A 72,089-nucleotide genomic window follows, 5' to 3' on the forward strand; every position below is an offset into this window, starting at 1 on the left:
TCATGTGTGCCGAATTTTTTACTATTATTTTTAAATGGATCCACGTATAGTTATCCTATTTCCAAAACTTTAACTTTGTCGGATTTTAAACGTATTTCGTTATTTCCGTGTTTCCTCATGAGACCACAATACACGAGCCTGACGTAACCATTATTCTACATCTCACTCCGGAGCTCACTTGTAACTTGGGGGGGCTACTACGAAAATCTTAGTCTATGAACTGTACGATATGTCGCACAGTCCCTCTCACTCTCGTATTAAATAATATAAGCGCCAGCGCGGCAAGATACGAAATTCGAATTTTGCACTTGAATGTCAATACGTTTCCAGATTGCAGCGCGAAGCGGAAGAGGAGGCGGAGCGGCAGCGCCTGGAGGAAGAGAGACAGCGGCGCGAGGAGGAAGAGGCGCGCGAACTGGCCCGCCTGCAAAGGGAGGAGCAGGAGGAAAAACTGCGCTTGGCCATTGAGGTGGGCTTTGGCGGTTTCTTTCGTCATTTTATTATACCTCATCCAAGTTACAGAGTTAATAATAGACAAAATTAAAACGCACGCTGTTGGTCAGAGATAACTGTGGCAACAATAGATAGGATGCAGTTACATGGCGGCTGAACAACATCTGTCTCTTGTGCGGTGCGGACGCGTTTTATTGCTCTTATTGTTTTGTTTCTTTCTAAGACTACCTGGCTTGTTTATTCGACTGTTTCCCGATTATTCTGTGATTTGGCTTGTTTCTTGGACTGATTTCTGTTAAAAACTGGTGACTCGGCTTGTGTTTTTGGACATCGCATTTACTTTGTGGTTGCTATAATGGAAAATACTCCGGAATATGTGAAGAAAAGGCTAAGGCGGCACTTCACGTTTACTGAAAAAAATATGATATGTAACATGTACAGTCAAGGGCAAAGATATCGACACGGCCAAAGTTACAAAAATATGTATACACGACTTTATGCACTTAACATTAAGGCCGTGTATACATATTTCTGCAACTTTGGCCGTGTCTATATCTTTGCCCTTGACTGTACCTACAACACTTTTCTTGAAGCTACCCCTGAAGCCTCATACAATGAAATTCTGAGGACAAGCGAAAAAAAAAATTAACAGTAAATAAATTGTTTTATTTATGGCTTAAAAAGTTAATCTAAAAACACACAAGCTTTTCATATTAAGTACTTTTAAAGTTAATTAAAAAATAAAATAAAGTAAGCAGGTACCTAAATACAATAATGATATTAATATATGTAAAATTTAAATGTTTAAATAATAAAAATCAGGAAGGACGCCATGTAAACGTGCCTTAAGATTTAGATGTACTTGTTCACGTCCAACGACCTTCGATGGCAGTCGTCCTCCCCTTTCATTTGCATAAAAAATTGTGACAGAGACAAACCCATCCATATTAGCTCTGTAACTTGGATAAGGTATAGGCTGCGTTTCCACCAGAGAGAAACGTGAACCAGTGGAAACAGCTGAGCGGAGCGAGGGTAGGTAAATTAAGCGTTTCTATTGGTTCATGCAAAACACATTCCTCGCAATACGTCCTCGCACATCTCAGGTGGAAACTCAGCCGGAGTCTGCTTGCCGGGAGTTGAAAAATATCGACGGGTCTCTAACTTAACCCCGTATATGAAATTTTACGAAATTCGAATGAATTCTTTTTTGTAATGGCCCAAAAAGGTAAAGGAGACTGACCTATGGCTATGCCTATTTGGGTAATTTTTTAATCGAAAATTGTGTCGGTTTCACTGTATTTTATTCTAAAACTCTTTATATATTGTACATAAAAACACATGAAAATAACAAAATACAGCATAATAAGATGTACAAAGGTGATTTTTTTTATGTATGACGACTAGGTCCCAAAGGAAGATCAGCGCCGTTCGTAAGACCGCCAAATTGGTGACTTATGTAATTATTTTATGTTCATTATGATTGTGACATGTGACAAGCGCATTTTTATGTTTTCTTTCTTTTAAATAATTGGAACTACGGCCCAAGCCCTCTCATTATGAGAGAAGGCCTGTGCCCAGCAGTGGGACATATATATAGGCTGGGATAATGATGAAATAATTAAAAGCATCAATAATTCCAGGCCCAACAGCGACTAGAGCGCGAGGAAGCCGAGCGCAAGGTCCGCGAAGAGGCGGAGCGGCAGGCGCGCCTCAAAGAGGATGTAGAGAAGCGCCGCGCCGCCGAGGAGGCCGAGCGGCTGCGCCGGGAGGAGCTCGCCAGGACTGAGAAGGAGAGGGTCGCGCGCCGGCAGAGGGTCGAGGCTATCATGGCTCGCACCAGGCTCAGGAAGGTATGGAAAGAGATTACCACGACCCTTTAGATCTTTGGTCTCGTTTTGAAACAACCAGAAATTTAATTTTGCAGTTGGGTCAATCAACTTTTTAGTGTAGGTAGCTTGTTGCCATGGCAACGTCTCCTGAGTTAGTTATTAAAAGTAGCATTTTATGGGGTACATTAATTTTTGTTTTGTCTTTCGGAAACCTTTGTCCTCCCTTTTTTCCGAACAAAATGGGACTACACAATATGGCATGCTTTATATCTTTATGGTACGGTTTTAAGGTATGAAAACGAAAATATGATTTAAATGTCTGGATCCTGTAACACAGGGACTCCTAGCTCAGGATCCAGAGCCGTAGACTCTTGTTTATAAGTTTTTATGCAATAAATTATTTTCATTTTCATTTTTCATGTAAATTTTGTTTTCACGCCCGTTAGTTAGTTTGTTATACTAACCACTATACTTCAGGCAGGACCTAATTTTGTCTTCAGTGGCGCCAACTGGTGAGCGCAAAAACGGTAGCCCTCATTTAATTTGTTTTATGGTATCATCTGCTCTAATTCCAACTTATATTTCGGACTTCGGTCCGCACGATCTTTTATTATGGCTTCTTCGAAACATCCCGTCTCATCGATACGTTTTGTTTTCAGGCGGAGGAAGACAAGAACCAGGAAGAAGAGAAAGAGAAGCAAGACGCGCCGCCCGCCAGCAAGGCCGACAACGGAAACGCGGACTTGCTCGGCCTCGCAGCACAGGTATCTTACTGATTGCAAATGGGATGCACCAAAAAAATAACCTATAGTTTTTATTGTTTTTGGAAAGAATAGGATATTTTAAGATACCATTTTCATCGATTTTGAATTTGGATGAGTATTTTTTTTTTTACGAAATACGCTGGATGACGTCACAGTGAAACAGCCACGTTCCGTTGCCTAGAAAAAATCAGGTCGTACGTAACATAATCTGTGGCATTACAATGTGACAATAATACAAGCACGGCTTAGGGTCCTAAATGAACCATGACAAGTTTTATTTATTTCTCTTCTTTTAGCTTCGATTATTCCTATGTTTGTTTAATGGTGTGATAGTAAATAAGTATTTTTTATTAAAATCTAATATTTAAATTCTTTTATATTTACTTGTAATGTAGTAATTTAGGTTATAATTTTATTTGTAAAAATACATTGGAAATACTCTTATACATTTCGGACTTTACGATAAATGACAACTGTTTAAAGCCGGGTGCGCATCATGTGATTAAAGTTCTTTCTTTGTCACTCTTTGCTATTATAAGCAAGACAGCAACAGTTCCAACTGTCAATTTGCTTTAGAGTGTAGACCTGCTTTATAACTGCCTTTGTGACTGGACACTGCAGGGCTCAAATGAAGTTCATTACTTAAATTTTGTTTATTTCATTCAGTTTGTCATATTTTTGGAATCTGATTTCTGAAAAATCTTCACAATGCCTATTGCTCCAAATGGTTTTCGATTTATTATACGCTGTCAAAAATTGGGACATCTCAAATGACACAGGAAAAGTCAGTTCTCAATCAGAGCATAAATTTGTATTAAGAACGCGCCGAGTTTTAGCGCATTTACTTTATAACCGGTAGATCGCTTTCGACGTCGATCGCGACTATTAGTGCAGTCGATCGTGGCAAGGCAAAAAATATAAATACTGAACTATGCTGTTTCATTTAAGATTTCAAGAAGTATGTAATTGGTAGATCGCACAGGGTTTCGTCAGTAAACAGTAGATCTTGGGTCTAATCAAGTTGGCCACCCCTGCTATAATCATAAACTGCAGAAACACGATTACCGACTTGCACTGTCGAGTGCAATAATACGGACTTATCTATTTCTTCACAAATATGTATCACAGAGTTTTATTCCAACGTAATAAGACCGCGGTAATATATTTTTGAGTGGTTCGAATATATGTATACATATTTTTGCATTTGACTAAGTTCGTCCGATATACTCGTACAAAAAATTCAAAGTTGTCTCTAAAAACAAAATAAACTCAGCGTAAATACGTATATCAAAATAAATATTGCGCGGTAGCTTATGGTTATGACTTTTTGAATAATAAGAAAATTAGATGTTGTACTATTGCGTATGCACGATACATTTTTAAATATGTATTTGTTTTAGTAATACGAAGAAAAATAACTTTCTTCGCTTCGCCCCTGTCGCCTTTGCCCAGCGGTGGAAGCCGACCAACGCTAAATAATAATAAAATGATATATTCCAGGCGGAGAAGTCTGCGTCCGCGGCGGCGGCCGCGCCCGCGCCCGCGCCGCCCGCGCCCGCCAATAACGGCAACGTCACTGCCGACCTGCTGGGCCTGTCCGACCAAAACGAAGTCAGTACAACAACTAGCCGTTTCCTACCCTAAACCATTAAGCTGCACCGAAATATTCACATTTCCAAAATTAACTTTGACGACCGTATGGCCAAGTGGTTAGAGAACCTGACTACGAAGCTTGAAGTCCCGGGGTCGATCCTTTAATATATATTTAAGTGTGTATCTATCTATATGAGTATGTTTATCCGTTGCCTAGTATCCATAGTACAAGCTTTGCTTAGTTTGGGACTAGGTCAATTGGTGTCAAGTGTCTCGTGCTCGTGATATTTATTTATATTTACTAAACAAACCATGTTTGACTGTTAAAATGGAAATCAGATGAGTGAAGGTCGTGGTTAAACAGGTCTTCTACTATAATTACTCATTCAACTCTCGCATTTCAGACCGAAGACAAACAAGAGCAGCCGACAGCCAAAAACCAAACCAACGACAACACGAACCCGCCTGAAACCAACAATGGCAACGCCAACGTTGGCCACACGCCGGCAAACGTTGGCCACATATCCGCCAGCTTCATACAAACTGAACGCAACACAGAGCTCAGTCAAAAAGCGGACGTTAAACTTTTAGACGATGACTTCACCACGCACAACGGCCATGGAGCCGCCCTTAATCACCCGCTTACCCTACAAAATGCTATTTAAGCGTGTAAAATGAGAGCTCAACGCGTATATATTGGCTGTTCTGACAGAACATCCAAACTGTAGCCCCAGTACGGTACATTCGTAGATATGGGACGATGACATTGGCCGTATTGTCTAAAGCCGAGTTTAGACTTGCAAGAAAAATCGTGCAAGTTGCATTACATTGCGGCGACACACTCGTTGGCTTTACGGCCTCTCAATGTAATGCAACTTGCACGATTTTCCTTGCAAGTCTAAACTCGGCCGCTCACTATCTCTTTCTATCGTCATCTTATACCATGAGATAGAAAGAAGTGCAAACGGCTGGGACGATAGGGTCTCGTGTTTCAGCTGGCTCTTGTTAAGCACAAATCGATTGTAAGTTGTATGAGGTACGCGGAGGTTTGTTTTGTTACGCGAGCAATTTATGAAGAAGTTTAGTTAGCACCAAGCTAGCCGTTCGTGAAAGTAATTATTTTATTTATTTAGCTAGTTTCCTTTGTTTCTGTCTTATATGCGGAAAAAACGTGCCTTCGATAGGTAGTTGTTTTTAATAAATTTTGTTATTCGGTGCTACAATAGATTCCTTTGAAACAATAAAATTTTGATAGACTTAGGAGTGTTGTGAAGAATATCAATGAAATGTGTCTGGTAGATTCGGTAAACTGTATGTTGTGGTGATGACTCGAGTTGAATGACATTAAAAGATTGTACAGCCAATATGTATGCCTTGGGAAACAGTCTGGGTATCTGCTTCTCTTATTGTATACATGTAATATTCAATAAAGTATGTAATAATACATCTACCTAGTGTAATACCTTCTCTTTCATTACTTTGTGTGCGAGCCAGATGCACTATGTATACCTACACCGCGTTTAACGTACGGTTTAAAATTTAAATATCCAATATTTAAATTTGAGAAGCAGACTGTTAGGAAGAAATATAATAATTATTAATGCATTTATATTGCAAATCCTTGATTCTACTACGAAATTTCCAAGCTTTTCGTTTTGCTATTATCTAAGCGAAAATAACATTATTAATCACTGCTTGAATATTATTACGGGAAATTTAATAATAAAAAAATATTTTCGTACATTTATCAACAATGATTTCATTTAGGATAGTCGGTGCAGTGAATAGGTGTCATTAGGATCAGGGACTAATGGAATTAATGTCATTATTTTCTATATTATCTATCATTAATTGTTCACGTTTGATAGTATCATTGATAGGTTGTGTATAACTGCTGTTCATGCAGTGCGTATTACATTTTGTGTAAATTATAATTAGTTTTTATTTATTGTGATGTTTTATTAATGACCCGGTTGTAGGATGTTATAATAAGGAAATCAAATCACGCTTCTTAGATCGAGAATCAAAGATGGCCGACAGGCTGATGCGGGGGCGAGATGGGTGTATCTATTCTATTCGTCCATATTTTCCAACATTGTAATTTTGGACAGAGGAACGTATGTGTCTGCCGATTCGGCATAAAGTTAGCATTTAGGTATCAAATGACCATCCCCGTGTAATTTCAATGCTAAATCACTATGATGAAACCCAAAAGCTAAAAAAAACGCGTATCCATTTGGGTTTAAAAAAATATTTCATACCAGTGTTATTTAACTTGTTTTTAACTATCGACTTTAAAATTAAACTTAAATCTATCACGTCCAGTTAAAAGGCAAATTAATGAATTTAACAAGTTTAATGCCTTTTTGTGTTAAAATATAGATATTTGATTATGTGTTATCTACAATTCTACATCTCACTACCAATGGAATGAGAGGATTTTGCTTCAAAAGAGTCTGAACCTTTTACTCTTTTACCGACTGATGTAAAATTTGTCTTTCTGTTCGGTATGGAAAAGACTATTGAAACAGAATCAAACTAATAACAATATCCAAAAGGGTTAAAAATAACTGTACCCATAATAAAAAAAAATAACCTTAATAATAGTTAAGTTATTTAACGATGCATAAACAACCTTTGTATAATAAGTAGTTAGCATTCAAATAATTATTTTCTTTGTCTTCTATGTATCTAAAAAAATTTTTTTTTTAATCACACGGTTTTGAATTTTATGTATAGCGTTTTTAATTTTCGCTGTTCTATGCTTACATACAATAAATATAGAGTAACTGTGTATTTATCATAATAATTATAATAGTAACAAATTATCTTATCAAGGACATTGTTCCGAAACTTGTATATTCCATTTATTTCCCATTGTGTCTCATGTTAGGTTAAATTATGCATTACTGCGAAACCATTATGTCAAAACTGGTAAGGCTAATTTACAAATTTTATGTAAATTATGCTTGTTCGTTTGTACGCTTGAACCGTAATTTGGTCACTTTGAATGAAGCTCGTATCTCAAATAATTGTGTAAACCAAACTGAACCTTAAAGCATATCTCATAAAGCGAACTTAGCAAAAATATCAATTTTGAAGTATGAGCTTCTTTAAAAGTGTCGATTCTCGTCTTAACGTTTGTGTTGGGTAAAAAATATTTTTCTATCTGTCACTTTGGCTTTGGCATTTATTTGCCTTTGTCACAAACAAACGTTAGATAATTATGACAGGCTTGACAGATCAATAGCTTTTTGTTAACAAGACCGTCTCTAACGCAGTGCAAACTCCCAATGGTTAAAAGGTTAAAATGAAACAATTTCATGAAGGTGTAAGTAATGTTTTATGTCAATCACATGACCATTATATAGCCTTTATTACCCGTTCAATTGTGCCTATAATCAAATGTATTTTTTGTACCTTTTTTGCTGAGATAAAGTAACAATCATGAGTTTTTTTTTATATACGATCTTATTTTCATTTATTTTTTTTACTCCGGGATAGTAGTCGAGACAAAATTTGTTTCGAAAATTCGACAAATGTTACGATTAAACGATAATTTCGTTTGATTGATGCTACTTTTCTGTAAGTACGCTTTTTTATTTTACGTTGCAAAAACCATTGTGATAGGCAGGTCCTAGGTGATGAAAATAAGAAAATATGTAAATTAATGTGACTCGGGAAGTTTAATCAAGTAATCTCGATCATTTAAAGGCTGTCTGATAAAAGGTATGCATATACCGATAACAACTACTGATAGCGTTTTATACTTAAAGGTGCGTGAACCTAAATGTATAAACCGCCCTTAAGGTTAAACAAAGATGGCGGTCTAATAAGTCGTTTCGGTCCATTTGGTAGGTTGTCACCCATTGTAATGTATTTATGTATCACTTGAGACATGGCTTCTATGTACGTTCTATTCTATATTATGTTAGCAATCGATGGATTTATAAGGAGAAAGTTTTAATAAAAAATATTATGAAATTTACTGGGGTGTTTTATTTATAGCTTTCAGCAAACCTTTTATTGAACTATTTAACGCATTCACTGCCACCTGACTACCACAGGTGCCACCGACGCACATGTGCGTTCAAATTGTATTAATAATTATGACAATAGCACTGGGCGAATTCCCGAAAATGCGTTTAAGCGTCGGTGGTAAAGAACGCGTTAAATCATTCAGTGCCGAAATACAAATATTCCGGGTGTGGCATGTAACAGGAGCAACCTTCCATTATAGAACTCAAAATTATCTACAAAAATAATCCTTATACTTTTTTTCTAAGAATTAACATTCCTGAGATACTTATCGCGATTCTAAAAGTTGGAGTCACCTAGGTACAACGTGATAGCACGTTATTTTATGCCACGTATCAGGGTTACTGGTAATTCGACCTATTCCTTGAAAAGGGTTATTTTAGAGCTTATTTACAATGTTTTTGGCTCAGTAAACCAGGGACCGAAATTCAGTACTTTTCGAGTTATTCGAGTTTTAAAGTTTTTCCGAAATACCACCATCTCAGGAATGATGATTCTTAGAAAAAAATATATACGAAATATTTTTGTAGATAATTTTAACCTCCTGGGTCCCCCGGTCCTCACAGGACATAAAAAAATTTGAACTTTGATCAATTCATTAATTGATGTTTGCTTCAAATTGCGAAAACATTAATTTTACGTCGGGTTTTAGGAGGTTAAGATGATCTATAACTTTTGCCTAGGCTACTTTTTGATAAAAAATTACCATTTTCAAAAAAAAAACTTGTAACCCGAATAACCTTTAGCACACATGGGATCATTGGGGACTTTTGACACTTTATTTCTAATCGTGTACCCAAGATCACCACCAAAATTCAGCTTTGTCGGATTTTTTTGTAATTGGACCTACTTTTATGACTAAATTGTCGGGATTATCATCTGATCGCGTCGCTGCATATCGATAGAGTACGTATTGTCTTATTGGTTTTGCTACCGTATAAAAGTTAGTTTGTTCTCGCGCTCGAATACAAACGTCCTTATGGGACCAGAACACCTAAGTTTGTGTTCCAATCTAAGTTACGCTTCCTTCACTCAATAGAATCATAAGGAATTCATTTTGCGTTCGGAATTGCACTACTCCTTGGAGGCTTAGGTACCATTTGTGTCCGAAGTTTAAATTTAGGGATAATACACTTCTCAGGTTCACTTGTATAGGTCGACTCACAAGAGCAGGAGCTACTACCAGTTAGCTAGGTAACTAGGGACCCTGGTAAATAAAAAGTCCGGCCCACTGCTATCAAAACTGGTAAGATTTTTGAAGTAAAATCATAATATATACAAATACCTACTTTAAAAATGCTAAGCAAATCAGATAAAGCAGAATTTCGAGGGCCCCTGAGCTTGAGCCCCGGGGCACTGCCCCGCCTAGCCCCTTGGTAGCTACGCCACTGGCTACTACGAAATTAGAAGTTATCGTGCCCTCCCTCACACTCTCGTATTAAAAAATTATCAGCGTTAGCGGGACGGTAAGATACGAAGTTCGTGTAAGGTGTATGTATACCTACCTAAGTATACCTATAAGGTGCTGTAACAAATTAGATACCGATATTTTTACAGCTGATACTTAGTACTCGTCTCTAGGAGTAGGTATAAAATAATTAAAAGTTTATGCTACTTTTTGGAGATAATTAGAGAATCAACTTTGTTGCAAAAACCCTGTTAATAAGATAATTAATAGTGTTTAAAACTTCTTTGATTGTCTTGACCGTCACAAGTAACTGGCACCTAAAGTTTGAAATTGAAATAGAAAATACAAAAAGACTCCAAAAACCAATCTTAATTTAGATACAAACTTAATGCCCTAAAGCAAAGCAGATGGCATATTAACAACGGTACCTACCCATAATTATAACAGGATGGCGATACAAAATATAACTTTATCCACTTCACAAAAAGATACAGATTTAATTGAGAAAAGTTGAAACGAGTAGAAACGGGAGACTTTACTTGTCCAGCAGTAATATAGGTAATAAAGACGCTAAAAAATCATCACTGAAGATTTCTGTATGAACTTGTGACAGCTTTATAAAGGTCTGTTACGGGCGTGAAAACAAAGTTTAGATTATAATCATATTTAATACCTTTTTCCGTACCATAAAAATATCGAGCAACCACAGTGTTGCGTAAGCCGTTTTGTTCCAAAAAAAGGGAGGACAAAAGTTTCCGAAAGACAAAACTGTCTCAAAACACAGACATTTATTTCCCCGTAACGCATAATTACCATAATTAATTTCAGGTACTGAAAAATATTCACAAAATTATTCAAATTATAAATAAACCCGCGTAGCTCACCCAAAAACTTCCCAAAAACTATGAGATTTGATATTTCGGAGACCTCACGCTACACTAGCGCCTCTAGCGGCGAATTCATACGCGATAGCCCTCATTTCCAAAAATATATTGCTAAGGACTGAGTTAGAAGGACATTTTAACCACGTTAAAAATTTCGCTTTTTAATTTTATACCTATGCAAGTGTATATAGATAGGCAATGTTGAAAGTGTACATAAATCTCACACTTAGATCTTACTCTGTGGACTGTGACATGAATAGCTTGGGTAGGTACTACCTCTCTCTGAACGCCGCGGTCGGACAGTTTTATTTTAATTTTAATCCAAGAGCAGTTTTATCTCGCCAAATAACATTCCAATCCTAAATCTTCCGCTACAACCATTCCCTCTAATCATCAGTATTTTATCAGCTAAAGAAACGGGTAAAGATTAGACAAAATGCTGTTACGTGACCACTGAGCTAAAGTGGACAAAAGTAAAGTCAAGATAAAATGTTTATTACTCAAATTTAGTTTAACAAAGATGGCAAATATCCCATTTCTGCCTGAATTTGTGCATTTTTTTAATAGTATTGTTTGGGCCAATCAACTTTTTTACCGGCACTATACTGTCCGCGACATTTTTCAAACAATTGCAGATTTTTATAAGTTAACATGTTTTTTCTGTAATTTAATAGATGGTGTACATTAATACATACCATCATACGTAAGTTTAACCTATTAAACCGTGAAATATCTTGTTGGAAGTACGATTTCTTGGTAACGCCAGAGACAATTTTGGTAACGCCGGAGACGCCCAAAGTGTCGGTAAAATAGTTGATTGGCCCGTTTATTAAACTGCTTCATGGTTTGATACATTCGCATACAACCATATTTCTAATTATACGTTTTTTTATATTATTTTCATATAGGGAGACGCCCCGGGTTCATATAGGTGCAACTTTATAATAAAACTGGCCAAGTGCGAGTCGGGTCGCGCACCTGGGGTACCATACAAATTTGTAGGTAGGTATCTATGCATCTCCAGTGTTAGCAAAGGCCCCGTCCTAAGCAAAGTATGCAGTTTTGTGTCATTTTAGATGGTTTGGTACTGACATAAAAAATTAAGATTTGGGCGGATCAACTATTTCAGGTTGTTATTCTGTTCCGTCAGCGAGGGGACAAAAATAGTACAGTTTAATAGAAGAAATATTGTGTCACATTATACTAACATGCTTATTAGATGACCAATTATAGAAGAGGCTTAAAACTACGACAAAGTTGCATGTTTCACAAATTTTAATACTCCTTATAAACTTACGGTTTAAAGAGTGACTCAGGAGCACGTAACCATAGCAACGAGTGACAAGAAAAAGTTGATCGACCCTTCAGTCCTTTATAATTGGTTGTGGTGCTATTAAAGAGCTAGGTGCATCATACCAAATTTCAAGTTTCAGTCAACCAAAAGTACCTAGACAGTAAGCAGGGTTATTCGCTTACGGCAATTTGTAAAAGGTTCCACGTATCAACGATCGGGCGTTACGTTGGAACGTCGTATCAAAGGTCAAACGTTCGATTTACGAATTTGAATAGTAAACGAATGTTTGATGAAAAACTTACACTACCTACTTTGCGATTCAGTCAGTACTGTCGTGGGTGATAAAAAAACAAATGACAATAGGCAACTGCATTTAATTATAATACTTACAGTGTTCTGTCACATTTTGCCAGCCTTCGCAAAATGTACAATACAATATATTTTGTTCTTAATATTTAAAATAATTATAAAACTTCGTTAGATAACATTCCTTAACATCGAATCGAGAAACAGGACTTACAATCATCAAAATAACTATACGAAGAAAAATACACTTTTCACTATAGATAACAATATTTTAGAGTCCAACATCTACTATAGTCTATGGTTCGTTAAAAAAAAACTTCTATCTACTGACAACATTAAAATTCTTTGGTAAGTTCAAAGAGTATGGACGAGTGCAGAGGGTTAAAGTAGGTAAAACAGATGAAGCATTAGAGCAGAACTGATCTACTGTAGGTAACCTCTAAAGTATAATGGTAACAATAAGTTAGAAATAATAAGGTAGGTATACAGAATATACTTTATAACTGCGAATCTTATAGGAAACAATACATAGAATAATTTTACTTGTAATACAACTAAAATTAAAACAAGTCCAAATAAACTTTCTGCATCACACACTGTATAGGTAAATAGAGAATAAATCTGAGTAGGTAAATAAAATACACCATTTCGCAGTACGTTTTAAAAATATTGAATTTTTGGTAAAAATATTTGTAGTTTTTTTTTAATTGCCTTTTTTTCGCGGACTTGGGACTTGCGGGTATGAAGTTATACCATGTATATTATTATTTCGGTCGGCTTTTTAGAGCATCAGTACATTTTTTTAACCCATTACCACCAAGTTACCTGAATTAGAACGTCGTCATATCGCACGTTTCACACATGACAGCTTCGGTACCTACTTGATTACTTTAACCCCTCTATTTCTGTCTTTACTCTTTGGGTTTATGAGGAAGCAAAAAAAAACTCGCTATTTATTAAGCTTAACACTGACTAGATTATGAACTTTATGTCGAAAGCCGCCAGGCATAAAATTGTATGCTTAATTAAGATATGTTAGTAGAAGAAGTCTTTTAGGGGAAATAACGGCGCAGCGCACAGGACACTTAGTTCGGGGATTCGTTCTCGAGACTCGCTTCTGGAACAAGATGAAAAACAATGATTAAATAAAAAGAATATTAAACAATTAACTTTAGGTGCGTACCTAAGTATTACATATTTCACTCGGTACATTTTCATTTTTAACTGCATTCAAGGTCTATTTATTCTTTATTTAAGTATTATTTAACTGAGATAATTATTATTAAGATTACGATTTTAATGAAAATTTGCACTAAAGTTGAATATTTCGCAAACAGATCACTGAACCGAAAAATCGTCGTAGCAATCCCCCAATGATTTTATTCTATCCAACGATACCCCACACTATAGGTGCTATAGGGTCCGCCGAGAAAAAAATCACCCCCACTACGTCTATGCCCTAAAAATGTTTTTTCCTACCATTTTGCCTGCGTAGTTTGCTACATATATCCGTGCAAAATTACAGCTTTTTAGCATTGATAGTCTCGGAGCAAAGCCACGGACGGACGGACAGACAGACATAGCGAAACTATAAGGGTTCCGTTTTTGCCATTTTGGCTTCGGAACCTTAAAAATCTGGTTCCTTAAATTAAATTTAAAAATGGCCCCCGTAGCATTGTGCCCATTCAAATTTTTGCTCACAAGATTATGAACTCGACTGTACCTACATACTTACATACATTGCAAGTTAAATAAAAGCTTGTAAAAGTAACTGATTCAACCCTCTTAATATAGTTACTTACATATGTATGTTCAGTAGGTATGTTATACCAGAATACCTATTTGATTTATAAACGACAAAATCACTGAATATATGGTGGCAATAGTGGTTTGACCTATATTATGACTCTGATGACAAATAAAAGCTTCCAAAATTTACCAGACGGGACTGAAAATTAAATATATTCCAAATAGTCCCCGTTGGCGATGTCACGATCTCGGCAAATAGCAATAACATATATACAACATATGTAGTTTGTTGCCAATGTTTACTGACATAATGATTCCCAGGAATTTCTTGAGACGAAACATACATACCGTCACTACTTTAAAAAAAAACTCGTGTCTCAAAATGGATAATTTTTCTGAGTGCACTCTATGACCATTACGTCAAGGTTCAATTTTGTTGACGTATTGATGTGAGGATATATTTTGATAGTTCATAATGACGGTGCTATGTTGCTTAGAATCTGGCTCACACCTTTGAGTTTTTCGAACTTTATGTCCAAAATTGCATCGGATTCCTATGAGCTTTTCGGTGAAGGAATCGTTTGTATGAAGTTCCCGATCCGCACTGAGTTCGCGCGGGAACTGCAGCACAAATCCTATGCTGAGACCGGATCAGAAATAAAAAGATGGTAATGATAAAAATTGACATTTCTTTTAAAAGTTTGTACCACAAAATCGATATTTTTTCTTAGTGAACTATATAAAAGAAGGAAGGATCAATTTTGTTGACGTATTTATTTGAGATACAAGATTTTTTCAAAGTAGTGACGATATCTTGTTGCCTACCTATCTATCTAACTATAACTATTATTTTTATAATTAATTTCGATAGTTCTTACCTACTAACTACTAGTAACTGGACCAATCAACTATTTTACCGACACTTTGGGCGTCTCCTGTGTTACCAAAATTGTCTCTGGCGTTACCAAAATTGTCTCTAGCGTTACCAAAAAATCGTACTTCCAACAAGATATTTCACGGTTTAATAGCTTAAACTTACGTAGGATGGCATGTATTCATGTACACCATCTATTAAATTACAGAAAAAACTTGTTTACTTACAAAAATCTGCAATTGTTTCGGTAAAAAAGTTGATTGGCCCAACTACACTACTTGAAGCTAGTTTGAAAAACGATCGTTTGAATAATTATGCAAAATCCCGGTATTTAGATAACTAAATGACTAAACGTTTACCCCAGAACAGAACTAATTCAAGCTTCACAAAAAAAGGACGCTCATCAAAAATACTCATGGAATTATTAGCAGGTCCCTAAGCGGATCCCCAACCTAGTAGGTATGCCTTAAAGTTAAGTTCAGACAAAAGTGGTTTACCATCCGTCCACTTCTTGCCGCGCATTCCAAAGAACCCCATTTGGCCCTTCCTTTTCGGCCACGGCCCGCTCTGCCCCAGCAAAAACTTGATCTCTTGCGCTCCACTGTTTTTCAAATCCTTCTTACCCCTGACACCGATGAATTTGCCGCGAAAGTTGAGGTCGAAAGGTCTTTTGCTTTCGGATTTCTTTCCCCGAACGCCATAGAACTGACGCATATTCGCAGCTCGTTTATTAATCTCGTTTGTCATGTCGTCTTCTGTTGATTCAGGTGCGATTTCAGTAGAGCCTTCCGATTGCTGTAATCTCATCAAATATTCAGTGAGCAAGTCATTTAAGAGCGGATACTCGCTTTTTCCATCCAAGTTATCGCTTGGCGAGTAATCGATCTCTCCGATCAAAGAACCACCTTTGTTAGAGAAGACAGGGTAGTATAAGTCCTGGGAATCCTTTTTGCCTCTCATACCAATGAACCCCATGGGTGCTCGTTTGAATTCTTCGTTTTCTATTTCGTACCAGTCCTTTTTGCCTTTGCCACCGATGTATTGGTGCTGAGGCTGTCTTTTAAACATTTCTATGTAGTCGGAATGGGATAGGTCGGAGTATTTCTTGCCGCGCATTCCAACGAAGCCGGCGGGGCCGCGCTTCTCCTGAGCGGTGACTGCGTGCAATATGTGGATGGTGATGACAAGGAGACAGGTCCTGACCGCGCCCATGGTGTTCTGGAACAATAATATGGTCGTTAATAAGGGTAAATCATGCTGGAATGAAAAGCTGTCGGGCTACCATGGGGGCTTAATTATTTATCGTATCTATTGTCAATCGCATAAGTTTGTGCGTGATATTTTTGAGCACTTCATCGAGATGAGGCCTATATACATCCCTAAAATGTAAGTCTGTTTAATTTCATTCTTCCCATGATGCTAGAATCTGTGAAACAAGATAAACTATGTTTTATTTTAATATTTTTAATTTTTCTTAGCGAAGAAAATCGTCGATAGACATGTAAATGAGTAATTACAGTTACACAAGAAAACCTGAAAAACCTGTGCTTAAGAAAACGAAAACCTGTTGTATGTATTGAAAAGAGTTATACTGCTTTAAGAAAAAAAGCGTTCTAGTGATGGCACCAAAGATATTTAATAAACTACCAACTGATTGGCAAAATTTGAATATAAGTAACTTTAAATGTATGCTTTTTAAATTTTTATGTAAAAAATGCTATTATGATGTTAATTACTTATTACTTAAATGATGCTCATTTAATTTAATTGTAATGACATACTCAAGTTAATCATCATAATGAAATAATTCTGTAATATATTTTGTATTGTTTTTAGTACTACAATTATAATCATTTTAATTCGTACGCCAAAAGGCAGATCATAGCTGTACAATTATCCATATATCACCTTTTTAATACCTATGATGACGAATAAATTTAATTTAATTTCATTTCACAATTAAAATGTATAACAGGTAAGTGGATGATTATGATAGTGATGACATTAAAAGCTCACCCTTCTAAAAATACTTTAATTTTAAATTAAATATTACCCTAAGCTTAATAAACTCTAAACTCATATTAATAAAGATTTAAAAGCACCTACAGGGATTATAATTAATTTAACAGCTGGACCCTTATTACGCAGTGACAGTTAGATAACACTTTTACCTACAGAACCCCAATAATAACTATTACGGGGGTCCGCGATAAACTATATTTATGCCACTGACTAGAGTTTACGAGAGGCAACCCTATATTCTCAGCAGGGCTACTACGAAACTCGAAGCTCGAAGTTCGTGTCGTGCTGTCCCTCTGACACTTATACTATTTAATACGAGAGCGAGAGGGATGGTTTGCGGCGGCACAGTGAAAACCAAGCAAAAGCTCTGCTCATTGCGCGCTCGAGACGATCACTGCTTATCGGTTAATTTACAATGCACGTAATGTATCAGAGAAGAGCATCTTGTGTCGCCGTTTACGCGTAGCTCTGATTGTTAGTTATATTTTTATGGCAACGGTGAAATTGAGGGTGGATAAAGTATTAGGCGTGGTAGGGTTGGCACTTGGTAATTATTATTATTAACATTTAAATACTCGTAAACAGTATGGAGAGCTGTGTTTGTCTTAAAGTAGTTAAAATGGGAGAAGTCTTCAGATTATCTTTGCACAATATTTTTCCATACGTTTTTAGCGGGAAATAAGGCTTCCGCTAAAAACTAGGCTGAATATGGCTAGATAGTTGACATTCCTATGTATAACTCACATCTACACTTATGGCAAAATTTTCCAAACTATGACAGGCCAAACATTGCCCGCTATCCTTTGCCACTATCACAATTTTTTTTAAATGCCCCAGCGAAGTCCAGCCAGCGGAAAGAGATGATAGAGCCCTTTCCCACGGGAACTTCCCGTTTTTTGCGGATTCGGTTTTTTGCAGGAACACGTTTAGTAGTTTAGGTACGTGCTGCTGTAGTAACATTCACATGAGCATTTCGGTTTGCAGGATACCGCAAAAATCCGATCCGTGCGAAATGTGCTGTACGGTTTTGCCACTACAAACCGGACGACTGATCCAGTAAAAACGGTATCCAGTTTAGTTACGTACATAATTTAATGGAAGTATTCCCACTCGCAATTCTTCGCAATTCTTCGCAATTCTTCGAATTTGAATTTGAATTTTGATTGCGAAACTAAAGTGGCAGTGGGCGGGGCACATTGCTCGCAGGACGGATGGCCGATGGGGCCAGAAGGTTCTCGAATGGCGTCCGCGGACCGGGAGACGAGCTGTCGGTAGGCCTCCAACAAGATGGAGCGACGACTTGGTTAAGATCGCGGGATCGCGGTGGATGCACAAAGCACAAAATTACGGTCTGAGTGGAGAGCCTTGGGGGAGGCCTATGTCCAGCAGTGGACGTCTTTCGGCTGACATGATGATGATGATGATTCCCACTAGCATCCCGCATACGGTTTTTTACTGGATACGGCGCGCGGTGCTATCGCGGCATACTATCCCGTAAAATAAAAAAGGATGCAAACTCCTGTGTGTGAACACAGGTATGATTTTTGCGGTATCCAGTAAAACACCGATCCTGCAAAAGGATCCTTCGTGGGAAAGAGCCCATAGGTGTATTTTCGTGCACATAAAGTCACTTCAGCGCCGATTAGTAGGCTACTGGGCAAAATCCGCAATTGGCCCATCTCCAGGAGCATGACAGTACTTATAACCTCTCTCTTCATTGTTCTCAAGCGTATTTAAGTTAATCATCGTAACTTATTAAGTCAAACGTTAACAAAAGCGTGAGTTAGCGTGTCAGGACAAGGTCGCTTATTAAATATAGGATGTGCCCGAGGATATTCGTTAGCCTTGAGACCCCTGAGGCCACAGAGTGCTGTTTACCACTGGTTTTTCATCACCATCATCATCCCAGCTTGTATGGGTCACACTGCCGGACACAGGCCTCGTCTCAGAATCAGAGGACTTGGGCCGTAGTTCTCCTAATAATTTAGTGGTTTCTTAAAAAAAAACAAAATGATATAGCCAGTTAAAGTTCCGCCACACACGTCACAGGCTCCCACTCTCAAACTGGGACGCGCTGCATCTTTTTAACCCCCCGATGCAAAAAGAGGGGTTTTATAAGTTTGACCGCTATCTGTGTCTGTGTGTCTGTCTGTGGCACCATAGCTCTTAAACGGGTGGACCGATTAGAATGTGTTTTTTTTTAATTTGAAATCCAATTTTCTAGCGATGGTTCTTAGACATGTTGCATTAAAAATCATTTTAGCTGTTTTTGAGATATTGGGCTTTGAAGTGAAAAAGTCGGGGGTTTTCCAATTGTTTGTTGGGAAGGTTAGGTTATCATTTTTTTGTTTGATTGGCGAAAAAAATGGTACAATCAAAGTCAAAGTCTACATAATGTTTATTCAATTTAGGCTATATACTATACTTATGAATGTAAAAAAAAATACCGGTTCGGAAAACCTCTTAACAATGAGTTTAATATATATTTTTAACCAAGAAATTACCCTACAAATACAATGTATCTATTTACAACGATAAGTTAGTTAGACAGACAACTTGTCATCACCATAATTTCAGGCCCCACTGCTAGACACAGGCCTCCTTTCAGATTGAGAGGGAAAGTAGTTCTCATACGGGCCTAGTGTCGGTTGAGAACTTCACACACGCAATTGAAAGAAAGGAAAAAATAAAATATTTAATTTAATAAATATTTGATTGTTCCAGGTTTCCTCGCGATGTTTTCATGATATGTTGAACGATGTTTGTTAACCTATAGTCGACAGTTACTCAACACAGCAGCGGCATTATTTTAGTCGCAAGCGTAAATAATAATACAAAAAAGTGTAAACTTTAGGCTAAAAGCTGTCAGCTTGTGTACCTAACTTACTCTAGGCGGTGGCCTTTCCAAAAGCGTTAGATGTAGTTTACAAATAAATCATTGATTTTAATTACAGCCGCCATGAAGATGCCGTCTCTTTCTAATATCAGAGAGCCAGAACGAGTTGGCTGTTCATTTTCAGCTGTCCAGTCCTGGATTTGTCAATAGGCCGTATAGGCCGCGGCCTAGGGGCGGCAGAGGCCTAGGGGCGGCAGATTTCCACGAGAAAATTATTATTTTAGAAAGTTACATAGGGCGGCGGATATAAAGTGGCCTACACTCCTAAAAAACATAAATCCGCCACTGCAGCTGTCGAAACCCCCCTTATTCCCCGTACATAACCTATTAACCATCTTACATACCAGCACTAGTAGGGGCCAAATTATTTCCTAACTTGATTAGAACCCAGCCGTTGCCGCGGCGCACTCGCTTCGCTCGCTCAGCTCGCGCGTTGTGGTTTCAAGCGCCTCTAGTGTGGCGTTTTCACAAAACATTCGTTAACTATGCGAAGACGTAAATCGAGCGCTCGATCGTCGACACGTAGCCGCCACATGTCCACGGTGCGGCGTCGTCACCCGTTTTCGTTACGATATCCAGACGAAATAGTTTACGCAGCAAACCTACACTCATAAAAGTTGTTGTGCAAACTTTCCGCTAGAGGCGCTGTCCGTGTTTCCATACAAATTGAGATTTTAACGCGAACGCGATCGAGACGTATTTTGTGTACGGGAAAATACACTAAGCATAAAGGTACATACAATAACACCTCATTTTCCGGAGCCTAACAGTAAAAGAGGCCAATCACATTACCGAAATCACTTTCAAGTATTAAATACTCAGCGACACAAAATTTGGCCCACCCTTCATACAAAATTGCCTATTTCTGCATACATTTTAGGGCCAATTTTTTGCCGCTCAGTATAAATAGTATACATATTTGGCCCACTGGCTATGTAAGATGTTTATGTAAGGGGGATTTAGTTTCTAGAACAGATAGAAAACAACAGAATATTTTATATGAAACTGTGAAAATTTAATTGTTCGCTCAATTGACTAACTATACTTATTTAAAAAGACCTAAAAATTTAATTTTAATGTTGATTGAAAATTAATCTGGTTTTCGGGACTAATAGTTTTTAGTAGAGCTGCGATTTTAAATTAGGTACTTGGTAATGGCACAACTTAATACTTGTTATGACGAAAAGCTGGGTTCGATTCCCAGCCACAGTTACATTTTTCTATTGTTTTTTGATCTGATCTGAATATAAAATACTTTGGATACGGAAAACCGCAAAAATAACAAATACCCGAAAATTAAATAACCAATTTTGGAGAACCTTCACCTGTTTTTAGTCCTGAGTGGATATTTAGTTTAAATTAGATTGATATCCTTTCCGCATATATTGTAAACGGCACACTAAAACACAGTACAGTCGTAGACGAAAGTCTTGTAAAGAAAGAGATAAAAAACCTTTATTCATCAGCAAATTAAATGTTAAGCTTTATCAGACTCAAGTGCCTCCCCCCCCTTACAAGTCAACCGTTAGCATGTATACCAAATTAATAAAAAGGAAAGCTATCACAGTAAATAAATGTTTCTATCTCTATCTATGAACTAAAACAATTACTTTGCTCACCCGCGACCTACATAAGGTCCAAGACCGCGACTCACAGGTGAGCAAAGTACCTAATTGTTTTAGCTCATTGATATGGACCTCCGCAAAGTAACGCCTGATTCAATAAACTATCTCTATCTCCCTCTACGTAGCGGTCAAGTTCGCGGTACTTCAACGCGTTCGAGAAGTATTGCTGCGTCAAAAAACTTGCTATGGGCTCTACTAGAATATACTCATGGTGACATTTTGTTGGTGACTGTACCTTGGCTTAAGGTAGGGTGTATTTTATTTGTTTGTATTTCGCCTTTGAAGTTGCTTGTTGATTTAAACTGTGATACTCGTAGTTAAGTAAAGGGTTGTATCAAATGGGCCAATTGAATATAAAAAAAATAATGAATCCGATAGTTGAACATTCTGTTAAAGAATACCCATATTTTTATGGTCCTTGGTTACACTATTAAGAGACAAACTGCAAATGGAGGGTCCACGGGAAGAACCCTTCTAACATAAGTAGGTACTTTACGTTACTTTACTTTTTTTTATATTGAAATTTTAATCTCAAAATGTAGAGCTCGCAAAGTACTATGACTTACCATTGAATTAAATAATCTGAAAACAATATAATATAAAACATCATCATCATCCCAGCCTATATACGTCCCACTGCTGGGCACAGGCCTCCTCTCAGAACAAGAGGGATTGGGCCATAGTTCCCACGCGGGCCCAGTGCGGATTGGGAACTTCGCACGCACCATTGAATCGCTTCGCAGGTTTATAAAACAATATAATATAAAATTTTTAGGTTACTTTACTATTTTTTATTCGTTTTAACTATATACATATAAGTATTTTGTTAATTTAATGACAATATATAAAATATATATTTTTTCCTTTTAAAGAAATGGTGGTTATAGTAATTGTTCGTGAGGACTAACTTTCAAATCGCTATAACTCAAAAAGTTGCTTAGGTGAACAGACTTGTTCTTTCCGTGGACCCTTCAAATGTTCTTGGAACTTTGTCTCAGATGGGTTTATAGTCTGGGTTAAGGTTTCAAAAATGTTAGGAATATGTCTATTCCTGGGTAAAACAAAATCTATTTAGCTCGTCAGTAAGATGAAATGATAAAACAACCAGCTTTTGCCCGCGGCTTCGCCCGCGTGCAATTCGGTTATCGCACGCTGTTCCTTCGGGAACTGTGCATTTTTCCGGGATAAAAGTAGCCTGTGTCACTCTCTGACCCATAAACTATCTCTATGCCAAAAATCACGTCGATCCGTCGCTCCGTTTCGACGTGAAAGACGGACAAACATACAAACACACACACACTTTCGCATTTGTAATATTAGTATGGATTACAAAGATGAAGCAAGTCAAAATAGATGTTCGTAGGTGTGGCGTGACACGGAACTTTAACCACCTATCATGGTCCATAGTTATTTATTTCATCATCATCCCAGCCTATATACGTCCCACTGCAGGGCACAGGCCTCCCCTCAGAATGAGAGGGCTTGGGCAGTAGTTCTCACGCGGGCCCAGTGCGGATTGGGAACTTCACACACACCATTGAATTGCTTCGCAGGTTTTGTGCAGGTTTCCTCACGATGTTTTCCTTCACCGTAAAGCTCGTGGTAAATTTCAAATGTAATTCCGCACATGAATTCCGAAAAACTCAGAGGTGCGAGCCGGGGTTTGAACCCACGACCCTCTGCTTGAGAGGCCATATGTCAAACCACTCGGCCACCACGGCTTCTCTATTTATTTCATAGACAAATGAAAAAATAAATGTGCAATATTTTCTGAAAATCGAATGGTCCGTCTATTCAACATACTTATACATTACTATATTATATATACGTACTAGCTTTTGCCCGAGGCTTCACTCGCGCAGAATTAGTACGTAGTTTAAAACTTTTTTGATCCCACGGGAACCATACATACGTTATTTCGGGATAAAAAATAGCCTATATGTTAACCCAGGGTATATATACAAGGTGTTAATTAAATAACTGAAACCTCAGACAATACAAAAATATTTTTTAATGTTAAGTTGGTTGATTGCATTTATTTTTGAATACCTTCATCATTTTAAAAGATGTTCGTGTGTTTTGCTAAGTCAGTAATTCTACTTCATTATCAAAATAGTATGAAACCTGCTAAAACATTTAATTGGCGCCTGTAGCAGTCCTAACTTTTAGACTGGGCACAATAATAAAGTGGTTTAAAAACACAAACCCAACCTAATTTAAAACATAGTGTAAACGATTCTACTCTCGATTCTGAGCAAACTTCTTTCTGGTTTTCAGTTATTTCATTAACACCTTGTATATATTACCTGTGTGCCAAATTTAATGCAAATCCGTTCAGTAGTTTTTGCGTGAAAGAGTAACAAACATCCATCCATAAAAACTCTCGCGTTTATAATATTAGTATAAGATTCATCTGTTATACGTTCTGGATCTAGCCTTTTACATTTTATGGTCTATGGCCTATGGTTAGCATTTTGTAAATGTTAGGATAACGATCACACATAAAATTATACTTTTTATATAAAATAGGACTAAGTAGCTAAAACATTTAAAAATTAAAATATGACATTAAATCAAGAAAATTCCCCTTAGGCGTGCCTCCGATGCTAGCAGCTTTCTTCTTTGAATAGCTAAGCTTATTCTTTATCCAAGAAAGCTATTCGGTCCCCTGTGATGTCGATCATTTACTATAACAAGTACAGATGTAGTAAATAATCCTTTACCATCTTTTTTAGGGATCCGTACCTCAAAAAGAAAAAACGGAACCTTTATAGGATCACTTTTTGTCCGTCTGTCTGTCTGTCAAGACCCTTTTTCTCGGGAACGCGTGAAGGTATCAAGCTGAAATTTATATCAAATACTGAGGTCTACAGTCCCTTGGAGCTGTGAAAAAATCAAACTTCTAAGCCAACACAATCAAAAGACGCAGCCGTTTATGCTGCAAATTTCCGCACATTTTCGAAACTCGCAAGGGAATCAAAACCTACAGGGTACTTCCCGTGAACTCAGAATCTTGAAATTTGGTATGAAGGTAGCTATTATAACACAACCAACTAGAGAAGTCTGAAAATCTTGATTTTTACGTCTGTCTGTAAATATCAATGTCCAATTCCTATGCCTGCCTACACTGGATGGCTTAAATCACTCGGAAAAAGCGAGAAATATCTTCAAGACACGATTCCCGTTTACTTACATATCTATAAATGTTTACGGAACCGTCAGTGCGCGAGTGCGACCCGCAATTGCCTAGTTTTTTCTCGAAAAGAGTCAGCCTCCGTTTTCATCAAGACAGCGCAGGGGAAGATTGCATCGATTGAAATAATTGGTATAGAGTGGCTAACACCTTAATTGGACGATTATTCGAGCGTTTCAACCGTCTCATTTTTCTGGACACTTCTGATATAGTTTTTTCACACCTCTCCTTCAGAAAAGTAACTTTTCCTGCCTGGCGAGAGGTAGCAAAGTGCAACTTTTCTGTTCAAGGCTTTTCTAAGTGTTTTATTGCAAATGCCATTTTTTGAAGTTGATAATTGTAAAGCCACGCCATTTTCTATGCTGGTTGTTCTTTAATATTACCTATTTAGATTTTTTTTCAAGTTTTTTAATGCTCGGTGTGAAAAGTCGTATGAGCGACTCGGGAGCAAAATTATTTTCATCTTGGGCGCTAACACTTGAATCCCTCATTACGCTTAGGATTCTACTCTAGAATCCCTCGCTACGCTCAGGATTCTATTGCAGAATCCTTCGCTACATTCTGGATTCAATGAACGCCCTCGCCGTAAATACACCATTTTGCTCCCTTGTGACACAAATAACTATTTAGTTATCTAGTAGTATACAGAAACTCTAAGAAATAATCGAGAACAACATCAAAGTCTACAGTCAATCAGTAGAAAATGTGACCAGAAAAATGTGGCGGCTGAAACACTCGAATAATAAGCCCAATTAGGATTTTTATTCCCTTTTGGTTCACTAGGACATTGTCTAATAGGACAAAGTTCTCCATCCTTCGGAATATTTGTTTAATAGAGCTTTTATGATTATTGATGTTTTTCAAAGAAATAAATCCAAAAGCATTCGATACCTATATAAAACCACATTTAAATAGCAAATGTACCTAATATTATAATAATCTTAGTTAGGCTATAGTATATAAGCAGTACCAGGAAGTAATTAGTAGTAGTTATGTAACACATGTATTAATCTGTCTTATTTCCTACCTGGATCCTGTAACACAGGGACTCCTAGCTCAGGATCCAGAGCCGTAGACTCTTGTTTATAAGTTTTTTATGCATTAAATTATTTTTCATTTTTCATTTTCACCTACTTCAGCCGTCATAATAAAACTTTTTTCGAAGTAGCCCCGCTTCCAGCCTAAGCGGAGCCTAAAATTAAAAAATAATTAAGCAACAGACAACAGTGACCTGAGTGGTGTGCGAGGGGGACACACTTACGTGGCTCCGCATAGGTCAGACAGAAAGGGGGATCGCTAATGAGCCACTGTCACCCCTCATCAGAGGTAAAGCGGCGTCATAGACGCGTGGAAAGAAGTTTTTTTGCGTTGACATAACGCCTGAACCATTATTAGCGTTACGAGGCTAGTTTTAGAATTGCTCATTAATTGCTTATATTATTGTACTAGCTGGTGCCCGCGGCTTCGCCCCCAGTGTAGTTTTTAATTTTCTAAATCTTCTTTTATAAGAACCTTCTGCTGACAATAGCAAACACAACAAAAAAATAATTAGCGAAATCGGTCCAGCCGTTCACGCGTGATGCCGTGACCATGAGAAATAGGGATACATTCTTATATGTTATAAAATAAAATAAAAAAGATATACTAAATAGGTAGCCGTTGTAATCTAACGTTTTTACCTATGGCCTCTATCTATGTACACATTTTCTGTTTGTTAGCATTCCACGATAACAAATCGCTGCACCAATCTTTATGTAATACATTATTTGACTATTTCTGTTTATTTTAGAATAAAAGCTTGTCAATGTGTGTAATCGAACGGAAAAAACAATTTTAACCTACCTACCTTTACATGATAATGTAACAGTTACGTTTAGTGATCATAACATACCATACCAACTGCATAGAGAAAAGCGTTTTAGAAAGAGACAGATCTATAGATTTTTCAAAAAATCACTACAAATTCATATTACATTAAACATTGGCTGTAATAATATACAGGATATGGCAAATTCAGTCGTCAACACATAGTGTTGTGAAAAATGCTCATTTCGAGGCTCGAACCCTAAAGACTCTCGAGGCTTAACGACTCAAAGGCCGCAAAGACGGTACCTTGCATCTATACGCATAAAATAAGCCAATTTAATTGTCAAATAGGTATAGTCGAGTCTTTAAGACTCTGGAGTCTTAAGGGTTCGAGTCTTTAAGCCTCGAAAATGAGCGTTATCCACAACTCTATCAACACAGCATTTTGGTGAAGAGAAAGTTTGTACACTGAGGAATAAAGCAGGCTACGTTGTATCGAGAAGCAAAGAGATTTCCCGAAGGATAGAGATAAACGCGAACGCTGACTGCGAGTAGGTCGCGGGTAGCGAGTAGTTACAGAATTGAGGAGCGACCACACCGCTGCTCAAAATACGGAGACGGTACGAAATCGCACTGACGTGCCGTAAGCGTCACTATTTTATTGTATGCCCGCCACATCCATGGGCATTGGGCGTACGCAGGGGGGGGGCAGGGGAGGTCAGCTGTCCCCCCCTGGAAATTGTATGTTCTACAATATATTATGCCCCGTTTACCTATGAAGCAGGATCCCTTGCGGGTGTTTGCCCTACACACTACATATACCTTGTGTTTCATATAGGTGTCTTTGTGTAGTGTGTATGACAAAACAAGCGCGGGCGATCTGACCTAAAAAATCTGACTTGCCCCCCCTCCCCCAGGGCCCCCTAGGCCAGAAGCTGGGTACGCCCCTGGCCACACCGCTGCTGAAGTATATGTAGTGTCACGAGAGTTGAAGTATGATTACGCACAAATACAAGAAGAACTGATCGCATAAAAGGAGAATGAATTAAATGAATGAGTGAATGTCAAAATACCGCTGTCATTACGTGACGTGTTCTTGTGTGCGTGACCTCAACTCTGGTGGCGTGACGTGCCGTAAACTTCACGACACTACCGCATGCTTTCCACGCACAGTGTCGTTTACGACACAATCATTGCGATTCCACACCGTCTCCGTATTTTGAGCAGCGGTGTGGCCGCTCCTTTAATTAAAAGACTACAAAAATCTTATTAAACATTTTAGAAACACACAGGATATTAAGAAAACTCAAGCGTTCCAAAACAGCTGAACAAACTATTACTTGTAATATAATTAAGCTAATCTCAAGTTATAATTATATTTTAAAGAATTTTCAAGATCAAACAGAAATAATTAACCGTTTTTTGTAATTAATAAGGCTCACTAATTATGATCAGTTAATTGGCACTTATTTTCTAGGAAAATGTGTAATTAATTTGCTGACACTTTCAATATACCTAATGAGTGATTTTTTTATTACAATAAATATACTTATTTGGATTTTTTTACGTAAGAGGGGGAAAACGAGGATGCGGGTCACCTGATTGGAAGCAAACACCACCACCCATAGACACCCACAACAAGAGGGGTATGTAACAGGTAACAGGTGCGTTGCCGGCCCTTCAAAATGTGGAGTTTTTGATGGGATAAAGTGGGATATTTTATTTTTATTTTTATTCGACTGGATGGCAAACGAGCAAGTGGGTCTCCTGATGGTAAGAGATCACCACCGCCCATAAACATCTGCAACACCAGGGGTACCTGAACCGGTTTACTAATGTATTGGCGAATAACGTTTGGCAACCTGTTTCATTTCGCAACTTTTCAATTCCCAACTGTTTAATATTTCTGAAACTGTAAATATTTCAGGATTTTTATAAAACTAACCTAACCTAACCCAAAAGGTTCTACACGATGGCCCTGAAATAAATCCTGAAATGTTTACAGTTTTATAGTTTGCGAAATGAAACAGGTTGCCAAACGTTACGTTGCGAAAAGGCAGTACTCGACCTGAACCTAAATACTCTTATTCTGCGTGGTAAAGTTTGTAGCACGGTACGGACTTCAAAAACCTTGAAAATAATTTTCTACTTGTTTGAAGTCGGTGCCTCAGCACGAGCCAGCAGGAGTGATTGAAGCCCAACATATAGTATGTAGGTGAGGTAGACGACTATAGTTTCACTCATGCTGGCTCGTGCTGAGGCACCGACTTCAAACTAGTAGAAAAATATTTTCAAGGTTCTTGAAGTCGGTTCCATTCTTTGTTAATTTTTTTTATTTGAAAGCAGGCTTTCTAGCGATTCGTGTTCAGCCGTTTTTGAGATAATGAACTTTGTAGTGACAAAGTCGGGCGTTTTCCAACTTTTAGTTGGCTAGGTTAGGTTATTTTCCGTGTTGTTGAGCTCGCCCGAGTATTTTATTAAAACGATTAAAAACCCAATCGTCGGCAATATTTCATAAAATCAAAAACGCTTCACACTATTCAATTATGCATCAATTTTTGTGAACATGAAACCGTAGGCATCTACTAAAGCTAGACTTTTATATTAGGTAATGTCACAAATGTTAGTCAGTGCCGTGCCCGAGGCTAGCCTCCTGAAGCCCACCATGTAAATATTTTGAAAAAAATTGACAAAGCAATTAGAATCTAATTGTTTCGAGAATAAAGTCAAACTTCTGTCAAACTGCCATGGTGTAAAACAATAGTAAAACAAAAGAATTTTTACTTATAGATTCCTAAATCCCTTGAACTTATTGTGTACATTCTATTGCACATTGTTGGGCCGCCCGAGGCTAGAACAGGATGGACCCAACGCTTTAAAGCCAAGTTTAGACTTGTAACAAAAATCGTGCAAGTTGCATTACCTACATTGCAAGGCCGTAAAGCCAACGAGTTTGTAGTGGTCAATCGAGCGCCGCAATGTAATGCAACTTGGACGATTTATCTATAACGAACTCGGCGTTGATATAGACCGCCGTAAAGTAACACCTGATTCGATCAATTATTTAAAATATTTTAAAAAATCCTGCAAATGGTAAGTATTTTTTTTTACAGCAGAGTCGTTCCAAACACTAAAAACCTTTCGCTTACAGGTTGAATATAACAATAGCTACTTATAACAGCTTCCCAACATCCCAACGGACCTCGTTTACTCCAGAATAAAATCCATTGAAAATTAGCGAAAATATGAAAGGAATATTTTTAAGAATATTTCATAAAATGTATGGTATTTCCGATGGACGCTCATGAATTATTGCCTTGAGAAGCAAAGCTTGTTAACGTTAAAATACGTTTTGGTCTCATGAGGCAGGCTAAGCAGTGGTGAAGGAAGATTTTTATCCGTTAAAAGGATTTTCGCTTGCTTTCAGAGGCTGAATTTAATGGTGTGAATAATTACTGATAATTATAAATAAGCTTTTAAAAACTCAATTAATGAAAAATCTTCTATTTTAGAAGAATTGAGAGAGAAAGAGTAAGAGACATTATTTACACATAGTACAATGGGCCTCACTCAGTATAATGTTGCAGCAAGCCGCCGTAACGCTGTTTTTCAGTCGGATGCATAAAATATAATAAAACTAAACAAACATAAGCACTCACACATACAACACACACACACACACACACACACACACACACACACACGCAGACAACGCGAACGCCAATGAGTTTCGTGGTAATCACGCAATATTTGTCAAATGCGCTGCCATGTGGACGAGCGGACGTGGCAACCGTTATTGCCATTCCGTTGTGGAATGCAATTCAAGTGTAAGTATCTGTTTTCTGTTTTATACAGTTAATGATTAATAGTACATTGTGTCTTAAGGGCGGTAAACAAGGAATTACGAACGAGAGTCTATTAGAAGCCCGAAGTCGAAGACTGAGGACTAATTCTAGTACCGCCCGTGCGACATACAATGTTTTTCATCACATTTGCGAGTAAAATTGTATATTTGTAAAAGAAAAACTAATATTTTTTCAAAAATTGCCGTTACCGCTGACTACGCTCTTGGCAGCGCCAGCCTCCGCGCCGCCCTACCCCAGCCTGACCATGTGCCCGACGTGCGCGCGCCGCGCTCCTGCACGCCATGCAGTAACAAACTGATTTACCGACCTTGGGCTTCATGACAAGAAAATTAGTACGGGCAATGACTCATTTACCGACCACGGGTTTCATGAGAAGCACATTAAGGTCGAGGGTTTTATTTGGGGGGTTGCAACCAAGGTAGCCTGCATGTTTCGACACTGTTTACGAGCAAGTGTGATGAAAATATTTAAAATTACTGTTGTTATCGGTAAAAAAAAATGTAATGAGTTCTTTATTTTTTTTATCTACTCTATACGAGTATGAACATACTTTAACATACGTTACCGGCTAATAAATAAATCGTCATTTCAGATAAACCAATGAAAAATATGACAGTGTGAATGTTAATTTATGATTTATGGACGTATTTCCATTGAACGAATCTTCAGGGCACATCGGACCGCAAACGAATAAAATCATTTCGGCGGGTCATTTTCAATTCATGACATTCATCATACGCAAATGATACGCTTGGGATTAACAGTTGTTTGATTGATTCAGGGGGGCTACTACGAATTTCGAAAATCGAAGTTCGTATCGTACCGTCCCTCTCTGCCTCGTATTAAAATAATATAAGCGTCTGCGGCTCAAAGGGCTATGGAGAGGTCTATGCTCGGGGTTTCTCTGCGGCATAGAATCAGAAATGATGATACCGCAGTAGAACTAAGGTTACCGACTTAGCCCAAATAATTGCGAAACTGAAGTGGCAGTGGGCGGGGCACATTGCTCGCAGGACTGATGGCCGATGGGGTCAGAAGGTTCTCGAATGGCGTCCGCGGACCGGGAGACGAGCTGTCGGTAGGCCTCCAACAAGATGGAGCGACGAACTTGTTAAGATCGCGGGATCGCGTTGGATGCGGAAAGCACAAGACCGGTCTGAGTGGAGAGCCTTGGGGGAGGCCTATGTCCAGCAGTGGACGTCTTTCGGCTGACATGATGATGATGATGATGATGATGAAGCGTCAGCGGGACGGCAAGATACAAAGCTCGAATTTCGCACTTCGTAGTACTGGCCCTAGTTTGCGCAGGTAAATATCTTATCTCTCATCCAGTTCTTGGATTTATGATCTACTACATCTAGCGACTTCATTACTAGCGAATTTTTTAAACCTTCTTCTAACGCTGTCCTGGGTTATTATTTCGAGAGGTTCAATTGTGTTCAGACTCAAATTTTCAGTTATAAAATTAGAAATATATCGTTTATTGTTTTTAAGTTGCTTAGGATATTATCACTGAAACTTGTGGTAAATACATTTTATTCTATTTTATCTTTTTTTCCACAATAACTTAAATTTTCTGCACAAAAGTCAGTTACGTGGTCAGGTTCGGATTATCCCTGATTACTTTGTAGTATTGTAAAAAATACAAGGTATAGAAAAACTTGCTGTTTAAAACAGGGATTGAATGTTCATAATATGATATACCATGCATGCAAACATAAAAAAATTAGTACATTGATAAGACTATTTTTTTCTACATTTCCCGTTGTTCCAAATACACACCATCATTTTCGTAGCCACACTTATTAAGTATATTTTAAACAAAAAAAAGAGGTCAAACCTCCTGTAAATCCTTTTTTAACTATAAGCAACTTTGAAAATAAGACTGCGTCAATATAACGTATAATGTTTATCGCAAGTCATAATTATTTATCTATAATTAATGTAATAAAGGTTCAGTTAGATTTGCGTCAAAGATCGAGCGTCATTTTCGTTACGGTTGCGACTTGGTAAGTATTGGGTAAATAAATATAATGTTTTACTGGTGCTGTGTCATTTGCAGTTAAGTTATTCAATATTGATTTCATTTGCTTCAAATCTATAGGATATTTACTGCAGAGCCGCGAAAGTAAGAGCTTGTCAATTTCGTGGTCATCATTTCGTGGTCCTATGGGCCACGAAACTGATTAAAGACCACGAAAAAGATGATTTTCCCTACAAGTAGAAAAAATACAGAACACTTTTTATAGAATTTTCTGCTTTTTACAGTGTAATCGTTTATGCCGTTATTGATTTAATTGATTTAAACGAAGAATGGTTGACCGTCAACAACATTTGCTCCAGGTGTGGTTATAGGAATTATGACCAGTGCGACGCCAATTTTGTTAACTGGCGAGAGGTTCAAGAATTATTTTGCCCTGAATGTACGTGTGAAATGTATATATCTAAATATTAAAAGAAAACTTCGTCATTTAGAGGAGCATTTTGTTGTGTTGTTTCGTTGTAACATAATTTCGTTCTGGTTTACCGTAGACCTGCACGGGGGAAGGTATTGAAAACTGTTTTGGTTTGTGAGTTGAAGTTATTAATCTTACTTTAATTAAGTAATTTCTAGATAGTATTTAAAAGGTTACAAAAAATGACAATTTGAAAGTCGTCATTTTCGTGGTCAAGTTTTAATTTTTTTTTTATATAGATATTGATTGTCTATTTCTGTTGATACCTGATTAATTAAATAATGCTTATTCGTTTTCTCATTATGATCGGATTTTCATTCAAATAGTACAATTATAAGATTTTAAAATAAACAAAATGTTCTTTTTCGTGGTCTCGATGCTCATTTTCGTTACCGTTAAAATTGGATTTTTGCTTTTTTTAACCAAAATAAACTTTATCGATCTCTTATAATATAAAGCATCTTATCGGTACATATCCTTATGTTCAAAATAAAAAAGACCACATCAAAATGTGTGTTTTTATTTCTGTAACATTTATCTTACACCTCAAATAATTACCCTCCTGCGAGAACTGTGGAAGTTTTCGGGGTATAATCATTGGTTTCCGCAATACGGAAATTTGCTGAAGAACTAAAGTATTGTATTGTAAACTCTTTATTGTACATAAAAACACATGAAATTAACAAATAATAGTACATTGTGTCTTAAAGAGGGAGGTAAACAAGGAATTATTAACGAGAGTCTAATGAGTCGATGTTCGTAATTCTAGTACTGCCCGTGCGACACAATGTTTTTCATCACATTTGCGAGTAAAATTGTATATTTGTAAAAGAAAAACTAATATTTTTTCAAAAATTGCCGATACCGCTGACTACGCTCTTGGCAGCGCCAGCCAGACAGACAAATCGGTTGAAAATAGGATTCATAGTGATTTTTTGAAAAATCGATAACAGGCATTGTGAAGTTTTAATTTATAAAACATATAAAAAATTGACAAATACCGTATTGTGCAAAAGTCTTCTCAAGGTGTTTTTATGCACCGCAAAGCTCATTCGAAATGTCCTTTTAACACCATTTAGCAACAGTGTTAAAGTCTCTGTCCCACTGCACTCACGCTGGTTGTACGACGGTAATTGGAATGCAATATGTCGAGCTGCACTTAGGTACTGCAGAACACGTAGTGTCGTGTGGTGACTACGGTACGAAGCAAACATATAGAGGATAGATTTTTGAAATTACATCACTTGGATATATCGTCGAAAGTGGTGAATCAGCAACCGCTTCGGAAAAACCTCTGTTGAGCAAAATCCGGCAAGAAACTCAACGAGGTAGGTTACATTTTTTTAAACAGATTTTTACAATATTGTTTAATGATCATAACTATTTGGTCAACTAAAAAAAAATTAATTTTGGCCTTAAAGGCCGGCAACGCACTTGTGACTCTTCTGGTGTTGCAGGTGTCCATGGGCGACGGTAATCGCTTACCATCAGGCGATCCGCCTGCTCGTTTGCCCCCTATACCATAAAAAAAAAACTAGATTTTTAACATGTATTATACTTTACATACAAATGTATATAACAAGCTAGTATAGTTGTTACTTATTTGCTTTGACTTATTTTTTAGAAGTGTTTTTCACTGAAAAGACACGTCAAAATCGCTTGCTTTCTTTCTAATGCTAAATGAAACGAACTCACTATGAAAACTGTCGCAATAGAAAAATTACTGTATTAACAAAAACAGATGCAGCACAATTAAAACACTTTTTGCAATTAGTTTTGTGCACGAATAAAACAATTTGCTACTGAATTAGTTCCTTCCTTTTAGCGCCCGCAAATTGTGTAAAGGAGTAAGTAATAAGTGAAAATAAAATTTGGTGAACGCGCGCTGAGCGGAACAATCCGATTTTACTATGAAATAATGCTGTAATTTTGGTATATTTCCCAATTTACTTTTTAGATTCCCAATCCACACTGCGCCTGAGTGGGAACATGAAGTTTTTTTTTTATTCGGCTGGATGGCAAACGAGCAAGTGGGTCTCCTGATGGTAAGAGATCACCACCGCCCATAAACATCTGCAACACCAAGGGTATTGCAGATGCGTTGCCAACCTAGAGGCCTAAGATGGGATACTTACCTCAAGTTTTTTTTATTCGACTGGATGGCCAACGAGCAAGTGGGTCTCCTGATGGTAAGAGATCACCACTGCCCATAGACACCCGGAACACCAGGGGGATTGCAGATACGTTGCCAACCTAGAGGCCTACCTCAAGTGCCAGTAATTTCACCGGCTGTCTTACTCTCCACGCCGAAACACAACAGTGCAAGCACTGCTGCTTCACGGCAGGATTAGCGAGTAAGATGGTGGTAGCAATCCGGGCGGACCTTGCACAAGGTCCTACCACCTGCAGAAGTGAAGTGAAGAAGAACTATGAAGTGCAAAATTTTCAAAAGTCTTAGAGCTGACGCTAATATTATTATAGTATTAATACGAGAGTTCCTCTGGACGGTGTGCGATCCGAACTTCGATTTTAGAATTTTGAGCCCCCCCTGTAGTGGGACATACATAGGCTGAAATGTTGTAAAAATATAATTTTAAAAATCATCAAAACGCGACTGGCTTAAAAACGAAAAGGTAAAAAACAAGTCTACTTAGTAGCTTAAAAACTCTTTTAATTAGCTTAAAGTTCAACAGTCGGGACTCTTCAAAAATTCTCAGTTGAGTCACCCTATAACAGACATATACACAGTGGCGTAGTTAGGTAACCAAAGGCCCTAGGGCAAAAAATAAACTAGGGCCTGAACTAAACTATTTAAAATTGTTTGTTCCGTATTCGTCGTGTTCCGAAATCGACGTACTCCAGATTTGTCATTTATAGTTGTCAGAGTCCGAAGGGCCCCTGAGCTTGGGGGCCCCGGGGCACTTCCCCGTCTAGCCCTCCGGTAGCTACGCCACTGCATGCACAGACAGATGGACAATGTAGCGATGTTAATAAGGTTAAACCCGTTAAGGTTAATAAACCCGTGTGGTGTCGGGTTAGAATAACACCTCTCCATTTCTTCCATGGATGTCGTAAGAGGCGACTGAGGACATAGGTTAAGGTACACCGTAGGCGACAGGCTAGCAACCTGTCACTATTGTACCGTTTTTGTCAAACTTAAAACCTAAAATTGCTAAAAGTGGCTCCGAAGCGGTAACGTTTCGTGTGCTCTGCCTACCCCATTTGGAAATACAGGCGTGATTTTTATGTACGTATGTATTAATAAGGTTCCCTTTGGCACCTTTTGGGCACGGAACTCTAAAAAGGGCTTCGTGGTTATCGCTCATTTATTTCATTGTACAGTCACCAGCGCACCAATATCTGACACAAGATACAGCAAAGCGTGCATAAATATTAACCTCGTACGACTATTTCCAGGGACGGTAGAACGTGACATATACGTAGGTATAAAATATATGTTTGTTATTGCATTTGGTTTAGGTCTTTCGTTACGGTCGTACGTGACGTGGGTCAATTATTTGTGGTTTGGGGTTCTAGTCTGGACGAGGCCTTTTTTGGCGGAGTTAAATTTGTTGTATATTAATTTATATACTGAGGTAAATGAACCGTCGTGTGGATACTTGTTGCGAGGGGATATAATACAACAAAGTACATGATGTAAGAGCCGTGGTGGTTTGACCTATGGCCTCTCAAGCAGAGGATCGTGGATTCAAACCTGGGCTCGCATCTCTGAGTTGAGTCATGTGCGAAATTACATTCGCAATTCACCACGAGGTTTACGGTGAAGGAAAACATCGCGAGGAAGCCTGCACACAGTTACAAAGAAATTTAATGGTGTGTGTGAAGTTTCCAATCTGCACTGGGCCCGAATGGGAACTAATGTCCAAACCCTCTCATTTTGAAGGAGGTCTGTACCCCGCAGAGGGATGTAAGTATATGTGATGAGATAGATTATCATTGGAATAAAGTGGAAATTAAAAACTTTTTTCACTTCTCATTCTCGTAAAGTTCTTTTTTATGCTGGATCAAGGCGACATGAAATTACTTTTTATGCTCTAGTGTATAAAGTAAAATCTTCGTCTAAGACCAAGGTAATCAGGTGTCAACAGCCACAAACAAAAAAGTTTCTACATATATTTTTTAATAATTTTTAATTTTTATAAAACTAAAAATCAATGAAATAAATCAAGAAAACTAAAAAAATATAATTATATAATAATGCATGAAAAACAAAAGGTGCATAGAAAGTGAACAATTGTTTCCACCGTTGCTATTTCATTTCCTCGCAATCTAAGTGAAAAGCAGAGTGTAAAAGTCGAGCTTTAAACCCATTTTTCCCTCGACGTGTCTATCCACCCTCGCCATACCAGCTCGGGTGGCTATATGAACGTCTTGGGTAAAATGGCTCGTTTTATGCTCTTGTTGTACAATATACTATTTTAGTCGACTTTACAAAATACGTAAATCTCAGTTACACTAGAATGTTGAAAAGAAACTAATTATAGAGAAGAGACTTGAGGTTAAGACTGGCGACTACTTCTTATACAGGCTTTATTTGACTTGCCTGGCGCCTGCCATAGAGCACTTAATGACGGAAGCTGCCTTATCTACTTAAGGCTGCGTTTCCACCAGAGATGTGCGAGGCATGTGGTTTTCATGAACCAATCGAAACGTTTAATTTATAGTTTGTTTTAGTTAAAATGACGAAAAGTACTTAAAACGTACGAATTTCAAATCTAATGTGTAATTGTTATCTTCAAGTAGGGTAAACTACGCAGGTGTGTCGTTAGGCCAAAGTATACTGTGAACAAGCAGTCTTGATAGTTTTGATGTTGTTTGTCGGTATTACACTGCACGACGTGCGTTTCTTAAGTAATAATTATAAACTGTGTCAAAATCACTTTGTACAATTTTGAATAGTATTGAATGTTAGCCATAAGAATATGCGATATGTATGTTGTTCTGTTGATTTATTATGTATCAATAATGACAATTTAAATATTAATTATATTTAATGTTAACTATAAGAATATCTAATATGTATAAGTGTTGATTTATTATATACTATTTACTAACGATATTTTAGCCATAAGAATATGAACTATGTATTTTTTTGTATCCTTTTTGCATTACAATACAGAGGGCTTAAAAAGATCTTTCATTTCAAAGATCAGGAAGGGTTGAGCTACTCCAGTACACGTTCCACACTTCGGTCAGTTTATTATGTCTCTTTGTTATCTTTTCCTTTCATATTTAGCAACAAAAGAAGTTGTATAATCCCCTGTTAAGTGCATTTTCGTCATTTTAACTGAAACAAACTTTTTTATACCTATCCTACACAGCACCGCTGAGCGGAGCGAGGCGTGGAAAATTAAGTGTTCCTCTTGGTTATAAACACGTCCTCTCACATCTCTGGTGGAAACGCAGCCCTTACTAGTCATGCGCATAATGTGTCACCAAATAAACTAACCAACAAAAAGTTGGAAAACCCCCGATTTTGTCACTTCAAAGTTCAATATCTCAAAAACGGCTGAACCAATTTTGATAAAATATGTCTAAAAACCATCGCTAGAAAACCTGCTTTCAATTAAAAGAAACAGCGTTCAAATCGGCCCACCCGCTTAAGAGCTACGGTGCCACAAACAGACAGACACACAAATACACGGACACACAGACTCACATAGCGGTCAAACTTATAACACCTATGCTTCTTTCGTTCACTGTGAAGTATACTCATTTAATTTACAGTTCAATTTAGTTCAGTAGCTCAAGAGATCCATCTACCAATTCTACTTCAGGTGTTATAGATAAAGACTTTAATTAATGAGCCACCAATGGAACCGTAATACAGGAACATAAGGAATTGAGATTTCATCTTAATTTATATAATACTAGCTTATGCCCGCGACTACGTCTGCGCGGATCTAGGTTATCGCGCGGTGAAGCCCTCTACCGGAATAAAAGGTATCCTATGTTGATCCTTGGGGTTCAAACTACCTATATACCAAATTTCATCAAAATCGGTTCAGTGGTTTCGACGTGAAAGGGTAACAGACAGACAGACAGACAGACAGACAGACAGACAGACAGATAGACAGAGTTACTTTCGCATTTATAATATTATATAGTAGGGATAGTAGGGATTAAGTCAGTTAAGTCTAGAAACCGTGTAACCGGCTAGCCGGTCGGAGAAATGAAAAGGCGTGTGGTTACAAAATAAAATATAATACAAAAGAAAAATATATACAATTATTTCAGTCAGCACTGCTCTTGTAGATAAATTAAAAAAACACTGGCCTGAGATTTTTAGGATAGGTAGGGAAACAGGGCAGGGTGTTGAGGTAGCCTCGAAGCGTCCAGTCGCGACGGCGATCTGCTCCGAGGCAGCAGAACGGAGAGGAAGTGGAGATGATGATTTGGATTCAGCAGGAAAAAGGAAGGGCTGCAATAGTGGCAGCCCTTATATTACAAGTAGTAGTCAGTGAAATAGCTATCACCGAGTAAATAATTAATATTTTCTTGTAAAGAAAATCAAATTTCGGCTTACGCCTTGCCAAATAGTAGAGCCAATGACAGGAAAAAACAAAAGAGTATCAATAATTTAGAATTTAGATTTTTTTTCTTCTGTAAGCGGCCAGTTGCGCACCGCGGAGGTTTGCCATGTTACAGTACCCCGCGCGCCCAGGAGAATTTTCTGAACGCAGAAGGCGGAGGAAAATTCGGTGAAAATGGAAAAAAAAAAAAAAAAACTGCAGTAAATTTACAATATTTACAACTTAAAGTCTTTAATATGCCACCTTCCGATAGCACGACCATTTTGATCAGCTAATTCATATACAAGAGGTGACAATTTCTTCAACACTGTACACTTTACAAACTTAGGTGCCAATTTGGCGCTAAAATATTTACCAGCGTCACTAAGCTGATAGTTACGACGCCAAACAACATCGCCCTCATTGAACTCAGCTTGCTTACGCCTCAAATTATAATATTTACAGTTTTTTACATGCGCATCCCAAAGTGCAGCTTGCACCTTGTCGAAAATAGGCGACAAGTGGCCTAAGTTTTCCGCGTAAATATCTCGGGGTGCGAAAATTAAGTCGTCGTAGTCGACGTTGGTAGAGTCGGCGGCGCCGTATAGCGACCCGCACGGCACGAGCTCGCGCCCAAAGACCAGCAACGCAGGGCTGAAGCCTGTTACTTCGTTGACACTCGAGTTCATGGCAAACTGAATTTTGGATATATGTAGATCCCAATTTCTGTGATCGTTTTCTACAAACGAACTAATAGCAGATATTAAAATACGGTTGTAACGTTCGACAGAATTTACTTGTGGACAATATTTAGGCGTAAAATGAACTTGAGGAATTTTATACCTAGCAAAAAGTTCCTGCAATTCATGACTAATTAGCTGGCTACCGTTGTCCATAATAAGTGTTTGAGGAATACCGTATACTAAAAATACGTATTCTTCCAAAATTTTATAAATTATTTTAGTTGTGGCCTTCTTAATAGGAAATATCAGACAATATTTAGAAAAACAGCAATTTACAACTAAAATGAAGCGATTTTGAGTTCGAGTCATTGGTAGTGGACCAACCAAGTCAATGGACAGGCACTGAAAGGGCCGACAACACTCTTTTGGTTTCCCCATAATACCTAAAGTTTGATGATTTTGATACTTATATGCTAAGCAAGTTTCGCAATCAGAAATATATTTACAAACGTCCCTATACATGCCAGGCCAGCTATAGCGCAGAGACAGCCTTTTATAAGTTTTGAAGATACCAAAGTGACCGGCAGTAGGCTGGGCATGATTTTCATGAATAATATCATTCCTCATCTCCTTGGGAATAACAAGTTTCCAATCATATTCGGAAGTTAGGATAGAGCTAGTTGGTTTAAATTTATACAAGTTATTATTTACAATTTTAAAGTCAGAAAATGCAGCAGGAGCTTCCTGGACACCTTTATACACTTTATTAAACCACTCATCGTTAGACTGTACATACACTATGTCGACCGGCACTGCGCGCGACAAAACATCAGGTACAACGTGCTCTTTGCCCTTTTTATGCCGGATCTCAAAATTAAATGCAGATAAACGAACGCTCCAACGAGCAAGCCTGCCAGTAGGGTTATCTAAGTTTAAAAACCATTTTAATGCTGAATGGTCTGTGTATATAATAAACTTTTGTCCATTATCCAAATAGCACCGCCAGTGCTCCAAAGAAACTATAACACTGAGCAGTTCGCGTTCGGTGATAGAGTAATTCTGCTGCTGCTTTGACAAAGATCGACTAAAGTACGCAATAGGTCTCTCTACGCCATTTTCTTCCTGAGTCAGCATGGCGCCGATTCCATAATTGGAAGCATCGGCGTGCACCGAGAAAGTCTTAGTAAAGTCCGGGCAAGTTAGGACCGGACTGGATACCAGAGCTTGCTTAATATTCCTAAATGCACCGTCAGCCTCTTCGTTCCATTTAAAAGGAGGCGCTTTTTTACCGGTAGATGTGAGCAAGTTAAGAGGCGCAGCCAATGTACTAAAGTTAGGTACAAAACGTCTGTACCAACTAGCAGTACCCAAGAATTTCTTTAGTTCGCGTCTAGAAGTAGGTGTTGGAATATCAAGTATGGCTCGAACTTTTTCGGGGTCCGTACGTAAACCCTTATGATCAACGATATAACCAAGATATTTAAGTTCGCGACGGAAGAAACAAGACTTCTCAAAATTTATTGTTAGTCTAGCGTACTTGAGCTTATCTAATACACGAGATAATAAACAAAGATGGTCTTCAAATGTATTAGAAATTACAATTATATCGTCCAAGTACCAGAAAACGCGGTTTTCAAACTCAGGTGTAAATAATAAGTCCATTAAACGCTGTTGAGTAGCGGGAGCGTTAGTTAAGCCGAAAGGTGTGACCTTAAATCTGTACATGCCACGACCTGGGACATAGAACGCAGTCTTGTCTCTGTCCTCTTCACAAAGTGGTAACTCCCAAAAGGCCTTTGCAATGTCTATACTGGACAAATACTTAGCGTCTCGCAAGTTATCAAGTATTTCATTAATGAATGGTAATTTATACGCGTCTTTTTTAGTCACAGAGTTGAGTTTTCTACTGTCTAGACAAAACCGCCAACTACCATCTTTTTTAGGCGTAACAAGAACAGGACTCAGCCAGGGACTCTCACATGGCTCTATAATATCTAAAGCAAGCATTTTATCCACCTCTTCTACCAGCACTTTTTGCTTCTCCGGTGAAAGACGATAGCACCGCTGTCGAATAGGTTCGTGATCACCGGTATCGATGCGATGCGAGATAAGGTGCGTTCTACCGAGTGGAAGAGACTCAGTAGAAGCATTTCGAAACTGAGCTATTATTTGATTTGCCTGAGCTCGTTGAGAGTCAGGTAGTTCTTCAAAAGGAAGAACCTGTTTAGAAGTGTCGTTAATAGTAAGAGATGTACAGTTTGAAGGCCGTTTGAGCTCTACATTTTTTAAACAATTAGGCAGCAAATTGAATCTCTTCCAAAAGTCGATGCCGAGTATAAAATGAGACGAGATATCGGGAATAACATGTGCGTTAATGAGGAAAGATTTTTTATTAAACTGCACAGGTAATTGTATAAAGCCAATAGAACGAGCAGGCTGTCCATTTGCAGCTCGAACAGAGATTTTATGTGACGAGTTAAGTACAAATCCCTGAGTAAGTAAATGTACATGCGAGTTATTACCTAGAATGGTAATAGAACTACCACTGTCAAGTAAACCACAGAGAGTCAAATTATTTACTTTGATATTTACATAAGGACGTTCATCGTCAATTTGGTCGTCAAAGAGGATCAAAGAAGTTTTATAGGACAGCATAAAAAGTCGAACTACGGAGAGCCAGTCCTCCCACTCTTTACGCGAATATTTACAATCATTATTTACAATATTTCCTTGACCCTCAGTTACCAGTTTTTTGGAATAGATTTAGTTTTGTTATTTACAGGTTTATTACAAGTAGGACACTCAGAGCTACGAAAACCGTCCAATCCACATTTGAAACAAATTATTTTACGCGGTTCTTTACACATACGTAGTGAATGACCATTAACTCTACAGCGCACACAAAATTGCTTATTAGTATTAACAATATTTACAGAATGATTATTTACAGGTTTATATACAAAGTCCTCAGTCAAAGTAGAAGGACTGCTGGTAGGAGGTTCCTTAAAGTTTCTAGAGCGGTCTAGGCAAGCTTCGTACTTTTTACATATCACCTTCAAACTCTCTATGGATTGGACGTCAGACTGAGCTACCATAATGTCGTACTCAGGACGGATATTCCTCAATAGAATTTTAAGTTTATCTGCTTCAGGCATAGTATAGGAAAGCTTAGCAAATAAACCCAACATAATGGCGAAATAAACGACAACCGACTCATCCCTACCCTGAGTGCGGTCCTCGATTTCGCGGAGCAGTTTATAATCGTAATCAAATATATCAAAATCATCAAACAGTTTAGTTTTTAAGCTTTCCCAGTTATGAAAACTATCTTTATATGCGCGAAACCAATGTAGAGCCCTATCGGTAAAAATCTCGAACGAATGAGCTAGTAAATTTTCTTTCGACAAATTTCTAGACACAGCAAACTCCTCGAGTTTTTGTATAAAAGCGCGGGGACAACCAACCCCCGCAAACGTGAATTTACGGAATTCACTGGTCACTCCGCGGTCACAGTGCACAATTATCTTAGTGTCCGCGCTAGGACCGGAGTTTGCTGTGGCGCAAGAGGTCGAAGATTCGCTCCGAACGCTGTTTTTACTATCAAAACGAATTTTTAAGGCACTAAATCTGGAAACAAGATCTTTATACGTAGTACGGTATTCCTCATTATCAGAGACATCGATACGCTGAAGGCGTAAATAGATATGAGTCAAAAAAGACTGTATTTTCTGTACAAGCTTTGCATCACAGGTACTTTCGTATAGAATGATTTTATCCTCGACAAAGGAAAGTGATTTTTCAGTGCCACTACAATCATCGGCAATTGAAAAAGTTGATGTCAAGTCCTCAGCACTAAATTTGTCCAACAAGTGAACGAGCTGCCGCCGCAACTCCGCGACTGTGGGGAGCGGCTCGGCCTGCCTGATGCTCACCTCGTACATGAGCTCATTTTTATTTAACAAATTTACATTCAAAGCCTTAAAATCCATTTCGAAGCCCGGTGTTATGTACAAAAAATAATTATATACTTATTTACACGTACATGAAATGAACATCGATACGTAAGCAAGCATAAGTTCCTAACACAAAATCACAAGAAACAAAGATATACACAAAAACAGAACAAATTGGAAAATTAGGCTATGTACAAAATATTGTAAAAGTATATAATTTATAACACAATACGTTTAATGTACACGTAGTATTTACAAGCGCTATGTACATAACCTAATCCAAGTCAAATGTAAGACTCACGTACTGACTGAAACAACCCTTGGGCGCCAATGTAACCGGCTAGCCGGTCGGAGAAATGAAAAGGCGTGTGGTTACAAAATAAAATATAATACAAAAGAAAAATATATACAATTATTTCAGTCAGCACTGCTCTTGTAGATAAATTAAAAACAACACTGGCCTGAGATTTTTAGGATAGGTAGGGAAACAGGGCAGGGTGTTGAGGTAGCCTCGAAGCGTCCAGTCGCGACGGCGATCTGCTCCGAGGCAGCAGAACGGAGAGGAAGTGGAGATGATGATTTGGATTCAGCAGGAAAAAGGAAGGGCTGCAATAGTGGCAGCCCTTATATTACAAGTAGTAGTCAGTGAAATAGCTATCACCGAGTAAATAATTAATATTTTCTTGTAAAGAAAATCAAATTTCGGCTTACGCCTTGCCAAATAGTAGAGCCAATGACAGGAAAAAACAAAAGAGTATCAATAATTTAGAATTTAGATTTTTTTTCTTCTGTAAGCGGCCAGTTGCGCACCGCGGAGGTTTGCCATGTTACAACCGAAAGTATTTGTCGGTTACTAATCTATGAAAGTATATTTAATATAAAAACAAAGTTTTTATTTAAAAAATAGTATATTTTGATACTTCTTACCCCTAGTGAGTATGCCACCCCTAATTTATTTTGTTTTATATAATTTTGCAATACCAATATGTACCGATTCGTAAAAGACATCTACCTTCCAAATTTTAAATTTGTGACAACCCTTCCTTACTTGCGTAAATACCTATACAGACTGCGGTATCGCTCAACTTCAAAGGCGTCGGCCTACTGTAGGGAAAACTTGTTATACTGTGATGGAACCATTTTACAGTAAACATCCTAGTGACATCGCATTTATTAACAAGGAAAATCGTAATGGATTTTCCTTTGAAAAGGTTCCATGGTAGCTCAAAAATAAAGTCCTTGGACGTACGCGCTTCTTTCACGTAATTGCCAATTATAAAAATAAAGCAAAACTGAACTGATACGAAAGTATCATGCGTTAAATGAAATAAAATTTTCAAAGTATGAAATATAATTGGGATGTCAAAAGAAATCAATTATCATTTAGCTCTGGCCTCAATGAAATCATACATTCAATTGATCACAGGTGCCGAAAGGTGACGAACTTGAATCACTATACAAAGGACTCTGTCAAGTATTTGTTCTTTTAAAAGCAGTAAAATTCAGGTTAAACAATTATTTTGCTGTGAGGTTTATTTAAAAGTTTTTGGTGGAATGTATCATCATCCCAGCCTATATACGTCCCACTGCTGGGCACAGGCCTTCTCTCAGAACAAGAGGGCTTGGGCCATAGTTCCCACGCGGGCCCAGTGCGGATTGGGAACTTCACACGCACCATTGAATTGCTTCGCAGGTTTGTGCAGGCTTCCTCACGATGTTTTCCTTCACCGCAAAGCTCGTGGTAAATTTCAAATGTAATTCCGCACATGAATTTCGAAAAACTCAGAGGTGCGAGCCGGGGTTTGAACCCACGACCCTCTGTTTGAGAGGCGATAGGTCAAACCACTAGGAATGTATATTCTAAGTTTTTTATGAAGTATTTCGCTTCGAGCTCGAACGGAGACCCTATTGTTACGTAGACGTGCTTTAAGAAGATGCTCATTAAGTTCCCTTTTGTTTCCCTAAATTACAAGTTTTGCTTAACTTTCTTGTTGCTTATTAAAGTTAAAAGTTACCGCATTCATTTCAATGACCCTAAACTAGACTTTACCTAGCGGCTTTGTCCTTGTTTGTTAACCCTGGACGCAAATAGATTTTTTTATTTTGAACATGAAACTACCGTGAGACTCACTCATATTAAATATAATGACCCGGATAACTCACGTCTTAAATCGAGTTTAGCTCGACATGTTTCGGGCTAATCCGTAGCCCTTCGTAACTCGATTTAAGACGTGAGTTATCCGGGTCATTAGATTTTTTTATGTTTAAAAAGGAGAATAATTGTATTGATTTTATAAAACATTTTTTCTAATTGATAAAGGAACTATTGTAAGATATTAACTTATTATTTTTAAAATGCACAATTTTTTTTTCCTTTCCTTAGGTAGGTACTCTGTTTCTACGGCAGGCGGTAAAACAAACATTGAAGAAGTATATATTACTAGCTTTTGCCCGCGACTTCGTCCGCGTGGAATAGTAACTTTGGAAAGTTTTTAATTTATTTAGGGTACCTATTCTGCCAATAATAGAACATAGAAACTTCTACGGTTTACTGAAAATAACCTATTTTAATACATTGCTTTATATCTAAACTATTTTTTTTGTTCTTCCATTCTTTATTTAAACATAAATATATTGCGGATAGCCACATTTTAGCAATATGACGTGTACCCCGCCAACACAAAAGGACTAATTCTTCATAGTGAACTCTTACGTCCTTTATTGTAAGTTAGGAGGGTAGGATTATCATTAAGACGGCATTCTTACTAAGCATAGCTACACAAATTTGTTTGGAATTCCTTACGAACTTTCATCCCCATATTTTCAAGTATGAAAAATGTCGGAATGTGAAAAGAGCCAGAACAAATGTTTTTTAGGGTTCCTTACCTCAAAAGGAAAAAATGAAACCCTTATAGGATCACTTTGCTGTCCGTCCGTCCGTCTGTCTGTCAAGACCCTTTATCCCGTAAACGCGCGGAGTATGTATCGAGTTGAAATTAATACCCTAAACTCAGGTCAATAGTCCCGGAAGCTGTGAAAAAATCGAACATCAAAGTCATCAAAAAGGTGTTTCCTTTCAAATCGCCTTAACAGAAAAAGTTAAAGGGTACTTCCAGCTGTCCTAGAAACTTGAAATTTTGTATAAAGGTAGTTCTTATAGCATTTTTTTTTCCTTTTTTTGCAAAATAAATAAGAAAAATCTGAAAAATCAAAATTTTTCATGTCTGACTGTCTATGTCAGTAAACCATCTAAAATGACCCCACATTGCGAGCATTTTGCTTATGAGCTTAGAACAGGCTCTGCTAACACTGGATATTCATAAATACCTACGTACGGAACCCTTGATGTGCGAGTCCGAGTCGAATTTAACCGTTTTTTTTTTAGTTCTTATCGAATACCTAAACAAAGTTACATCGATTTATCTATGATAATGACGACGTTCCATATAAATTTTCATCCCCTATTTCATCCCCTCGCAGGTAATTTTTTTTAAAACGCTTGAACAGATATCTATTTATTTTTTATAAGTGCCCAAATGCCAAGTTTCATAAAGAACCATCGATTTATCTTCGACAATGACGACCTTCATATAAACTTTCATCCCCTATTTCACCCCCTCACAGGAAGAATTTTAAAAAACGCGAGAACAAATGTTTATTTATCTCTGATCACGTGCCGAAATGGCAAGTTTAATAAAGATTCATCGATTTATCTTCTATAATGACGACCTTCCATATAAACTTTCATCCCCTATTTCATCCCCTCACAGGTCGAATTTTCAAAAAAAGCTCAAACAAATACCGACTTATTTCTTATTAAGTGCTTAAATGGCAAGTTTCATGGTTTTATCTTCGACAGTGACGAACTTCCACCATATAACCTTTCATCCTCTATTTCAACCCCTTAAAGCCTCTTCCTAAGGTCTATTCTATCTCTGTACCAAATTTCATCAAAATCGGTTCAGCGGTTTTGGCGTGAAAGCGTAACAGACAGACAGAGAGACAGAGTTACTTTCGCATTTATAATGTTATAAGTATGGATAGTATGGATTATTTCGTCCAATGCACTTTTTTATCATTTGCTGTTAGTACAAATTTTCAAAATTCGGGTTGTTAGTGGCCACTCAAGAAAATAAATCTTGTATCATGTTTTAGAATGACATTGAGAAATAAGTAAATTTTTAACCGACTTCAAAAAAGGAGGAGGTTCTATGTTCCAATGTTTGTATTTTTTTCGCCTGCAGTAGAAACAGAGTATAGTTGATCTGAATTCACCTCACTATCCTTTCAATAGCTATGTTTGATAAGCGGTTTAGCAGTTTTTGAGATGGTGAACCTTCAAATGAAGGCTGGCTGGCGTTTTTTTAACTTTCTAAGATGGTTCAGAAGGCCATAAAAAAAGGTTAAGTAAAGTCAAAATATATGGAACTCCCATTCCTAACCTTGTGCATTGTACAAGCGTTCATTAAGTCACTAAGTGAGACAAAAAAATATTGAAATTATTTAATAAACACGAGTTTTTCCGGAATACCTACCTTTGAATATTACACCTTTATTTTCTAGCGAAAGTTAAATCTATTTTTCCAATGCACACATTCCAATGAGGCTTCGAAACGAGTACACCAGAGCCTATACTACGAAGTGCAAAATTCGAACTTCGTATCTTGCCGTCCCGCTGACGCTTATATTATTTAATACGAGAGTGAGAGGGATGGTACGACACGAAATTCGATTTTAGAATTTCGTAGTAGCCCCTCAGACCTCGATTCATTTATTTCACCGATAATCCAGCATCGCTAGCTGGCCGACTGCAAACGTTATTTTTAAATTTAAAAAGTTTCAATCACCGCTCCGTGAGTCTATGCCAGTCACGATTTTGGCGGGATATCGTTCGAATTTTCTGCTGGCGTTCTCTTTTCAAAATCTGGATTAGTCTATTAGTCTGTCAAAATGAATAATGACGGGGGTAACTCGTTTGAGAATAAATCGATTGTGAGGTTGGAATCATTTTCAATTCCAACTGTAGTTCAAAATAGTTTTCGAAGATTGATTTTCATTTCTTGAACGTAGCGTTAAATTGACTTAACGGTATTAGCAATATTTTACCTGTAAAGTACCCCCCACTGCAGGGGTCTCTTCATTTTAACATTGGGTAACAATAGTATAATAAATAACTCAAGTGTTTTTTTTTTTGAGATATTGCCTTTTGACATATGCTCGCTCCACAATTTTGAAATTAAAACTAGTGTAACTAAGTAATCCTACCTTTGCGATCTTAAACACTAAATCACAACTCATGAGTCACATGTGGGCACTGCAGGGATTAAAGCTCAGCATGACACTTAAATACGCAAAAACAGGGGGACAGACGTAAAGAGAAGTGGTGGAATAAAAAGTAATGTGTCAATGTAAAACACAAAAGTGCTGAACTATAATTAATTGTACACTTATGGATTTTCCAAAGACTATGTGCGATATTACATTTTTGTACCTACCACGAGCGATATGGTGAATACACAGTTTTTTGTTTCATTACAAAACGAAAAAAAAGTGTCCGATATTGTTGTTTTTAGGTACTGTTCTTATTTGCTACTGAAATTGCACCACCTGCTGTAATCTAATCCTTACTTCTTTCTGTTAAAAAAAGGTCGCCTGGAAGAGATCGCTCTGAAGCGTTAAGGTCGCCCATTGTGTACCTGTTCTCTGTATCGCTTAATGCAATATAGTACAAAACAATGACTCTTTATTATAATACACCATAAACCTTTTTCTTTTTAATATATTTGTGTCAGTAAAGAGTCATTGTATAGTATTCTATTCTTTTAAAAACAAGCCGGTGGAGTAATTATACATTTTCGGGAATCTGGCTATTATTATAGGCTGAAGTTTCTCGTGTCACTTCTGCCCCTGTCAGTCCGCGATAAAGTTTGTTAGTTTAAGATAGCAATACATTACTCTATCCATCATATCGGATTATCCTTTTCCAGCCAAAAAACAGGGCAACTAAAGTCCGCTTTGATATTCACGCCGCTTTATTGGGTTATCGGCTATCGTCATTATGATAATGTGTCAATTAGTGTCACTTATTTCTGCAAGGTCAGTTTTGAGCTTATTCAGATTATTTTTCGCGTGTTTAAGATTTAACACTGGTTAAGTGTATGTCAGTCTCGCGTACTAACAGTTTCGTACCACAGTACCAAAATTATATATAAGTAGGTAGTCCAGTTCATAAACTTATGAGAAATTTGATCAAAAATACCTGAACACGACTCTATTGTTAACGGCGTAGAAGCGTGTTTAGATATTTTTGATATTTTTTTTGATCAGAAGCTTATGAACTCGACTGTACTAGTGGGTAGCACTTCAAATTCAAATGTAATGTCGCACATAAATTCCGAAAAGATGAGAAGTGCAAGCTTAGGTTCGAACCTACGATCCTATGCTTGCGAGGCCATAGGTTAAAGCGCTAGTCTGTCACGACTTTTATACTTCATACTTATTGCACTACTTATAAAGTAATAGTAGTAAGTACTACTTAGTGTAAGTTACTTACTGTACAATAAGTTCAAAGTTTATTTACTATTTTATTTAATTACATAATTTTATACTATGCTATGGCAATACTGAGACTTTCGGGCCGTGGGGACCTAAAGCTCCAAACGCTTGAAAAAAAGCTGGTGCGATTCACCCACGAGTAATTCTATTATAATAATAGATATTTATTTCGACCAACAAAAGTCATAATGAGTTAGTGTCGTCATCATCATCATCAGCCTTTAGCAGTCGACTGCTGGACACAGGCCTCCCCCAATGAGCGCCATTGCGTCCTGTCCTCGGCTAGACGCATCCAGCTTCTACCAGCAGCCTTTCGCAGATCGTCACTCCACCTGGTCGGAGGGCGTCCTACACTACGTTCGCCAAGACACGTTCTCCACTCAAGAACTCGTTTACACCAGCGGTTGTCGGTTCTTCGACAGATTATGACAGCGCATTGCCACGTCAACTTGCTAATTCTCTGAGCTATGTCGATGACCTTAGTTCTGTCTTAGTTTTTTTTTTAATTCATTTAGGTACAGTTTTACATAATAGGTTTTACAAAGTTGGCCACTATTGGAAACCTCTGGGGTTTGGGGTTTAAGTGTGTGTGTGTGTGCGTGTGTGTGTTATGTCTTAATGAGTTAGTATACAAGATTTTTAGGATTAGAGTAAGTTAGTTTTAGTTCTTTTTTATTTATTTCTGTTAATGACTGTATATATGATTTGTTTGTTTATAAATGAAGTGACTTGCATATTTAGCCAACAGTTTCAAAATTGAAAATTATTTTAAAACTTATTGGACTATGCATAATAAAACGAATTAATCCTTAATATAATTGAATATATTCATATTCGTAATCATTAATTGAGTTTAACCTATTGTTAGTTTAATTTATTTTGACGACCAGATGACCTAGTGGTTAGAGAACCTGACTACGATGCTTGAGGTCCCGGGTTCGAATCCCGTGTCGGGGCAGATATTTGTATGAAAAATACGAATGTTTGTTCTCGGGTCTTGGGTGTTTAATATGTATTTAAGTATGTATCTATATCTATATAATTATATTTATCCGTTGCTTAGTATCCATAGTACAAGCTTTGCTAAGCTTACTTTGGGACTAGGTCAATTGGTGTGAATTGTCCCGTAATATTTATTTACTATAACGGTTCCATTATTCTATATGAGGAAAAGAACCCCGAAACATGAAGTTTCAGTTTAAACATTCTTTTTTGTCTCAGCTCGCAATCTTCCGTCTCTAATTTGTCTCGTCGCAATTTCCAGCTAACGACGTTAGGCTGTAACCTGTTAGCGTAATCACGTCTAGATTCTAGATTATTTTTAGGTCTTGGAGAAAAAATCGGTAGGAAATCGTATATTTTTAGGTGGTGCAACATACAGTGATTCGTTCGGGACTCGTGAGCTGAGCACTACCCTACACCCTCATCATCATCATGATCATATCAGCCATAGGACGTCCACTGTAGGACATAGGGCTCCTCCATAAAACTCCAGTTGCTTCGGTTCGAAGCGACCTGCATCCACCGTGAACCGTTGGTGGACGTCTTACGCCCTCAGTAATTGATAATGGATCGTTCAGAGTCATATATATATAAGTAAATCTCCCAGACTTTAAATTGCCGAGTGACCATTACTTCGTAAATAATTTAATACTTTTTTTTTGCAATATAAAAAACCGGATAAGTGCGAGTAGACATTAGCAAAAAAATCACGTTTGTTGTATGGAAGCCCCCTAATCTAGATTTCTCAGCCCCGTAAATCTAGATCATTCTCTTCAGTGTCTTAGTTTATGTGTCTCGTATAAGGGTGAAGCCAGACGAGCGTATTTTTTGATGGGTTGGGAGTCGCGTATTATCGGTCCTAGAAACTTGAAATTTGGTATAAAGATAGATCTTACAACTTTCAAAAATTAAGTAATTTTAATTCAATTATTAACTAACTTAATACCTAGGTAGCTTTATTTTATAAGGCAAACACGTTGTCAAGAGACGTCAGTAGTTCTATTTGAGTAGCAAATAAATTATTATGCTCTTACAGCACAACCAAGAAGAAATTTCTCAGTAATCGATTTAAAATTTATTCGGAATTCGCGGTGCGCAAGTCCGAGTCGCACTTGACTCATTTTTTTTAAATTATTAAAACCAATTTCAACTAGAATCCCTAAAACGACACACGAGCTCTAATAACAAAACCCCAATTTCACTAAGCTTTACAAGTACGAAAATAACTTCGTAAGAAAACCAATCGGTTCATACAAAAGAGCAAACAGCAAGTTTGTATGAACTGGCATTAAACAACACCTCATGTTTATGTAACGCTCATATAATGTATTCGTGTTTGTATTAATGAAACTTCGTCGAAAAGAAAATGGGAAAATGGAAAACTTGGGAGCGTTCAAACAATCACTTTACAACTGAAACACAAACAAACACAAATATTCGCAAAATTTAGACGGTATTGTACTAATTTTAGAGGGGCGGCTCATAAGTAATCACTTTGATCAAATTATACCCGTAGGACGTGGGCGTGCAAACGCCGGCGCAAACGGTCTATGGTGGGCCATAGACCGTTTGCACCGGTTGCAAGCGGCCAGGTCATCCGTCCATCGCGTTGGCGGACGTCCTACCCTGCGCTTGCCTATTCGCGGTATCCATTAATACAAAAATAATACTTACTCATCATCATATCAGCTGAATTGTTGTTGTTATTGTTGAATTGTTGGACTGGTTCGGTAATTTGTATGGAAAAACCTTTGACTGTACAGTCGAACCAGTTCGAAAGTGTCACAATGAATTCCCTTTTTTATGATGGCTACAAGGACATTAGCCAATGACAAATGAATTCCCTTGTCAAGCAATGCGATGTGACTATGACTTTTTCTACGAAAAGGTTCTACAGTGGGTCTAGATTCAGTTGGTTCGATAGTACCTTCTGATGGCGTTGATTTAGAACTTTTGATTTTTTTGCTACTTCAAGGAGTAGTTAAGAGTAGAAAGTAGAGTAGAAAGAGTTATTTCCGCTAGATAGCACCTCACGTTCCTGCAAAAAGGATCTTGACAGATGGACAAAAAAGTGATTCTGTAATGTAAGGGTTCCGTTTATTCCTTTTTAGGTACAGAACCCTAAAAAATTACATGTAATAGGAGCCCTTTGCAGCTCACTTACAGGATAAACGTTTTTATTTCGAGTTGAGTAGAGATCGGTTTCGGATATCACGACACATAATAAGTTTCCGTTATTTTTTTTATAATACAAGCTTTTCTTGTTGATTGTACTTTTTGTTGAATGTACTTGCACTGTCATAAAATTTAGTCTGGAAGTGGATCAAAATGAACTTGCAAGATTTGACCCAACAAAAACAACAATAAACAGGGCGAGTTAAATAAAGGCTTGTAAAAACTTGGCCAAAAAAGTGGCCAACTACAAGATTTAAACAGAAGCAACCTTAAACCTTTCAATTTAAACAAATGAATGCATGGAACTCATGCAAAATTAATCGTCTTATGTGTCGAGAATTCGCACAAACCCGCTTGTAGAATTATGGAATATAATGAACTAGGGAAAGGGAAATAAAATTAAACGACGCGTATTTTACTTGATGGAAGTGACGATATGTTGTAAAATGGTGGGTTTGTAAGAGTTTTAAAACTAGATTAAGTCTTTTCACGATGTTTTTTAGGGTTTACTACCTCAAAAGGAACTGAGCGTTTTAAAAAATGTACCCTTTAATTTTTTTAATTTTGGAAAAAGTATGGGTATTCCTACTCAAAATCAAAAGCACAATCGATTCCGATAGTTAAAAAAAATGACAGTTTTAGGACGTTTTCTTTAATATACTCGTATGGGCGTAACAAAACTGACTCATAAAATTTTGTATGAAAAATGGGGAAATTTTTTTAAACGTTCGGAATCGATTGTGTTCTTGTAGGAGTACCATATTTTTCCCAAAATTCAAAAAACAGAAAGGTTACACTTTTTTTAAAACACGCCCAAATACGGAACCCTTAAAGGATCATTTTGTTGTGCGTCTGTCCGACTGTCTCAAAGTCAAAGTCAAAATATCTTTAGGTATTCAATTTAGGCTATAACAAACACTTATGAATGTCAAAAATAATCTACCACTCTCTCTGTCCATCTACCTTCTATCTATTTTTTATTCATCTATCTTTTTTTCAGAAAAGTGTAGAGCTATCAATGTAAAATTATTATCAAATGCTTAGGTCTGCTACTCTTTGTAGCAATGAAAAAAAAAACTTGTAAGTTAACGTAATCAAAAGATACACTTCAAAGTGGTAGAAAAAATTTCATGTTTTTTTGGTCGTAAACTTTTTTGTTATTTTTTTTATGAAGAGACCAGACTAGTAAATGAAATAAATGTCAAGGTTTTATTAAGCATGAAAAATGGTGTTTGGTCGAAAAATGTCTACTACCATGTTAGATTTGTTTTGTGAAATCGCTGATCTCTACATAGCTTAATACACACAAATAGACACGAGTATACACAAAAAAGCTAACTCTGCGAGCTACAAGCTGTTACGATATTGTCAGTGTCATCATTATCATCATCATCCCAGCATATATACGTCCCACTGGTGGGCACAGACCTCCTCTCAGAATGAGAGAGCTGGGGCCGTAGTTCCCACGCGGGCCTAGTGCGGATTGTGAACTTCACATACACCATTGAATTGCTTCGCAGGTCTGTGCATCAATCAATCAATCAATCAATCATTTATTGTCAGAAAGTGAGTAATTACATAAATGGTAACAATTGCATTGAAGTTCGTCACAATCAGCCAGTGTATGGCGCACAATATTCGGCAGATACGCTAATACGCTCATTATATGTCACTGAATCATTGAATGAAGAAAATAAAAAATAATAATCAAGATTTAGAATACTTAACAATAAAATTAACAATAATAATATAAAATGTCAATGTCATGTACTGAACGTGCCCGTGCGGATGCAATGTCAATAGTAGGTGCAGGTTTTCTCGCGATGTTTTCCTTCACCGTAAAGCTCGTGGTAAATTTCAAATGTGATTTCGCACATGAATTTCGAAAAACTCAGAGGTTTGAACCCACGACCCCTCACTCGGCCACCTCGGCTTTTTTTGTTGTCACTGTCAGTTTTTTCATGTTTGTCAGTATACCAAATAAAAATAAAACATGTTAATCTTATGTTAATCAATATCAACTCTTTTCGGTTTCAGAACATCATTCCGAAAACCAGCAATAATATCGGTAATCCAGTCACATTCATCCCGTTTCCAATGAGGTTGCACTGAACCGTGTGTATTACAATACGGACCCAGGTTGTCCAACATAACGAAAACTCGATCAATCAGCTGTAGCCGCACCGCTGTCACGTATTTGAATTGAATTCGATTTTTGAATTCGTTCCGATTTCAAATGTAACATAATTCAACGTCACGGCAAATCCGTTAGAGCGAGTTCCACTGTATGGACGATTTGAAGAATTTCAAACTATGCAAATCAAACTAAAATAAATTTCACAGTTTATTTACAAAATTCATTCAATTTGAAGACATTTTCTATTTAGTATAAGTTTTGTAAATAGTAAGTAGATTAGGTTGTAAAATCATTTAAATTTTTAATTTCTGTAAGTAGATATAATGATCTAGTTTCATTGCTAACTATTATAAAAAATCATACCTACTGTAATTTCGAGTTGAAAAAAAAAGAAAGTTGAAGTGAAAATCGGAGCCAAACCTGTGGCAATTTTTTTTCATGAATATTTTTTTTTATGTATTTTAGCTCTGCTATTTAAGTACCTAAGTTGGTTTACATAGTTACGTTTTTTTTCCAAGTTCAACATATCATTTAATAATTTAAGAATATTTAAAAGGTGAAACTCTCCCCAAAGGTACCTACTTATAGCTTCATCGTACGCTATCAGTTGAGTAGCATTTAATTTACCCTGAAATAGAGGACAATAGCTGCTTATCCGGCAGATAAATAGGTTATCTGGTACCTGTCCGGGTCACCGGGTGACACTGGGTATAAGCTGTTTTAGAATGTGCTGAGTGAAAACTTTGCGATTATATTATTGTATTGCATAAATACTGACAAAGAAGCTTGAGGTCCCGGGTTCGATATCCGGTCGGGGCAGATATTTGTATGAATAATACGAATGTTTGTGCTCGAGTCTTCGGTGTCTAATATGTATATAATTTTAAGTATGTTTATCCGTTGCCTAGTATCCATAACACAAGCTTTGTTTACTTTGTCCCGTGGTATTTGTTTATTACTAGCTTTTGCCCGCGGTTTCGCCCGCGTGGAATTTGGTTATCGCGCGCTGTTCCCTCGGGAACTGTGCAATTTTCAGGGATAAAAAGTAGCCTATGTCACTATCGGGTCCTTAAATTATCTCTATGCCAAAAATCACGTCGATCCGTGGCTCCGTTTCGACGTGAAAGACGGACAAACATACAAACACATAAACACACACAATTTCGCATTTATAATATTAGTAGGTATGGGTTTATAAATTAAAAATTACATTTAATCTTTATGAAAAAAAAATTAACACTGGCCATGTATATCGGTTTATAGAATTTTATTTCTAATTGAAAACAGCGGTTATTTGAAAAGTGGAAAGTTACGCGAGTAGAATGGAACCTTGGATATTAATGTCCCATGGTCAAGGGCACCTTGCATTGTTATGTACTTTTGTTGTTGTTTGTTGGTATTTATATACCAAGCCACGTGGCGCGGGCCGCTACAAAACCAGATTGTTCCTCAAGTTACAAAGTATGCTATAAACTAAATAACCGATACTGGAAGCTTCTACTGCTCTTCCGAAGTACATCGCCCGCACCTGGACTAGTTAAGCCAAGAATTACAAACTGAGATTGTTTTCAACTTTATTTTTTGACGTTTAAGGATTGATTGGACCGAGGGTAGTGGGTTCGTTAAGCGCTTAGAGCTGCCAAAGTGTGCCAAACGTCTATAGGTAATAAACATTATAAGAATTCTACAGTCTGTTCAATATAGGAATGGACAGAAGGAAAAAAGGTTCTTTATAATACACGCTTTAGGAAGTCATTTTTTTTTTATTATACTGTCTAAACTTAATTGTATTTAAAATATTGAAGACGTCAATATTAGTTTCAATTATTCATTAACTTACCCGCGTTGCCCGCGACTCCGTTCACGTAGTATCCGTTTATTACTATCCCGCGGGAACTATGTAATTTTCCGGGATAAAAACTATTCTATGTCCTTTCCCGGGACTTGTACTATCTTTATACCGAGTTTCACCTAAATCGGTTCAGCGGTTAAGACGTGAAGTGGTAGGTAACAAACAAACATACAGAATTACAAAGTTTCGCAATTATAATTAACATTAGTGAGATTAACTTCGGTATTTTTCATATCATTATTTAAAAACTATAAAAAAACTTTTCTTATTTTGTTAAAAACAGAAACATTTTCCTGTAAAATACCTAAATTAAGAGGCAGAGGTAAAGAACATTCTGCAAGAAAGGAAACGTTAGTAACATTGTTAACTCAAGAAATATTCTGTACATTATTTTAATTTTTAATAGCCAGTTTGGATCAAAATGTGTCAGTTGTCCGATCAATGAGACAACTCAATGGGACTAGTGGGATAGACGGTGACCTTTAATCATATACGAATAGTTATACTGAACTACTGCACCACATTTGATGAAATTTGGAGTTGAACAAAGCTTGAGCTTCATAGCAGATACTGCGAGTAGAATATTTTTAAACGGGGATTGAGCGGACGAGTCCACGAACCACAGTTATTAAATTATGTATAATATAAATCGAATTAATATTATGTAGCAAATTACGTATTAATACTGTGTTATTTTTTAAGTACATTACGAATTCATCTACTTACAAAGTAAAAAAAATAATGACTTTTTCTTATCACTTCTTTTATTCATCATCATCATTATTAGGACTTCACAAAAAATGTTTAGATCCCCTTCTTCTGTGCCCTTATGGAGTCCAATGTTATCCTGAATGGACTATAAACATAAAAGAGTATTATTTTAATTAGGAACCCTGTATTTTTTAATATAAAACAGAATCGTAACTGACCCCTAGATATCACCTGATGTAAAGTACAGATGAGGCCAAAGGTGTAACAGCTTATTCACTCTGGCCTTTTTACACATTTGCTAGAAAACGTAAAAAAAATATATACCGACGGTCGAAAGGCTAATTGATCTCTGAATGGCATTTTTAAAGCCCGACGCAAAAGAGGGGTGTTATAAATTTGACACCAATGTCTGTCTGTGGCATCAGAGCTCTCAAAAGGTTGAACCGATTTCGATTCGGTTTTTTACGTGAAAGCGAGTTTCCATGCGGTTCTTAGTTTTTTTTCTTTAGAAACTGTTCCATTTTTGAGATAGAAAATTTTGAAATGATACCTAATATCGAGAATTTTTCAAGTTTTCTACGTTGGCTAAGTTATTACTATGTAACCGTTGCTCTTGATATGTTTTTGTTTATTTTATAGAATGAATTATATTTTTATGCCCTTTTATGGGTATAATGGATATTGACGTTTTAAACTTTCGTGATTCTCACTCATACTTATTTTGACTATGAATGGATATTGAGACTAAATTTAAGATTATTTTAACCAATAAGATAGTATTTATTGTACATAACTCGTAATTACAAATAAAAAATAAACCTACCAATAAACAAATAATTAATATACTTTCCTCAAGAATCCAAATGAGCAAAAATTTAACGAGACACAGATGTAACGTACGAAAATAACCGCTAAAATGTGACAGTCGTTTCTTTATTCAATTTAGGCTTACAATTTACAGGATGCGGTTCATAAATAAGTTACAACTGAAAAAAGACAGAAGGCAGAAAACGGCAGAGTTTATAACTTTCACGCCAAAATCATATTACTTGCTAACTTTTACCTACGGCTTCGCACGTAAATCATCCTGTCTAGCATATCGTCTAGTCATAGCATATTATTATGTCTGTGTGATATATCGATATAGGCACTGTGACTCTCGCCTTCGTTTTATTAGTACACAAGTATTAAAGGCACAGGTAAACTTAACCGAGGCATTTTAACTGAATGGTTTCATTTGGAGTAGCACTCAACACTCCCGCTGAGACGCCAATTAAAAATGTAATAAACTTGTTCTACAGTTGCCCTTTTACAGTTGTATTATAAATGGCTGTTTACAATCGCGCGCGAACCTTGCTTACGGCGACAGAGATAACTGGACGTTTATTGAAGCCAGCGACTGTTTCGGTATCGTCCGAATGCTTTTACGCGGTGCGTCTCAAGTATAATGTATAATAGTTTTGTCTACGTATTCAATTTAAATACATCTTTACATGTCCATAAAAGAGAAGATTTTTTACGAGTACATCTCGCTACCAGATCATCGAATTTAATAAAAAAAAATGACGACCAAATACCCTCAATATCACTATATTGAGTGTAAGTTGTATTATAACTGTATTATATGTTTAATGTAGTTTCCGTGCTTATATTAACTTAACTTGATTCATAAAGTTTTACCTTTCCTCATGCAATTTACTGTAGTTTATTTACGAGTAGATATTAATTTGCTTGCTGCAGTTTAATGATTCTTATTGCATCAATAATGTCAGAAAAAAAAAAGGCTTGTTTGGACACATTAACACAGTCCATTAAATTAGTTCAAATGTTGTGTGTATCCCTAAACAGTTAAAGCTCAAAATCTAAGAGCAAATTTTCGCATAAGTAAAGGGTTTGCTATGCAGCTTCAGTCTCTTTTCATTCGTTCGTTTTCTGACCCCAGAGTGTGGAGGTGCCTTGAAGTTTTATCTGCGGTAGGTAACGGGTTAAAATGTCGAGCGTAACCTTAATAACAACAGTTTAACAGTTTAATTAAGTACCTCTTACTGGGCTTTTATATTAATGGATTTCTTTAATTAACGATGTTCTCGTTACTTTTCACCCACAAACAAAGTGCTTACCTATCATAAGTGCTCGTTTCGAACAATATTTAGATAAAAAATACTTTTTAAGGTTCTGTACTCAAAGGATATCAAAAGGAACCCTATTATTGTCGCTACACTGCCCGTCCGTCCGTCCGTCCGTCTTAGGCCTGTACCTCAAAAACTGTAATAAATAGACAGCTGATATTTATACACAATGTCACTACAATGGCGAGCAACATTTTTTATTATTAACTTAAAAATGAAGCAAGTCTTAACCAATATAATAACCAAACTAGCTTTTGCCCGCGATTTCTTCCGCGTGGAATTCGGTTATCGCGCGCTTTTCCCTCGGGAACTTTGCATTTTTCCGGAATGACAAGTAGCCTATGTCGCTCTCTGGCTCATAAACTATCTCTTTTCCAAAAATCACGTCGATCCGCCGCTCCGTTGCGGCGTGAAAGACGGACAAACATACGAACACACACACTCATTTAGCGTGGATGACCGCTCACTTACAGCACTGCAGTTTGCTTAGAAGTAGCGCTCTGCTAATACTAGAAGTTTATTAGATACGGCCATTGGAAGCGTACCTATAATGTTAACATACCTACAAATTTGTGTGGAAACAGTGCCAGTCCGATTCGAACTTGGCCCGTTTTTGTACACCTACATGCATTATTTTATCTTCAAACATAATGCTACGCCGTAGCACGCTACGTGTTTGCTACGAGTCGTAGCTCTACGAAGCCGTAGCCACAAACTTTAATAATGAGGGCTATCGTTTTTTGTCTTTCTAGATGGCGCCACTGTTGCGTGAGGTTTTTAAGTGTGGCTTTCAAAGTCTGTTATTACGGGCGTGAAAACAAAGTTTAGATTAAAATCATATTTAATACACCTTAAAACCGTACCATAAAAATATCGAGCAACCACAGTCTTGCGTAGTCCGGTTTTGTTCGGAAAAAAAGGGAGGACAAATGTTTCCGAAAGACAAAACTGTCTCAAAACACAGACATTCATTGCATTATTGCCATAACTAATTTCAGGTATTGCAAAATATTCACAGAATTATGCTAATTATAAATAAACCCGCGTAGCTCACCCAAAACTACGCGATTTGACATACACTAGCGCCTCTAGCGGCGAATTCATACGCGATAGCCCTCATTGCTAGCATCGCGTGTGACGTCACATGCCAGTATGTTTTTCTCTGTCTAATCTTGAATTTCAAACCTTTATAACTTTGTTATTTGTAAAGTAGCTTAAAATTGTTTTTCTATTCGATTACAGGCATTGTGTAGTTTTAATTTATAAAACATATACAAAATAGTCAAATACCGTATTATATTTATTAGTATTTTCGTCTTGCCAATGAAACTCACTTGGCCCTTCTCTTTTGGGTAGTATACAGGGTGTCCCACGGCTGTGCCTCATCGAGGGAAGTATCTTAAATATTGGAGATAGACTGAAAGAAGACTTCATTTTGATTTTAAGAACAATTTAAACTGCATTCAAAGAAATTTGAAAAATAGCCTGTCTAAACCGGAAATCCAACCCACCAAATAGTAAAAAAATACAATTGTATTAATTTCCCTGAAATAATAAAATGTTAAATTATTTAAAAGAAAGAAAAATTTATTTAACGCCATAAAAAACAAACATAGGAACAAACATAGAACAAATAAGACATACATGACGCTAAACAGGTCCCCACTCAGCATAATGCCCGGCAAGCCGTGGCGCTGATTACACGTCTTCCCTTTATTTAAGATATGTATTGTACGCTATGATCGAGCTTCAGTACTGCAAAAATACAGATTTTTTTATTATTTGGCGGGTTCGATTACAGGTTCCATCATCATGCCATGTCCTGTCACAATCTTGCCGTGTTCTTGTAACACATATGAACAAAATGGTAACACCATGTTTGTTACCATACGACCACCGACTTAGGGTGAAGCCACACTAGCGTAACTTTTTCAGTTATGAGCCACGTGTTTCGGTCGCGTAACTGAAGTTTCATACAAAAGTCATATTTGTGTACAACTCATTTTGAGAGCACAAACTGAACTTTTGTTTAAAACCGAACACAGCAGAAATTACGCGACAAAAATACTTTACGCGAAAAAATCACGCTCGTCTGGCTTCAGCCATAGAGCGTTTTCACATTGTCCGGCCCGATATGGGATATCGGAGCCGACACCGATATGTTCACGGCACCATCGGACGCCCGTGGGCTGTCGGACGATAAAGTTTGTATGTGTGCTATGCGTGTATCTAAGTTGTCTCTGTGTGCACAGAGCCCGATGCGCGGCGGCCATTTTGAGCCGGACGTATCGGAACTCGGACGGGATATGTGAAAGCAGCACATGGTGTCGGCTATCGGATGTCGCCTATCGTCGTCCGATACCGATATCGGATCGGATAATGTGAAAACGCTCTTAGTAATAGGTGCCACCAGAGTTGAGGTCACGCACATTCTTCCACATGTAATGACAGAGGTATTACACTCATTTATTTAATTCATTCTTCTTTTATGTAATCAGTTGTTCATGTAGCTGTGTGTGTAATTATTAACTTCAACTTTCGTGGCACTACCTACTGAAAGTGTCTACTGCCGGTCATACGAGAGCTCAATATAAAGCCGAGTATTGAATTGCAAGAAAAATCGTGCAAGTTGCATTACATTGCGGCGCTCGATTGACCACTACAAACTCGTTGGCTTTACGGCCTCGCAATGTAATGCAACTTGCACGATTTTTCTTGCAAGTCTAAACTTGGCTTAAGAATTTGTTATGTCAACCTCCTAGTCATACCTATATTTAAGTATAAGAAAAAGTGTTTGAATAATATGTGTATACATACTTTAATAAGAGTAACTAGTCAAGAAGAGCGAGTAAACATAGATATCATAAGGTCGCGGGTGAGCAAAGTAATTTTTTGTATACCACGCGCCATAAAAATCTGCCTAAAGTTCATTACTTAATACTCAGTTTTGACGCATTTTTGAGATACATTTTTTATGCGACGTCTTTACGTTACTCCAGGATTGTGTCGACCGAATCGCTATAGTGCCTATTCAATTATTGGAATTATACCTTTATAGTTTTTGTGGTACTAGTCGTGGCAATGAACTTTTGGGCAAAGTTAGGCGGCGGAAGGTATAGTTCAAGTCTGAATATTTCCCGAACCTAATGTATGTTCCGTACACCATTACGCTTCTAAGATTACATACTGTCAAGCTGCATAATGGACCCAGCATTAGAATAACAACGGACCTCTGTCATCGCTGACAGTTGCCAGCTTTTATTAAAAAGAAACACTTTTTTATTATGTTATGTGATGGATGTATTTAAATAAGAATGATATTCAGTGCCTTTGCTTATGGATATGGAATTTGGAAGTAAAAAAGTCAAAATTAATTTTAATTTGTGTCGAACTAACGTTTAGAAGGATATAAACTTATAGAAAATACAATCATATACCTAAGAGCTAAATACTACTAAATAATAAATCTACTAGCTAACTTAAATAATATTTTTATATACGTTTAGAAGTAGTTTTAGTTTAGTTATAATTTATAATACACCCAAACTAAATTCGCACTCGGAACTCGCCTTGTCTACGTGCCCTAAAGCGGAGTTTAGATTTGAAAGAAAAATCTTGCATGTGGCATTACATTGCGATGCCGTTAAGCCAACGAGTTTGTAGTGGCCAATCGAGCGCAGCAATGTAATGCAACTTGCAATATTTCTCTTGTACTTATCATTGTACTTGGACAATTCTGCTTCAGTTTAATAATTATTGCGGGTAGTCAACAAACAGTAAGCGGCCGCAATCACAATAAAGCGGTAACCGGTAACGTTACCGTTAAACAGGTTATACCGGTTAGAGTTAAAAATCAAACTGCTCGACTGCGTGCCCATTGTACCATCCGATAAAACAGAGGTAGAACTACGAAATTCTAAAATCGAAGTTCGCAATATACCGTCCCTCTCACTCTCGTATTAAATAACATAAGCGTAAGCGGCCAGTTCTAAAAACCTGCTCGGAAATTTTCACATTATTTAAATAATCAATTTTAAAAGTTGGAAAAACCCTTGAATTTGTAATTTCAAAGTTCAATATCCCAAAATTGGCTGAACTGATTTTAATGGCACTTACCTAAGAATAAGGACGCTCATTTTTATTTATTATAAATGCGAAAGGGTGTGTGTTGTGTGTTTGTATGTATGTTTGTCCGTCTTTCACGTCGAAACGGAGCAACGGATCGACGTGGTTTTTGGCATAGAGATAGTTTATGGGCCAGAGGGTGGCATAGGCTTCCTTTTATCCCAAAAAAAGCACAGTTCCCGAGGGAACAGCGCGCGATAACCGAATTCTATGCGGACGAAGCCGCGGGTAAAAGCTAGATTAAAATAAATTCATTTTAATGATAAAAAAATCTGCAGATTTTTTTTCATATTAATATGCACAACTATAAAAAAAACTAAAGGTCCAGATTAAGAAACAATATTAAGTAGGAATCGCCTTGTATTGAAATGACCATATTACGTAATGTAGGATGATAATTTTTTTTTTGGCGTTTGCCAATGGAAATGCGAAAACAACGCCATAAAACAAAATACAGGATATAACAGTTGCTTAACGGTCTCTTTTACAGCTTCGTGAAATATTTATTGGCTTTTACGACGCAGTCGATTCGAATTAAAACAAAAATTTGCTGTTATGCTGGTGTACATTTTGGCTGATATATTTACCGGATGTAACAATCATGTCAAACTGTACTACTTACTTATTCTAGTTACACAGGAATTAATTACAATACAGTTTGAATACCTATCACAAATCGGCTAGGTGCCTAATATACGTAATACGAGAAAATAATTAAAACATGAAGCCGTGGCCTAGTGGTTACCTATCGCCTCTCAAGCAGAGGGTCGTGGGTTCAAACCCGGCTCGCACCTCTGATTTTTCGAAATTATGTGCGGAATTACATTTGAAATTTACCAATGCTGATCTTGGAAACCTGCAAACCTGCGAAGCATTCAATGGTGCGTGTGAAGTTCCCAATCCGCATTGAACTATGGCCCAATCCCTCTTGTTCTAAGGAGCCTGTAGCAGTACGTATATATGCTGGGATGATGATTACATAGATCGTACTCGTCAAACAGAAAAACATTAGTTCAGCGACTTTTAAAAATAATGGAGTCTTTGAATTTTCCTTTTTTCATACAAATTAAATACTGCTATCAATGTACGCCATCCTAGAACACAACTGACGTCGCCTGTCACGCTACAAACATCAAGCATTTTGCTTTACATTGCTTCTTCGAATAAACTTTAAAGTGTAATAAAACTTAAAAAACTGATTATTTTTAGTGGAAGTCGCTGAACTAATATTGTTCATTTTAACGAGTATGATCTATGTTTTAAATTATTTGCTCATTTGCCACACCCGGTATAGTTGATTAAACAATAAAAAATACAACCGAATTGATACCTCCTCCTTTTTTGAAGTCGGTTAAAAAAATAATAGGTAAACATTCGAAACAAAATCTTAACGACCAATCTAAACGACGTAGCTTGGTATAATAGATGCACTAGGAACATACCCCATAGACCTCCAGTTGCCTCAGTTATATGTACAAACATAATAAACGCCATTATCTTCACTCTAAATTAACCTTAAATTTCTATTTCAAAATAAAAGGGTCGCCTTTCTAAAAATATTCTCGTGAGTGAGCGAAAAAACTCAACGTTCTTTGTACTTGAGTCCGCAAACATTCAAACCCAATTTGTTTAACTATACCACAATATTTTTTATAAATCTACATCTTAATCTTGAACTAACCCTCTAAAGGTCAGAAACAAGTTAAGAAAGCTACAAATCCTCTTAAGTTTTGGAAAAAATTGTTAACTGGCTTAGGACCCTTAAGTTAGAAAACTTATGAGTAAAACAAATCACAATGTCCTAACTAGCCCTTAAGTTAGAAACCCAATTTATAGAAGGTCGCCTTTGTAACTTAAGTCTTAAACATGTCTGGTAACATTTTACTTATTTTAACGTGGTCTTATGCAACAAGTAGAATTTGAGTATTGGTGGTATGTTGAAAATGATTGTAGGGACACTTTCTTTTATTGATTTAACATGAAGTCGTTCGCTTTAAAGCGATAAGGCCGCCTATTGCTTACCTTAGAAAACTTTTTCTATACTTTCTATAGGTACTGCTTACTATATAATTCATGTGGGAAATTACATTTGAAATTCACCACGAGCGTTACAGTGTAGGAAAACATCGTGAGGAAACCTGCACAAACCTGCCAAGCACTGGGCCCGCGTGGGAACTAACGGCCCAAGCCCTCTCATTCTGAGAGAATCCCTATGCCCAGCAGTGGGACGTATATAATATAGGCTGGGATGATAACTTAAGCATGCTTTCAATAGGGACGAGTGGCGGAAAGAAGGGGAGGCCTCCGCCCAGCAGTGGGACACTTGATGAAGTGTGAGATGATGATCTCAGCCGTAGGACGTCCACTGTTGGGCATAGACCTCCCCCATAGACCTCCAGTCGCTTCGGTTGGCAGCGGCCTGCATCCACCGTGACCCGCGGCTTTAACCAGGTTATTCGTCCATATCGTTTTTTAACAGTGTAAAAACAAAGACTAACTAACTGATAGACTAATAAGATTTTCTTAAGATACTAAGGGGCTGTTTCAGCACCCATTGATTAATTTTATTTGACGGATAAATGTGATGCCGTCTCCGTCTATTCGAACAGAACAAACAGAGACGGCATAAATTTAATCAATGGATGGTGAGGGGGTAAGCCTAGATATCAAACTTTTTCATCTATTAGCTTTGACGTAAATGATAAAAAGCTAGCCGTTAGAAACTAAAATTTTTGAATGAGCAAACAATGGCTTAACTTTAAATAATGTAACACATATTGCTATCAAAATGTAAATTAAAGCAACCGCGTGAACTGCGAATCAGAAAAGTTTGTTAGTTTTAACTATGTACATAATACATAAATTGTTATTTATATTAAACCAGTTGAGGTGGAGATCGCGGGACGATGTGGCGTTATTGCCTAATGCAATCGGAAGCACGATCGGTATCAGCATTTCTTTCTGACATATTGTATAGGGACGAGGGTAGAAAGAGACGGTGAATGGCGCTAGCCGCCGAATGGGCCGAGTGGCCGAATATACGTCCGATTTTTCTAATGGCGTCCCTCACACTATACAAGGCAAATTCACAATTTGACGTGACACATAAGAGATACAAGAAAAACTAGTTTTGTTGAACTAATTTTTGTAATTTTTTTTTTACTAGTCTGCAATAGTGTCCCACAGCTAGGCAAAGGCCTCTCCTCTTAATCTCCACACCTCCCGGTTCAGCGCAATGTCAGGCCAATACGTTGCATACGCGTCTAAATTATCCCGCCATCTCCTTCTCGGTCTGCCTCCCCGTCGATGGCCGTCCGGTGCCCACCAAGTGACTGTGTGAGCCCACCTCTGGGTGCATGCGACAGACGTGTCCAGCCCAGTCCCACTTCAGCTTAGCAGTCTCTTTCCCAACGTCGGCTATACGTGTTTTGAGCGCAGGCGCAGCGTAGTGTTTCGGATTCTATCCGTCCTTTTTACACCTAGCAGCTGCGCTCCATCGCTTTCTGGTAAACCTTAAGCTTGGTCTTTCGGTTTTTGGTCAGGTCATTCCTAAATATATGTGTCTTAAATACCTTAAGTACTGCGAAAATTTCGTTTTACTGCGAATTAATTACTTACGTTAATTTTCTTTTAAACAGTAAGAGTTAGGCCACTCTGTCTTGGAGAAATTAATTTCTTTTGAACAGTTGAAGTTCCCTTAAAGTTAACGGAAATCAAAAATAAGACTGTATACTGTGGCTAAAAAAAAATGTGCAGCACAAAGCTACCTAAAGGATGAAAAAGTATAAAAATACTGCGCAGCGATGAGCCATTTCTGTTTGAGGAGCTGAAAGCTATTCGGAAAGCTTTAGCGGTATTTATTCAATAGCGCAGTTCGTTGCTCTAAAAGCATTTGACGCCAGTCAAAGAAATGATTGGAAGTTCCGATTTTATTTTTAAATTGACTATAAAGTATTTGTTCCTAATTTGTCATTTTCCAAATTGGTCATATTCTAACTTTGTCACTTTTCAAACTGGTCATTTTACAATTTATCATATTTCTTCGTCAAACAGGTGCTTTCAGGACTAGTACAGGATATTATTTACCCTTTTAACCAGTGACTGAACTAGATAATGTTCTCCGTGTTGTGTCCGGCAAAACCAAACTTAGGTTTAAAGGTACGGGGCGCGCAATGGAATTGAAAACTATCATTATAATTATGTGTATAATGAATTTAAGTAAATGGTTTAATAATTTAAAACAGTGGTTCTTAACCGGTGGTCCGTGGACCACATACACAATTTTACTTTCACCGTATATTACCTTCAAACAGTTGGTGGTCCATGGCAAGACATAAAATTTGTCAAATGCCTCCTAACTAAAAGGTTAAGAACCGCTGATTTAAAAGGAAACAGTCACATGAACCCTTGAAAATGTTGAAAAATTAATAGTTAGTTAGTACTCGTAACTCCTATCTCAACATCACGATTTAATTAGTAATACCTAATACAAATATTTTGTATAAAACGATCAAAATCACTTTTTTATTTTTCTTTAGTATATATTGAATTAAATAAAATAATACTAATAAGAAGAAGACAAAGAAAACTTACCTAAGAAACCTTAACTAAGTATATCTAATATGTTACTATGAAATAAAAATTATAAAAAGAAAACCCCGTCCAAAATATCTGCCTGTGGCAGAGTTCCCATGATGCTGGCCGCATTACCCCTTTGGACCGCAAGTGCGATCCGCTGGATAAATACGTACCAGCTCTTGGGTCCCCAGAGGTATCGATCAACCGAGAAGAAAGGGCCTTTATGAAACACTTCATTATCGGCTGACCAAGGCCCTAGAGGTCTCAACAGCAAGCGCCGCAAACTCGTAATCTTTTAATAAAGAGGAGTACTTGCGGCGCTTGAGGAGTTGGGCCTGATCAGCCGCAGCGCCGGCTCGTGAGCTAGTTGCCTGGATGTGGGACAGAGCGAAAGTATCAACGCATGGTAGCGTCCCACACCAGGGCCCTACCGAGCTCCACGGCACCAGGGTGACGCCGTCTGGACGCTTGCCATCGTCCCTTGCCATGCCAGCCGGCTCTAAAGCCGAAGGCACTGACGCGGTGGCAAGCGACCGACGTACTATGTCATTTATTGGTGCCATGACGGTACATACGGCCGGCGCTTCTAGCACACGAAAGACCATGTCGTCCTAGTTGATCGACGTTTTTTGCCACACGCGCAGATATGAGGAATGCATATTCTGGCCCCAAGTCTCAGGGAAATTGCTATCCGCAAAGTACTTGGGTCCAGAATAGTGCCAATATTCCTCGATGGCAAGGCGTTCAGCCAATGGCCTGCCTCGGGTGAGAAACAGCTAATAGACGGGCGCGTTCATAATTGTCCGGACAGTTTTCGAGGAGGGAAGCGTGAGTCGCATTAAGGCGAGGGGCGTCCCAGGCCCGCTGGATCTGTTTAACCGTGGGGTGTCCGCTCCAGGGCACGAGTCACCACCAAGCTTTTTCAGCCTCCGCCAGGCAGGCTAACTCATCGACAGGTATCTGTGGTTTATTTAAAATAATACCGACGAGAGATAGCGAGCTGTAGGCGGAAGACAAGAAAGCAGGTAAAGCCACACTGGATGACGAGCGAACACCTAAACCACCAAATCGAATGGGGAGAACAGCCTGAGTCCATGAAAAAGTATTGAAACTGATATTAAGAATTTTGGAAAGAGTTGCCTGGAGAGAATCGTCAATGGATGAGAGAATGGACGGAAATTTCCAAATCGGGCAACTGCGGAGTAGATACATGAATTTTGGTGTGAATAAACAGAACGAATAATAAAAAAGGGCCATGTGGGGATTTATCTGAAAAAGGAGATTTGAACGTACTATTGAATAAATTTAGTTTACAATTAATGACAGGGTTGATTGATTCATCGAAAATGGGGTGAGCCTAAAAGTGTGGAGAGATGAATTTGAATGTACGGAAATATTAGGCAGAAGCGTGTTAAAGTTCGTCAAATTTCAATTTTTTTATCAGAAGAAAGGTGATTCGGCAGATAAATTTCGCATTTAGTGAAGTTTAAAGTGAGGCCAATTTCTGAAAAATTTTCGATGATTTGCGTGTAGATCTGGAAAAACAGTTAAGGCGTTTCCACCAAGAGAAACCGTCGTCTAGATACCAAAGATTAAATTTAGAATTTAGATGGGATATGATGGGGTGAATTGCCAAACTAAAAATGGCGGGGCCCAAGCGGATCTCCTTGCTGACAACCCACGCTTGGAAAAAAATAATTTTGTCGCCGAAAACTAATTTTGGAAGGTGCACCGAGCATTGCCATAAGTAAGGATAAAAGCTCTTGGTTACCTCTTTTTTGACTTCCGCTAACAGTGCGCCACGGTCAACAATTAAAAGCATTTTTGACATCAATTTTTACGAAAACTTCATAATCCGGACAATTCACGATTTTATCCATTTATTTATCTATTTTATATATTTGTGTATAATAATATGTGTAAGTATATAGACCGAGATGATGATGAAATTAGAAGGGGTCTTTATTTATTTTACTACACTTGTATCCATTGAAGATACAGCAAAGGGAAATTACGCACTAGTTTGGAATGAATAATTTATCGAAGCTGACTTCTATGTTTTTACTGAACTTAGGTTATGAAGATAAAAGTAGAGTTAAAAGCTATGTCATTTTGTTTTTGAATGCGCTTTGAGTTTCTCGCTTGGGTGTTCGCGTGATACAGTTAATAATTGATTAAAATTAAGTGTTTCAGTAAAAATAATCAGAGTTAAGAACCCCTGATTTCGTTTATCTAGTGTAAATCGTCAATTACTCGCCACCGTCCAAATACCAGGCCACCTTACTCTAAAAATGAATTCTAGTAGCCTAGTATAAACAGAGTCCATTTTTAGTATAAGGTCTTAATTACTGGCCACCCTTCAATTTTTACTGGCCACCTTATACTAAAATTAATTCTGGTCACCTATGAATATAATTTATTTTTAGTAAAAGGTGGCCAGTTATTGACGATTTACCCTACTCTGTGTGAACAGACTTTAAGCAGAGGTTATCAACTAAATAAATCATCATCTCAAATAAACCAATGAAAAATATGACAGTGTGAATGTTAATTTATGATTCATGGACGTATTCAGGGCACATCGGAACGCAAACAAGCAA

The 72,089-nt window shown here is 37.5% G+C and overlaps 2 protein-coding genes across 2 annotated transcripts in view; one reads left to right on the forward strand and one right to left on the reverse strand.

Annotated features, from left to right (window-relative positions):
• Positions 1 to 8,627, forward strand: part of LOC141439202 (uncharacterized) — a gene marked incomplete at its 5' end in the record, with an annotated part of 16,375 nt that extends 7,748 nt beyond the window's left edge. The window contains 5 exon segments of the mRNA XM_074103384.1: positions 331 to 469; positions 2,094 to 2,303; positions 2,942 to 3,046; positions 4,547 to 4,657; positions 5,044 to 8,627. Coding sequence (XP_073959485.1) covers positions 331 to 469; positions 2,094 to 2,303; positions 2,942 to 3,046; positions 4,547 to 4,657; positions 5,044 to 5,304 — 826 coding nt within the window.
• Positions 8,628 to 12,621: 3,994 nt separating this feature from the next.
• On the reverse strand, positions 12,622 to 49,545 carry Tk (Tachykinin). The gene is made up of 3 exons (XM_074103024.1): positions 49,491 to 49,545; positions 15,690 to 16,410; positions 12,622 to 13,686 (listed from the first exon to the last, which is right to left on the reverse strand). The coding sequence occupies exons 1-3, from the start codon at positions 49,521 to 49,523 to the stop codon at positions 13,655 to 13,657; spliced, it is 786 nt and encodes a 261-aa protein (XP_073959125.1). The 5' UTR covers positions 49,524 to 49,545; the 3' UTR covers positions 12,622 to 13,654.
• Positions 49,546 to 72,089: the final 22,544 nt, after the last annotated feature.

Source organism: Choristoneura fumiferana, chromosome 20, assembly GCF_025370935.1.
Source record: "Choristoneura fumiferana chromosome 20, NRCan_CFum_1, whole genome shotgun sequence".
Taxonomy (NCBI): Eukaryota; Metazoa; Arthropoda; class Insecta; order Lepidoptera; family Tortricidae; genus Choristoneura; species Choristoneura fumiferana.

Coding starts and splice junctions, on each gene's coding strand:
- Tk (XM_074103024.1), bottom strand. CDS start 49,523: ATGAGTTGTGATTTAGTGTTTAAGATCGCAAAG. Junction 16,411..49,490: donor TAGTGTTTAAGATCGCAAAG/GTAGGATTACTT, acceptor TTATTGTTCCAG/AACACCATGGGCGCGGTCAG. Junction 13,687..15,689: donor CGGCAAGAAGTGGACGGATG/GTAAACCACTTT, acceptor ATCTTGTTCCAG/AAGCGAGTCTCGAGAACGAA.